The 72,089-nt window shown below is 41.3% G+C and overlaps 2 protein-coding genes and 1 pseudogene across 3 annotated transcripts in view; 1 reads left to right on the top strand and 2 right to left on the bottom strand.

The window, feature by feature from the left end:
• Nucleotides 1-15,010: 15,010 nt before the first annotated feature.
• Nucleotides 15,011-31,685, bottom strand: LIPI (lipase I). The gene is made up of 10 exons (XM_071563304.1): nt 31,421-31,685; nt 28,471-28,847; nt 26,692-26,800; nt 25,915-26,016; nt 24,852-24,941; nt 23,112-23,279; nt 21,511-21,603; nt 19,145-19,256; nt 18,623-18,796; nt 15,011-15,328 (listed from the first exon to the last, which is right to left on the bottom strand). Exons 1-10 carry the CDS (start codon nt 31,467-31,469, stop codon nt 15,232-15,234), a joined length of 1,371 nt encoding a protein of 456 aa, XP_071419405.1. The 5' UTR covers nt 31,470-31,685; the 3' UTR covers nt 15,011-15,231.
• Nucleotides 31,686-42,982: 11,297 nt separating this feature from the next.
• On the top strand, nt 42,983-61,257 carry LOC139678148 (multidrug resistance-associated protein 1-like; annotated as a pseudogene).
• Nucleotides 61,258-64,672: 3,415 nt separating this feature from the next.
• The window catches only part of HSPA13 (heat shock protein family A (Hsp70) member 13), a 9,329-nt gene continuing 1,912 nt past the window's right edge, over nt 64,673-72,089 (bottom strand). For both annotated transcript variants that reach the window (XM_071563282.1, XM_071563291.1), the window contains exons 2-5: nt 71,868-72,089; nt 70,044-70,257; nt 69,295-69,462; nt 64,673-68,042 (exon numbers count right to left, since the gene is read on the bottom strand). The exon at nt 71,868-72,089 is cut by the window's right edge and continues 119 nt beyond it. In XM_071563282.1, coding sequence (XP_071419383.1) covers nt 67,372-68,042; nt 69,295-69,462; nt 70,044-70,257; nt 71,868-72,089 — 1,275 coding nt within the window. In that variant the 3' untranslated portion in view covers nt 64,673-67,371. The remainder of the gene's footprint in view (nt 68,043-69,294; nt 69,463-70,043; nt 70,258-71,867) is intronic.

The following is a 72,089-nucleotide window of genomic DNA, read 5'->3' as shown; positions in this document are numbered from 1 at the left end:
CAAGATTGGACTTCCACTATTGGCCAAGGTCAAGCCCTTCTGTAAGAAATAACTCTTAATAAAAAAAGTTTTGGAGATGACTCGGTCATTAACAGCATATGCTGCACGCCTCAGCTTGAGGGTTTGAGCACACTGGGGGCTGGGGAATTACACCTTTTCTAGTCCTTTTATTTGCATAATCACGCCCCTCCAGCAGCCAGCTCCTCCCAAGCCATACTTCACTTCTTTTCCTTAAAAGGGAAAAAGCTGTGGATATTTGAACTTCATTGGTCACTGTAGGGCAGGTGGAGGTCCTCCTCCTAAGAGAAGCCATGCCTCTCCTTGAGGCAAACTCCTCCCAGGGACAGCCCCACACCTTTCCTTAAAAGGCAAATATGAAGGTCCAGGCTTCAGGGTGGATCTCAAAAATTTAAAACCTAAACATGTACAAATTCCCAATCCCAGCCACCAAAGTCCTTTGGCAGTAAGACCCCACAGGACCTTCTGCCTTACATGCTTTCCATTCTGCCTGGACTACACTCCTAATGACCCACAAACCCTCAGTTAACAAAAATAGCCATTTGATAACTCAATACAAAGTGGCCCCTAGGTACCTTAACACCCCCATTAGTTCAACTTAACCTACAAACAATCCTTGTTTTATTTAGTCACTCTGCTTGTAATGAAACTGCCTCTTTTATTTCTCACACTTCAGTAAGAGTGGGAGAGCTTCTGGGTTAATATTATTTAAGAAAGGCAGGGGGTGTGTGGGGGGGAAACACCCTGCACCATTGCATCTGGGGAGAGGAATGAGAATATGTGAGAGAAACAGCCCTGCAGATACCAGGGCAGTGAAGAAGGAGTGGGATGAGGTGCTCCAGGTGCCATAGCTGAGATTCCTTTGCAGCCCGTGGTGCAGACCATGGGTTGGCAGCTGTGTCTCTGCAGCACATAAAGGCCCATGGTGGAGCAGAGATTCACCTACAGGCTGTAGAGGACTCCATGCCAGAGCAGGTGGATGCCTGAAAGAAGGCTGTGACCCTGTGTAGCCCACACTGGAGCAGACTCCTGGCTGGACCAGTGGCCACATGGAAAGAGGAGCCCACGATAGAGCAGGTTTGCTGGCAGGACTTCTTATCCTGTGTGGGACCCCTCTGGAATAGTTTGTGAAGAACTGCAGCCTGTGGGAAGGACTCACATTGGAGAATTTCACATAGGACTGCCTCCGCATGCAGAAAGGGAGAGACACCACCCTGGGTCAGGAGTAGAGTGCAAGTTCTCTTCCTGTGGAGTAAGGAGCTCCAGACAAAGTGTGATGAGTTGACCACAGCCCCCATCCCCCTGCCCCCTGTGCTGCTGCATGGGAGAAGGCAGAGAATTTGTGAGTGAGGTTAAGCCTGGAAAGAAGAGACGGATGCAGGGAAGAGTTACAAGATTTGGGGCTTTTTCTCGTTACTGCACTCTGAATTGGTTGGTAATAAATTCAAATAATTTCTTGAACTAGTGTCTGTTTTACCCATGACAGTAACAGGTGAGTGATCGCCCCCTGCCCTTATCTCAGCCTATGAGCCTTTCATTTTATTTTCTCTTCCCTGCCCAGCTGAGGAGTGACAGAGCAGCTTTGGTGGGCACCTGGCATCCAGCCAGGGTCAACCCACCACATGTACATATACACAGACAAGTATACAAGTCTGCTACTGTCCTAGTTCAGCAGGAGGGACCAGCTAACCCTGTGTGGGGGTGATCAAAGCTGTGTATTCTACCCCCTCTATTCATTCCCCAAGGACAATGGGCCATTAGCAGCAGCTGCCCAGGGAGCCATTATCACCTTCACACCCAGCCAGGGGGGCGGAGCTGCTAATGGGCCATCAACAGCTCAACACCCCCTGGCTCCCAGAGTCAATCACCCATTGTGTGAGTCCCCACCCAGGGGGAGGGACTGAGTGCTCCCTGAAGGGTACATAAGTGGTGGGTAAGAAGACCTCGGGGACTTCTCGTTGGATCCAGAGCAGCAGCAGGACCTCGACAGCAGGAGATCACCGCTCTCGCCCAGACCACAGCCCTCGCCTGCACCAACAGGTTTTTTCTTTTTCCTTTTGCTCTGGACTTGGGGGAGCCACAGGGGTCTCAGCACAAGGGCAAACAAACCCCCTTGGGTTTGTGCCCCAGGACACTGGGTTATACTGCTGGGGTATTGTGAGTTGAAAGCAATTTCCCTTGTGTGTCAGTGTTGTTATAATAATATTATTATTAAATTTTAGCTCTGACTTATAATCTCTCTCGTGGTGAGTTCATTTTCCCTTGCTGGTTCACCTTCAAACCAGCACATCTTTTGGCGCCCAACGTGGGGCACGAGAGAGAAGTCAGAACTACAATTTCATTTTGTGTATTTGGGTACAGAAACTCCCTGACTACCATGTTGCTTGAGGTATTCATGTGGATGGTGTATCTGGGCCTGTTCATATTTCGACACATGGGGAACCATGTGCCTGTTTTGATGCTCTCTTTAATACCAGGGAGAAGGATCAAAATTGCTTTATTAATATACTATGTTTATGTTGTCATAACATCAGAAGCAATGAATTTCATTGTGAATGTATATTCAGTCTGGTGTGCCTGTCCTGGTTTGGGTTGTTACCTCTGGGGTCTCATTAAAAATAGCACCCAGACTGTGGGGAAAACAGGCGGAGATGGTTACTTCCACCTTTTCACCTCTGCTACAACAATCATTGAAAATATTGAGCTTCCTTTTGATGTTAGGGACAGCATAATCTTGCTGTTAGTGTTGCTTTGTCTCCTCTGTACTGTATACACCATGTTTAGGGTCAGAACTGGGCTCTCTAAGGAGACTTGCTGGAGGCCTGCCCTGGGAGCGGATGATGTTGAGTGGCACGGGAAGTGGGAAGATATGGGCCAGTATTTGGAGACCTTCTCTCCTCAAATGATCTGGAAATTCACCCCGGAACAACTGCAGGACCCTGCCAAAATGCTAAGCTATGTGAAAGGAAGATGCTCTGGTAGTCCCAGAGATGTGCAGCTCACAGCAACCTGCTGGGCCCTGGCCACTGCCTACCGCACACTGCTTGGTGTGGTACAGCATCATCAGGAGGAGGAGAAAAGGAGCAAATCCACAGGCACCATGTCCACCCAGACCATGGCTGAGCCAGAGAGGAAGAGAGATACATCAACTAGCGCCATGTCCACCCAAACCATGACTGAGCCAGAGAGGAAGAGAGATACATCAACTAGTGCCATGTCCACCCAGACCATGACTGAGCCAGAGAGGAAGAGAGATACATCAACCAGCACCATGTCCACACAAACCATGGAGGAGCCAGAAGGACAACAGAAACCGATAGCAGTTGCCCCTGTCCAGAAAAGAAAATCAAAGACCAAATCAGTTCGTATAGTGCATGACGAGGAAGAGTCAGGACCTTCATCTCAAGCAGAAGAAATGGAGCCAGAAATAATCACCCGGTCCCTATCCCTGGGAGAGCTGCGTGAGCTCCGGAGAGAGTTCACACGACAGGCAAATGAGTCCATCTTGACCTGGCTACTTCGAATCTGGGATGCTGCAGCCAATGATACCATTCTAGATGGGAGTGAGGCAAGGCAGCTGGGATCCCTGTCTCGAGATGTTGTCATTGATCAGGGCATTGGAAAGAGACAGGAAACTCTCAGCCTCTGGCGGCGACTGTTGTCAAGCGTGAGGGAGAGATATCTTTGTAAGGAGGACCTCCACGTACAGCAAGGACAGTGGAACACGATGGAACAAGGTATCCGGTGCTTAAGGGAATTAGCCGTACTGGAGATAATCTTTTCAGAGGATGAGAGATTCCCTAAAAGTCCAGATGGTGTCCAGTGCACATCCCAGATGTGGTTAAAATTTGCACGACTTGGGCCAGAAATGTATTCTCGCTACCTTGCAACATTGCAGTGGAGAGAGGGAGAAGACAAGGTGGGTGCACTGGTCAGCAAACTCAGGATTTATGAAGACACTGTCACTGCTCCGTTACGAGCCCATGTCTCAGCTGTGGAAACAAAACTGGCTGAACTGGAAGAGAAGATTAAGGAAGGACTCTTCCATATCTCTCCAGAACAAACAAGAGTCTCCGCCATCAGAAGCAGGCGTCTTCCAGCTAAGGAGAAAGGGTACACTCCACGCGGCAATCTGTGGTTTTACCTCCATGAGCATGGAGAAGATATGAGAAAGTGGGATGGGAAACCCACCTCTTCCTTAGCAGCTCGGGTACGTGAATTGCAAAGAGGCACAACTAACACAGGCAATTCTTCAAGGTTGAAGGCTGCTCCGGTCTCTCGTGGGCAAGGCTCCAGACAGTATAGGAATGATGATGTTATGCCCGATCCTCTTGAAGGAACCTCCCGGTCATATTCACAGGGAGAGCGCAGTGAATACCATGACCAGAACTAGGGGGGCCCTGCCTCTAGCCAGGTAGAGGAGAGGGACAATCGGGTTTATTGGACTGTGTGGATTCGGTGGCCTGGCTCATCAGACCCACAGAAATACAAAGCTTTAGTGGACACTGGCGCACAATGCACGTTGATGCCATCAGGATACGTCGGGGCAGAATCCATCTCTATTTCTGGGGTAACAGGGGGATCCCAACAGCTGACTGTACTGGAAGCTGAAGTCAGCTTGACTGGCAAGGAATGGCATAGACACCCCATTGTGACTGGTCCAGAAGCCCCGTGTATCCTTGGCATAGACTACCTGAGGAATGGATATTTCAAAGACCCAAAGGTACTGCGTTGGGCCTTTGGCATAGCTGCTGTGGAGACAGAGGAAATCAGACAGCTGAGCACCTTGCCTGGCCTCTCAGAGGACCCTTCTGCTGTAGGACTGCTGAAAGTTGAAGAACAATTGGTACCGCTGGCCACAGCCACAGTGCACCGTCGGCAATACCGCACTGACCGAGACTCTGTGACTCCCATACACAAGATGATTCGTGAGCTGGAGAGCCAAGGGGTGGTCAGCAAGACTCACTCACCCTTTAATAGCCCCATATGGCCAGTACGAAAGTCCAGTGGAGAGTGGAGGCTGACGGTGGATTACCGTGGCCTCAATGAGGTCACACCCCCCCTGAGTGCCGCTGTGCCGGACATGTTGGAGCTTCAGTATGAGCTGGAGTCCAAGGCAGCCAAGTGGTATACCACCATCGACATTGCCAATGCCTTTTTCTCCATTCCGTTGGCAGCAGAGTGCAGGCTGCAGTTCGCTTTCACCTGGAAGGGGGTGCAGTACACCTGGAATCGACTGCCCCAGGGGTGGAAACACAGTCCCACCATTTGCCATGGACTGATCCAGACTGCATTGGAAAAGGGTGAGGCTCCAGAACATCTACAGTACATCGATGACATCATTGTATGGGGGAACACAGCAGGGGAGGTTTTTGAGAAAGGAAAGAAGATAATCCAGATTCTCCTAAGAGCTGGTTTTGCCATTAAACGAAGTAAGGTCAAGGGACCTGCTCAGGAAATTCAGTTCCTAGGAGTGAAGTGGCAAGACGGGCGTCGTCAGATTCCAACAGAGGTGATCAACAAAATAGCAGCTATGTCCCCACCGACCAGCAAGAAGGAAACTCAGGCTTTCCTAGGCGCCGTGGGCTTTTGGAGGATGCATATCCCTGAGTACAGTCAGATTGTAAGCCCTCTCTACCTTGTGACACGGAAGAAAAATGATTTCCAGTGGGGCCCTGAACAACAACAAGCCTTTGAGCAGATTAAACAGGAGATTACCCATGCAGTAGCCCTTGGGCCAGTCAGGACAGGACAGGATGTGAAGAATGTGCTCTACACTGCAGCCGGGGAGAATGGCCCATCCTGGAGCCTCTGGCAGAAAGTACCTGGGGAGACTCGAGGACGACCGCTGGGATTCTGGAGTCGGGGATACAAAGGATCTGAGGCCAGCTACACCCCAGCTGAGAAAGAGATCCTGGCAGCTTATGAAGGAGTTCGAGCCGCCTCAGAAGTGATTGGCACTGAGGCACAGCTCATCCTGGCACCCCGACTACCAGTGTTGGGCTGGATGTTCAAAGGAAAAGCTCCTTCTACCCATCACGCCACTGATGCCACATGGAGTAAGTGGATCGCTCTGATCACGCAGCGAACCCGGATAGGGAATCCTAATCGCCCTGGGATTTTGGAAATCATCACCAACTGGCCGGAAGGTGAGAGTTTCGGATTGTCCTCTGAAGAAGAAGAGGAGCAGGTGACACGAGCTGAGGAGGCCCCACCATATAACCAGCTACCAGAAGAGGAGAAGCGATATGCTCTCTTCACAGATGGCTCTTGCCGCATTGTAGGGACAAGCCGGAAATGGAAAGCAGCTGTATGGAGTCCTACACGTCGAGTTGCAGAAGCGACTGAAGGACAAGGCGGATCAAGTCAGGTTGCAGAGCTGAAAGCTGTTCAGCTGGCTTTGGATATCGCTGAACGAGAGAAGTGGCCAAGACTCTACCTTTACACTGACTCGTGGATGGTGGCCAATGCTCTGTGGGGATGGCTGGAGCGCTGGAGAAAGGCCGGCTGGCAGCGCAAAGGGAAACCCATCTGGGCGGCTGAGATGTGGCAGGACATCGCTGCCCGGGTAGAGAAGCTGAGTGTGAAGGTCCGTCACGTAGATGCTCATGTACCCAAGAGCCGGGCTAATGAGGAGCATCGTAACAACGAGCAGGTGGATCGAGCTGCCAGGATTGAAGTCTCTCAGGTAGATCTGGATTGGCAGCATAAAGGTGAATTGTTTCTAGCCCGATGGGCCCATGATGCCTCTGGTCATCAAGGCAGAGATGCGACATACAGATGGGCTCGTGACCGAGGGGTGGATCTAACCATGGACAGTGTCTCACAGGTTATCCACGACTGTGACACATGTGCTGCCATCAAGCAGGCCAAGCGGGTGAAGCCTCTATGGTATGGTGGACGGTGGTCGAAATACAGGTATGGGGAAGCCTGGCAAGTTGATTACATCACACTTCCCCAAACACGCCAAGGCAAGCGCTATGTGCTGACCATGGTAGAGGCAACCACTGGATGGCTGGAAACATACCCCGTATCTCACGCCACTGCCCGGAATACCATCCTGGGCCTTGAGAAACAAGTCCTGTGGAGACACGGCACCCCAGAGAGAATAGAGTCTGACAACGGCACCCACTTCAAGAACAGCCTCATAGACACCTGGGCCAGAGAGCACGGCATTGAGTGGGTGTATCATATTCCCTACCATGCTCCAGCTGCCGGGAAAGTTGAGCGATGTAATGGACTGCTGAAAACAACCTTGAAGGCGTTGGGTGGGGGAACTTTCAAACACTGGGAGCTGCATTTGGCAAAGGCCACCTGGTTGGTCAACACTCGGGGCTCCATCAATCGAGCTGGCCCTGCCCAATCAGAACTCTTGAATACTGTAGATGGAGATAAAGTCCCTGTGGTCCATATGAGAGGTATGTTAGGAAAGACTGTTTGGGTTAGTCCCACCTCAAACAAAGGCAAACCCATCAGAGGGATTGTCTTTGCTCAAGGACCTGGTTGCACTTGGTGGGTAATGCAAAAAGATGGAGAAACACGTTGTGTACCACAAGGGGACCTAATTTTGAGCGAGAAGAGTTTGTAATGTTTCATTGCATATATGTATATATATATATGTATAGGTAAAAAGGGGATTAATTTGGGAATGACTAGATGGAGTAGAATAAGGGGTGGATAATGTCCTAGTTCAGCAGGAGGGACCAGCTAACCCTGTGTGGGGGTGATCAAAGCTGTGTATTCTACCCCCTCTATTCATTCCCCAAGGACAATGGGCCATTAGCAGCAGCTGCCCAGGGAGCCATTATCACCTTCACACCCAGCCAGGGGGGCGGAGCTGCTAATGGGCCATCAACAGCTCAACACCCCCTGGCTCCCAGAGTCAATCACCCATTGTGTGAGTCCCCACCCAGGGGGAGGGACTGAGTGCTCCCTGAAGGGTACATAAGTGGTGGGTAAGAAGACCTCGGGGACTTCTCGTTGGATCCAGAGCAGCAGCAGGACCTCGACAGCAGGAGATCACCGCTCTCGCCCAGACCACAGCCCTCGCCTGCACCAACAGGTTTTTTCTTTTTCCTTTTGCTCTGGACTTGGGGGAGCCACAGGGGTCTCAGCACAAGGGCAAACAAACCCCCTTGGGTTTGTGCCCCAGGACACTGGGTTATACTGCTGGGGTATTGTGAGTTGAAAGCAATTTCCCTTGTGTGTCAGTGTTGTTATAATAATATTATTATTAAATTTTAGCTCTGACTTATAATCTCTCTCGTGGTGAGTTCATTTTCCCTTGCTGGTTCACCTTCAAACCAGCACAGCTACCTCCAGTGAGGCTCAGAAGGAGACATCTTAACAGATAGGCCGTCATACTGTTTCTGGAAAATATCCAATTTATATGTGTCTCTTCAATAATGTGGACCTACCAGGATACCATGTGTTTTGCTAGTCAAAATATTGGGAAATATCCAAAATTCAGCTATCTGAAAATATGATAATATGCATTAAATATACCTTCAAACAATAGGCACAGTTCCTGACACTGTTCATACAACCCTTTGTTCCTTTAAGGCAAATCAGCTGGAAATCAAACGCTTTAAAGTGAAAGAATTGTTTTGAATAGAAAAAAGCTAAAGCCCCATTTCTTCTGCATCCAGTAAATATGTCTTGCTATATTTTATAGGAATAGTGGTATGTCTTGGCATTCAGTTCATGACAATGTTGAGCATGTTGGAATCCAGTACATGACAAAGTTAATCATAGTATGCCATGCTATGATTAACTTTCTGCCTTCTCCTTAGACTTGCCTGAAGGTTGGAAACCACAGACTAAAAGCATTTACAAACATGGAGTAAAGGGATGGGAGAGAGAAGATCAGTAGAGCCTTCAGACACCCTTTGTTCCTTCCTTATGCCTGTATTTGTTTCTTAATTGGAATAATGGCATAATATGCATATTATACATGAACTAAATATTTTATGATGTTTTTTAGTGCTAAGATAAGTTTTAATCGCTGAGTAAAAAACTCATAATAGCATGAGACTGCAATTAGGTAGGCTTCTGCTACAGCGGTTAATTAATTCTCATGTCAACCAACCTGGTGTTCAAAGGCTTTACTGTCTGTATCAGAGTCTAAAAACTTCATTAACTGAAGTTAAGTCCTCATTCAGCCCTGTGCCCTAGACTCAAATGCCCAGGCTAGATAGTTGGCTCCCCTGCCCTCACCTTTGGAGGTCCTACTATAGGTAAATTTACTCACAAAGAGACACAGCCACAAGGCTACTCCTTTCTGCTCAGGAATCAGAAAGGAAAACAAATACATCTTCATAATCTCTTTATCAGTTCAAAAATTATGTTCATTCAAATTTTAGCAGTGTGCATTTTCCACAGCAGTGATAAATTAACTGGAATAGTTACAGACTAGTTGTAGCTGGAGTCTACTGACTGCAATGAGTTCTGTAGGAAACCAGTGTAGTTTGCCAATTGTTTATGACACAAATTTCACTATTTGAAGCAGTCTTCATGACTACATATTGTATTTTAATAAATACTGAGACAGATTGATATGACTAAGGATGCACTAATAAAGCACTATTGATTTAATTTTCTAGTTCTTTATTCGTTCTTAATCTAAAAATTGGTTTACCTCTGCAATACTTAAGCAAAGATATTTTGTCCTTAGTACCCAAAATATTCAAAGTTCATTTCTGTTTAACTACAAATAAAAATAAAAATAAAAAGAAGGATGATTACATTTTCCTTTGTTGACTCACCTTACAATCATTTTAACTCTATTGTCTGAACATAACAGGAAAAAAATGCTAATAAAAAGCCAGGCATCTGTCCTTTGAAGATAGCACATAAGCAAAGCATTCTCGTTGCGATCAAGTTTTGTGCATGGTCCAGTTTCCTTAACAAGGTTAACCCCACACTGGGAGGTTTAACTACAGTGAAAGGAATGATTTCAAATACTTTCTGTATTTTTGTTGGTTTATAGTTTATGTGAAAAGGCTGCCCTCTTCTGACAGCTTTTTAATTTCTTCTAAAAACACATTTTTCAAATCTCCATTTATAGTTTATCCTTTGTTTCTCTGTACATTGTATTAGTAGTACCATTATCCTTTTTCCTTAAATTCATATGCCAAATGCTATAAGAAACATAGAAATGAGAAGGCTAAATACACTATGCAATTAACGTGTAAACTGCACGTCGTTGATAAACATGATAAAAATCACCACTTCTCCAAACTCAAACAGTCAATCAGGAAGCAAATGAATATCTGGTATTCTAAGCTGTGGTAGATATATTAACTGCCACAGGAGACACATGTCCTCTTTTAAACAGGTGTCATCTTCCCATTTTTCAGATATACCCATTATAGGGATACCTTTATCCATAGCAGCTTGGCAGTGTCTGCATAAGCCTTTTTGTTTGAATCTGGACCCTCCTGACTTACCACATCCTAGTTCACATTGCAGAGTGGTCTCAGAGCATGCAGAGTGTGCTGCTTTCAAATGAAATTAAATTGAAAGATGCTTTCCAGAAGCACACCTAATACACTGTGATCAGTACTGGAAAGTCAAGCAATGGGACCAGAACAGGGGATCCAAGGACTTGCTAAAGCTAGAGCAAATGGTGAGTAATTAAGTCTCATATCAGTGATTAAGACTACCAATCCTTTCCTCCTGGCCATGATACTGGGTGGCCACAACCTCAGCTTCCAGCTGCACTGAAGCCACAGCAAGTCCCAAACCTAAGAGCTGAGCTTATCTAAAAGTTCATAAAGGGACATCTTTTTAGGTCATAAAGCTTTTAATCAGTGTTTCTCTCCTGCACTCCCACTGTAAACAGAAGGATGCAAGGGCTGAAACTAAAACTGGATTTTGATGCCACAGCACAGAGCCTCCTTGGCAGCTGCAGTAAATCCAGAGCTCTGTGGCACCAGGCATACAGGCTGCTTCTTACCTTCTGAGAAAGGATAGGGAGTTCAGTTGCAATTTAGAACAGCTGAACACAGACTTTAAGAGTTAGCCCATGACCATTTAAAATTAAAAATATATTAACAGCCCCTCAAGTAAGGCCTATCACCCAGGAGTCCCTCTCCCAGTGAGTATTCCCCTTGCTGGGATAACCTGTGCCTTCTCTATCCCAGTAAGTCTTAGTGCCATTCTGAATAAGCTCAGAAGAAACTTCAGAAACTTCAAAGTGAAAAAACAAGTGGAGGTACCCACTGAAGGCTTGTCAGTGGCATCTCTCAAATGCAGAAGTTGTCTCTGGACTTCTCTTATTTTAGTACCTCTTTAGGTCTCCATGTCTGAATCCTTCCTTCCTCACTCATACAAGCTGCACTGTGTTGACCCATCCCTTTTCCTCTGGACATTATTGCCTCATGTGATTATTAATTACCCTGACATGCTCCTTTGGAAGTAAACTGTAACCCTAGTTACAAATTCACATAAAAAGAGCCAATGTTTTTTACAGTTCTTTCTTCTTTCTAAAAAGATATCTGACCTCCTTTCAGCATTGCCTTATTAAATTGCTTTCCATTTAGCTGCATATAAACTTAGCCATTAATTCCACCATCATATATCTCCACTTTACCTTATACAACTAAATAATTCCAATGTGAAATCAATTCTTATCCAAGACAAAGATCATAAACCAAAGCCTTAACTGTATATAGCATCACTGAAATCAATAAAGGCATCCCAAATTAAACTAGCAAATGGTCTTGTCCTACATATCTTTAATCTAGACCATTTCAACCTATTCTGAATTAAGAGAGTGAACATCTACTCCTGCATTGTCTTTCATCTAAGTAAGCGCCTGCTTGCTCCAGTGACTCCTAGTGCTTAATGAATTTCTTGACTTATCCTCACCATCATGTCATTCAAAACAATTTAGTTGAAAGAAAATATGAATTTATCAAATACTGATCAGATCTAACACAAACACAGGAAAAAAAGTTTGTATGAGTTTTACAAACCTATCTCTTAACAATTTAATCTCCCTGTGACAAAACACTGAATATAAATACAGCATTAAATCTCTCAAGCTTGTTGCATTTGATGGAAACAACTTAGAGTTCATTACTACAAGTACATACTAATGAGATCCCTTTGGTAGTACTACAATACAGTGGTTAATTACAGAGTCTACATTTACTCATGGGATATATCTTTTCTTCACATGTACAGAGATTGTTCCTTACTGTTTAACAAACTGGATATATGCAAATTTTTTAAATAAAGTTAACAAAAACTATCATTACAAATTGGGAAATGTTTCCTAACTGAACAATTTTCATTTTACAGGTCAGAAAAACAAAGCCCAGTGGCATCACTAGGCCATGGCTTATTGCCAAATACTGAACCAAGAGAAAATCAGAGCATTTAGGGCAGTTGCATAAAGCAAATATTTAATTTCAAGTCAAACTAGTGTGAAATGACCTATTTCTCCATGTAAGATTTTCTCAAAGGAAATTGATTTGGGGTTTTCAGTCCTCTCCAAATTTCCCCAATGGCACCATACACATACCTTTTTTAAAGTAAAATGAAAAATGTTAGTGGGTAGTTTGCACTCTGACAGTGAATGCATGAGAGAACTGCACTGAGTCCAGCCTCTCTTCAGCTCTGATGCAGGAGTGTGATCCACTGAAGTCCAACCACCACTTGCTTTAGAACAGGGAACTCCCTGGAAGATTCTCATTTTCTGCCTGACTTAATTTTCTGCCTGACTGTGGCATCTTCTGCTGAGTCTGAGGGAGCTGACACAATTAGTACAAAGTAGCATGTGGCAGCGAGCCACAGAAAGCACCGCATCTCCGAACAATTAAAGCCCATTTTGCTGGTGCTGGGAGACACGAGGCTGCAGTCCAAGTGCTTAGCCACTTGAGAAGTGCAATTATGTGCTGGAAATGCACTGCCTGGAACAGTCCCTCTTACGAAATTGAAATTACCAACTAAAATTGGAAATTAGAAAGTTTCTTTCTGTCTCATGTTGTTTATTGGAACCTCCATATCAACCCTGTTGCTTCTTTCCTTTTTGCCCAAAGCTTATCAAAATCAAGGCCAAAAATCACTATTCCTGTCCTTCCTTTTTCATAGGGATGTTTAAAATGTGGGGAAATATTATCCTTTTCTTTATAGCACATCACTGAGCAACACTTTGTCATGTCTGTATGCCTCCCTGTGTCTTTTCAACAGCACCTTACCTCATATTTAATCCCTGTATTTATAACAGAAAACTCCAGGATGGTACCTCAGTCCTCAGTTCTGCACATTTTCTTGCTCATATCTCATGCTCTACCTGACAACTCCATACATCCCAACTGCTTGTTAGTCATTATTTTTTCCAGTATGGTTTTATACAGGATGCAGGAAGTGAGTACTCTGGTGTATACCAGTTAAAACCATTGCCTGCCTAAAAGAAAATATTAGTGCAAATTCTTCTTTCCAAGGGCTGCATTACCAGAGGTCCATCCCAATTTTGAAAGCAAGTAAATGGCAAAGGGTTTAGTTTATAGTGCAAATGCTGACCTCAGAAGGTAGACTTTTATATGTCTCTGTCTTTAAATAGAGTAAGCTGTTGAAAATCAAGCTTGTATAGGAAAGAATCTACAAAATAGAGGAGAAAACCCACTTGTTTGACAACTACATCAATAAGAGCCAGAGTAATAAGCAAGAACTCAATTCCACTAATGGAAAGAGCAGTGTATCTACCCTTTATGCTACCAATTTGGAGCTAATACAATATCATTAATTTTTTCCATATGTTACTTGCAGTTGAATATCTCAACCAAAATAAAAAGGTTATTGTCAAGAAAATTAATACCTCTGTATTTCAGTATTTCAGGACATAAAATCCATTTTAAAAAGCAAGAATATAAAATATTCTTTTTTGTCATATAAAAATATACAACTTTAGAGAAGTTGTAGAAAGCAACTTTAAAAGCAAACTTAAGAGCACATCTGATACATTTCTATACTTGAACACCTATGTCAGTTCCACTAGAACACCTCTTTTAGTTCCAGACATTTGAAATTTAGTCTCAGGTCTTGGTGCTTTTTTAAAGGGATATATGAAACAGGCATTTGGAGGCAAGGTGATGAAAGAAAGGAGGCTCAGAGACCTGTTAAGGGAAAACTAGAGTTGATGAGGGCACAAACCTGGACAAAACCTTTTTGAATGAAACAAGCAGACTAACAGCAGTTTCAAAAAACAGAAGAAGGAGAAATTCTCCTGATAACTCCCTCAGAGGAAAGAAACAAAAAAGTATACAATAAAATGATAGAGCTGAGTAAGACATAACCTGAGAAAACCTATGGTATGTAATTACCATCTCTATAGAAGAATTATTTTCTTTTAAAAGTCAGTCCATGAACATGTCTGTCCATGATTCTGTCCTTTTTTGGTTTGTCTAGCCAAGTAAAAGCTTGTGCAATGGCCAGTTAAGAGCTTTGCCTGTGCTGACCAGAGTGCTGAAGGGATCAGCAGGTCTAATTCCAAGAGGCCCAACCACAAACAAATTGAAAAAGGATTTATTTCACCTTTAAGTTATTATCTTCACAATAGACTCTAGAATTACTTAATATCTGAAACACCTCTTCCCTGTCCATAATTTTCATTAAAAAAACCCAGTATGTTGCAATAACATTCATTTATGATGAGCACAGAGAACTGATCTAAACAGCAAATTTACATATGCACTCAGAAATATTTCTCCAGTTCTCAGACTGAGACATTATATAATGAGAAAATGTGAATTCATTTATCTAGTGAACACAGCAGAGCAAAACTGTTGTGTATTAGATCTGTAGATCACATGTACAGTATATTAAATTCACTTAGTGGACAATTACGTTTCCATGTAAAAGCCATTACAAATAATAAATAATAAAATCTCTGTAAGACAAATAATGTGCCAGGATTATGCAGATAATTCATAATTATTCAGTAGTTGCTTCACTGCTAACAAATAATGATGACCAGACCATTGGCTGTTCTTCCCAATGATACATTTACTTTATTCAAATAATTTCCCAAACACATGCATATCTGAACTTTTTAATTAATTTCAGCCTAAGGCACTCATAGCAAGTAATGCATATTACCAGGTAGACTTGAAAATAAATCCAGCTTATTTCATTGCAGTCTTTATCCTGAGGAAGCATCAAAATGTCACTGCTGTAAAAGAAATTAAATCAGTAGTAGCTTTCTCTTCATGTAGTAGCTCCTTTTCTCTCAGAACAAGGGATAGGTTTGAAGGTCAGTTCAACATTCTCCACCAGTACAAAATCATATCTGCACAGCTGCAACCTACAAAAGTAGAAAAAGCAAAAAGCATTGCACAACAGAAAAAAATCAACATTAATAGAAAAATATTTGAGTATTTGAATTATTAAATTTTCAGTATTTACCAGCTCTCAGAGACGGTTCTCAGAACAAGAAGTGTCTTCTTGTCTGAGTTTACACCCCATTTTATACATTCCTAGAGTAGTTTTGCCAGATGGTGAAAAACAACCATATATCAGCTGAATGGTGCAAAGTGACATGAGTGAGAAGGGTATCACACTAGTCTTAAGTACAGATATGCAATATTTCACCCATTACATCAATTAATCTGCATTCAGAATAACTATTTAGCACTGTGGCACAAAATCTGCACAATTCTTAACACTGGGCCGAAATAATTTATTTTAAGTTCCCTAGGTAGAAAAGTTTCCCTGCTCTCATTTCACAGATGAAAGTAGAAAACTACATCATCATTTTCCCTTTCCCTTGCAATGACAGTGTGTGTAAGAAAGTTTATTGAAAGAGAGTAATTTATTTTCTAAACACCTAGAAAATTCAGAACTGCATAACACTACACAATCACATAAAGAGGTCACAAAAGTAGTCACACACAAAAAAATCTCACTTTTTGAGGTCAACATAGATGCTCTTCCTTTTAGGGCAAAGGCAGGTCACAGTTCTGCCCTTCATGAACTAATATAGATGAATGGTGAGAGCTGATTCAAGCGAGTGACTGCTACACCCTCTGATGGCACCTCTAAGGACATACAAGCTATGATACTTACTTGATTTAAAATTATCTTCTCTATTGCTCTGAACTGACAGGTTTGACTACATTACACCATTTACCTCAGCCTGGGATGCAGCATACAGTGAAACAGAATCTCATCCAGTCCTTCATTCACAATCTCTTTGATTTGAATTTAATGGTTTACTATATTTTTTGGGTAGTATTATTTTTATCTAGCTACAGGGGACAAAGTACCAAGACAAACTATAATGATGAATTCTAGAAATAAAAGCATATGGTTTCCAACATATTGCATCTCATTTGAAGTGCAATCCATCTCGGCTTGTGATTTTTAAGTACCAGAAATGTACCAGGGGAGAAGTCCTGAGCAAGGAGCAAAATACGAAAAAGTTTTTGTTAGGTGAGGCTTTTGTAATCCCCCCCCCCCCATGTGGCTTCTCTTCTGTCTACTAAAACACATGGACATTCCACACTCTCATGTTAAAAAGAGATATTAATTAGGTCTTTTTTTATTATCACTGTTCTTGTTTTGGTTAAAAAACCCAAAGGTGTCTGTAGCTAAGTATCTTTAAGACATTTACCTTCCTCATAAATTGATTTTGAATTGACTGACAGGTTCATAAGCTTTTTGCTATAGCTGACACCTGTACATGCACAAGTTAGCAAAGCTTTGTGGTTTTATGGATGAGCAGGAATGATGTTTCTGAGTGTGAAGACTCTGAAAATTGTATGTATCTTTTAGCACTTGCACATTCAGACACCATCTGTGTGAATAGTGGACCAGTTCAGCAGAAAATTATCAGTGATATTCCCTAAACTCCCACGGTTTGCTATTAACCCAGATCTGGGGAGACAGAGAATCCTATTGTCTTTAATCCCTGCACCTGTCTCCTGCTTTTTACCTATAATTTTCTTATGATAATTTAAATATTTTCAATGTAGTTTCTCGTTGATCAATGTATATTCAAGAAATCATTGTAATTATATGAAACTAAAATAAATACAGGTAGTTATAATTACAATGAGCAGTCATGTAATTATATAATTATGCCAACAAATAATGTTGTAACATCTGCATTTAAATTACCTTCGCATTCTGATTCAATACACTATTTTTCATTGCTATCCAAAAGTATCTAACATGCCAATGTGACTGCAGTCTCCTGAGGCTCTATACATAGGACATCAGTACATCCTATATTAAAGATATCAAGTGCATTTTACTTTTCAACTAACAGGGGCCAGACTAACAGGAATGAAAACTCAAACCCAGTAAGGTCTGTTCAGTGAAACCCTTTCCCATTTGCTAGATCATTATCTGAAAAAGTCCCAAATGCTGACAGGCTTACATGAAATCTATCTTCTGATTTATCATCATTAGTCTTAGCAGTAAAATTGCAATGTTATTTAGAACTTCGACTGTATCTCATCACCAAATGCCTTTAAATAAAATCATGCCAGTTCACCTGAGAGCTTTAGACTTACGACCTTCGACAAGTTCATAAAGTCACATGTATATGCATTCTGGGGTACTATTTTGATGACTGAGTGTTTTGTTTCTTCCTAAGTCTCTCCCATTCAACATCTTCCCTTTCTCGGTAAATAAAAAATATTACATTAATTTAACAAGGTTTCATAACTTTTACAAAGCATCAAACCCAGTTCCTACTAGATTATTATTGTACACCACATCAGAAAGCCTTAAATGTTATACCTCAAGTTAACAAAATATACTGATTTAAGACTTACCTGTATTGTAAGATTATTCTCACTCATTACTCATTTGATAATAATTTTTAGGGTTTTATTTTAAATTCTGACTTTCTTGAATCTACCATTCATAAGAAACAAATTAACATCTCTCAAATAAAGCACTCTTGCTACTCCTGGATATTTCTTACCTATTCAGTGTAATATGTTATTTGCACAAGATGCAAATAAAAAATTTAATTGCTACTGCTACTGTACAAGTGACTCTGGAGATTTAAAAAATGAACATATGGTAATACTGGTGAAGTATTTTAAACCAGAAATAATTAATAAAATCTTCCATTACAAAAAGGAAAGCAGATGATTTAATTTTAAGTGTAAGCATAGACTGTGTTCTGGTCTTAGAAGGTCTTTACCTCCAGCCACAAGACCAAAAACCTACTCAAGTAACACAAGTAACTGAAGAGTTCATTTCACACCTGAGTGTGAAAAGCTGTGTACAGGCACACTAGTAAAATCAGAAAAGTGCTTAATAAGATTTATCTTGTGGAGAAGTTAACCATGCAGGTGTGAGTCAGGCTGGTTCCTGAAAGCACGTTATGAGCAGGCTGCAGCAGCAGCAGCAGTGACAGGCAGCATGTGTGACATCTACCTGAACAAGGGTGCTGTGGACTAAATGTGATCTTACAGGGCAGCTCTTCCATGTGACAAATTTCATCATCAGTAGGATGAGAAGAATATTCATGCACTTAGCAATATGCAATTAAAAAAAATCAGTATAGGGAAATACACATTACTGAGGAAATATCCTGAAAAGTTTAGTTGATAATCAAATTTAATATATGACAAACACTTACCTTTCTGGATGATTAAGAGATTTCAGGTTCATCTGGAGAATCCTAAGCTTGTGTTTTGGGCCTATTAAACTCTTCGTAGAAAAGGTCAAGGAAATTTTTGATATTTTTTCAATGTCTTGGGAAAATCCAGTTAGTATTTTGACTCTCTTGTATTGTTGAAATACTGTAGCTTCACTGAAGAAAAATATTTCTAGTCAGGCTTTTGTTATCTGAGTAATATTCATTGTTGCTAAGCTTTATTTTTAAGATCAGAAATCTTGTAAGATATATTGACTTTGAGCATTCAGAACAAGGACAACTAGAACTGGATTCAAATCAGTTCCGTGCAAGGGCCTGGGAAAGGATCATTTCAGCGTTAGAAGCATTGCCTCTCACACTGAGCCATATCCAGGAAAAGATGCTAGGTCTTAACAGCTTAGTGATACTTTTTCAACTTAAAGTTAACAAGTTAAAAGGTTAGGAAACTCAGAAAATTAGTCCTATAGAGTGATAAAAAAGATTTAAAGACAAAACACGACACACCTATTCATCTTTGATTCTATTGTGTTTCCAGCAAAGTCTGTTATTTTAACTTTAATGAAACCTCTCCTGATGTTTTTATTCCAGGTGGTAATGGCCAGTAAGTAGTTATACACTGCAAAAAGAAATAGAAAATCATGAAAGTCAAAGAATGACCTCAACATGATACAGTTGTTATCAGCTTGTTAAGAGTATTCACTGATGGATGATAGGAACACTTTTAAGCTACCCAGTTCAAAAGACAATAAGAAAGCTATTGTTAAAATCTAGCTTCTACCAAATGGCTAAATGGATTTCTGTATAATTAGTGCCTCATTTCCTCTGGTTCTTACATAGACAGGATGTGTATCAGAAGGCTATCACCAGAATTAACATTAAGAGTTTGACCTAGCTATGGGAAAAGCCATAAAATGAAGCCCTAACAAGGACCCTCAGGTTTTGGCAAAGGGGGCATATTTGAGCTATGAGTGTAGCACACTATCATATTACCCACAGAAGCGACATCCTCAGAAAACAGCTGAGGTACATCAGCAGGGAAAGGGGAAGAACAGCACTGGCAGAATCTTTATGTATAGGCAAAGTGGGCAGTTAATTGGGTGAGTTGATTAATCAAGAGGTAAAAGCTGAAGAGAGATGTGATTCCCATGCCTTGCTTGGCAGGATTGGTCCTCTAAGCAGCCTTCCCTCAGAGATGTCAACCTGACAAAACCTCTGTGTGAATACTAGAAAAACTGCCTGGGGAAGCCTGAGGAAAAGCTGAGGGATCTCTGAAGCTTTCTTACACTCCACCCTCAGTTCCCCCTCCTCTGGAAGGACCACAGTCTCAGGAAAACAGACTGGGTACCTGGGACAAAGCTGACCTGCTCCACTGTGCCCTCAGAAACCCCGACCTGGCCTTCAGCCACACTTCTGTAACTATCACCAATACTGTAACCGTGCTATGGATCTCCAGAGAAGACACACCTTTACTGCTCCCACAGTACAGACACCAATTAGGACCTTTTTTTTTTTTTGCATGTTGCTTTTTAACATTCTCTCCTAACATACCAAACCTCACCTTGTTTATTCTATTTCCTCAGGCTTTCAGTCTCAGGTGAATCTTAGGCTTTAATTAATCAATACTCTCTTTTTCAAACTGATTTAGTAGACTAATTTTATGTACGCTGTCATTACGCTATTTCTCATTCTGCTTCATGAGCCTTCTCCTATGTCTGATAATATTTCGCCCCCTCTGTTCTTCCTTCTCCCACCCCCATCCCAGAATACCATGCATAATCTTTTCCTTTCACAATGAGCTCTTTCGTTCCATCACCAGGATTCTGCCTGGTTAGATTTCTGATGAATGCCCAGATTTTATTACTTGTAGGAGTTAAAGCAAAGCTGTATTTTTCTGCTGGTGGAATGAATGAGACAGACCCAGCAGCCTTTGCAGCCTTGAAAGCTGCAGGTTTGGGTTGAGCTGAAAGACACATAGAACAGGAGCAACTTTATGTAAATTTTATGTAAAAAAATTATGTAAAATCCATCACATCTTTGCTCACTTTTCCTCAGTCCTTTGGAAGAAACAGGGACATAAGTAAGCATGAATAACACCATGTGTCCCTGGTCACAAAACTTGCCAAGATGATGGAAAAAGCTAGTGGCAACGCCTAGTTTCACATTAATTTCTTGTAAGTCGATTCTCATACCCCAAATCAAAGAACCTTAACCATAACCATTTAGAAGTGTGTGCTAACACTTGCTTATGGTTGTAAGGTCTTTTAATACAAACAGAAATTGGATGAGAATCTAAACTGGACCTCTACATGGATAGGTAGATGTCTGATGAAGACCATGCCATGAGAGTTCATTCCCACACAGTGTAATGGTGAAGCTGACAAACTAAGTTTTCCCTCCACCGTTTTACTCCTGGGGAGCCATGGAGTACCTTTGGGGACTGTAGGGTGATTTCCTCCTCAGGTGGAACGCAGAGGGGTCCCTTGTTTGATTCCCACTCAGGGCAGTCTAGCTTCCCATTTCTGCTCTCTGAACATGGCAGCACTGATCCCACCTAAGCAGGTTCTCCCAGACCTTCTTTCTCCCTGTGACTTAATTCTCATTTTATGGTTTCCTTCGTCCTCTTGCCAGTCTATCCCATTACTTTTAAAGTCACATTTCATTCGCAGTTCATACAGTGTTACTTACTCTTCTGCCACAATCCTTCTTCCTCCACTCTGTGAACTGACCCTTAGCTAATGGGGTTTTTATACCACTTTACACAGTGGCTAACACCGACTTTCTACTTCTAACACACTTTCACTCCAGATCAGCTAACAAACTAGTCATAACTTTTTGTAAAGAGGTTTTTATATGTGCATTCAGTCACTCACTGCAGAATGGGTCTTTGTCCGTGGTATCAAAATAAGCTTTCGTTGGTGAATTATTTGGTATTAACAGTTTTTTCCATCTATCAGCATGATAACCTGAAATTCAAAGTTTAAACATTTTATTTCAGACATATAGCAAAATCATGGTACACATGTATTACACAAAAGAATCTCACCCAAAGTGAAAAATTTGGCTTTAATTTTCTTAAGTATTCTCTGAGAAAGAAAACTGACTTGACAAATGTGGGAACCGCCAGAGTATAATAAAATGTAGTATGCAAGTATTTAATTCCTTTAATATATTATCATCACAAAAATTGTCATTTTGTAATAGTTATCTATTTATTCTAGAGTACTAACTCCAAAAACTAGTGCTTGCAGAGCTAGTAAAAACAAATCCAAAAAAAATTGCCCACATATTTGCAGAGGACAATTACAGAACAGGTTTCCTTTTTCAAATCACCAAAATAAATATTTTTAAACCATTTAATGTATAATTGTATATATTACTTATTAAAATGGTAGCTAATCTATAAACCTCCTAAATTTATGGATTTAATGTAGAAAGAAACTTATACAATCCTGTACTTACTGTCTCTGGGGCTTGATTTCTAGCATGGATGATCCTGTTCTCTACCTCTTGATTTCTCTACCTAGACTGGACAAGAAGTCCCAGGCTGCAGAGCTGCCACTGCATGGCAGGAAGCAGGGAAGACTGCAGTAGAAGGATGCTGCTTCTCAGTTCCCAGATTCAGCTGCTTGTCATTTCTCCATAGTTTTTTTACAGTGGTTAAAAACAACAACAAAATAAAAATCTGGCAGCTGGCTGGTGAAATATTTCTCCACCTCTAGCTTGGGTGTTTTGTGTAAGTGTACCAGGCATGGCTAATATCCATCCTGAGCAAGTCCTGGAGTCTTTCTGCCCTACTGTTATGGTTGGGTTTTATTATAATAAGCATACAGTTTTATTTATGCTTTCTCTTTGAACCTCATTTCACTAATACAGGCTGTACATCCTAGTGTAATGATGTTCAAAAAGACAAGGTACAAATTGAAAGCTAACTTCTAAGTAAGTAATTTTAAAATTTCAGTCTTAAGAAAACCCTGCCACTAGAAAATTCTCACACTATTGTAGCTCTTTTCAAACTCTCCCCAGATCCTCTCTGAGAGCAATGAAACCCCAAACAAAAACATCCAAATCAGAACTTGATTCCAAAAGAAGTGCCACAGAAACCCTAAGGTTGCTTTAAATATCATTATTCCTAAATAAAACCCACAGATACTCTAGGGATCATAATACACTTTGGAAGCCTAAAGTGATGAACCAAGTAGAAGCAACATCTGTGTAGAGAGGAGAATCACTGTGAATCCATTTGAGTCTGGAAAGCATAATGATCAAAGATGAGGAACATTCAGTACCTCTGCCCAACAGAGATAACTATAAAGTAGGCAAACCTATGAACTTTAAACTCCTTTAACTGTAGGCAGCTCAGACATGATCAGGCTCTACATGATACTACAGGTCACTGGAATAGCCCAAGAAGAGCTAGTCTGGATTTCCCAGAAAATCCCCTCCAGCCCAGAGCAGATACTGTAACACTTACCCAGTACTGGACAGGACATTGGCTGGAAAGCATCACAATCAACACATTTTCCTCTCTTGTAATCCAAGTAAGACTCACAAGGATATGTTATTATGTCACACTTTCTTTTCAAAGATGATAAGAAGAGGAAGACAGATCTTTGATGGTCACATTTAAAATACTCAATTCCTTCCGAAAAGGAAAAAATAAATAGAAAAAGAATATGTAATTTTTTTTTATTAATAAAAAAGGTGTTGTAAAAGTAGAATCATAGAATGGTTTGTGTTAGAAGGCACCTTAAAAATCCTCTAGTTCCAACCTCCCTGCCTTGAGCAGGGACACCTTCTACTAGACAAGGTTGCTCCAAGCCCCATCCAACCTGGGCTTGGACACTTCCAGGGATGGGGCATTCACAACTTACCTGGGCAACTTGTGCCAATGCTTTCCCAGCTTCTGAGTGAAGAATTTATTCCTAATATCTAATCTAACCCTTCCCTCTCCCAGTTTGAAACCACTGCCCCTTGTCTCAAACTAGTGCAGCTTGTGAGAGCTGCTGGGATCTGTCCAGTTCCTGAAGGGTCTCTCAGCTGTTACTTGGGTTTCCCTGACTCCAGGAATCCCCTGCTCAGCTCGAATAGTGCTCAGCCTACCCACAATCTACCATAGCTGCTTTGCTGTTGCTACTCACCTCTCCTATTCAAGTAATCCCATTTACCCGAGTCATTTTTAGTAAGTTGTGCTTTTACTCTCTGGTGTATAGAGGGGATGCACACACACAAGAAGAAGAAATTGGAGACTATTTTGAATATTATAGACACAGATAAAAGTCTACAGGGTTTTACATGTAAGAAATAGTCTGCTAAGTCCTACAAAGTTTGTTGTAATAAAGCATTAAGCCTGAGTTAAAATTTCCCTTGTTGCATTCAGTGTGGACAGTTTGGGCACAAAAATTACCATAAGGAACACTTCAGAGATTCTTTTCTCTAGTTGTCTGGGACAATAAATTACTTCCTCTCCTAACAGAACAAACCATGAGAATTACACAGATGAAGATGATGCTGAGTCTTAAGGGATGCTTCCATACTAACAGACACACAAGTGGAAACCCTGTGCCTTTGCAGCAGCTCTAACTGGTAGCAGCACTGTGCAGATTAGTAGTAAGAAACATAGACAGAAAGAAACATGTCTAAAAAGTGCCAACAAAAATAATGGGCAACAATTAACATTAAAATCTTGCCTAAGATCTATGGAGGCTGAAATGAGCAAAATTCTGCAGCAAAAGATCTTTTCTTAAAACACTTCCCATCCTAGAGCCTAAAAGACCTGTCCAAAGTCTAGTTCATCACTGCCAACAAGGAGGAACCTAAGACAGAGTGAAGACTTAGAAACCTTGTCTTCTATGTCATATGGAAGTGATCCTGTCCAAACCACCTGGACACAAGCACCTTCCCCCATGCCTAGCTGTAATAATCACAGAAAAATAATGATCACTATGTGCAGACTGTGTATATAATACAATAATATAATTCCGCCATACTAATATTAATGATATGGTGGAATATATATGCCTATAGGAAAATGTATATTTCAAAAAACAACATAAAATGTCTTCATTATTTCTCATTTGTTTGGTGGGGGTGAAAGAGTACAATGATCTCAGCTCCCATATTTCCATGTATGTGCAGTGTACATTCAACTCAATTTAACTCTTTTTGATTTGATCTCAAGCTCTTTTCATTAATTAAACACATTTTCATTTACCTCCGAAAAGTGTTTTTGGACAACCAGGCTGATCCATTCCTCCATTTGGATAGAAATCAATGGTTCCTAAAGGTCTCTTGAAACCTAGAACTAAAGTAAAAGCATGAATGAAAAAACCATGAACAGAATTATGAAGTCAATTAATCATCATTACAAAGTAATAAAGAAGTTAAAAGAAATTTTTTTGTGATTATACCACTCTTTATTTCTGTAAATTGAAGTCATATTATGAGTTAAAATGCAAGAGTGTTTTTCTTTTTAAGAAAAATTATACATATGTAAAAAGTTGTCCACAAACTTGTTTAAGACTCCTACTGCCACAAAAGGAAAATAACAGAAGCTGCTGTTGCTGAGACATTATTTACACAAAGAAATTTATGGAATTCATTTTCTCCCCAACAACCAAAATTCTTTCCCAAGGCAAGTAAGTACTCCATATTTTGCAAGGAATTGAATTCTGAAGTACACAAATATAAGCAGTATATCAAAGTAGAAAAATCTGTATCTGTCCTATAAAAGTAAGCATGATGAGTAAGAATTCAATCTGACCTACCTTCCTTTTTACTACACATTATCCTTATTCAGATAACCAGGGCATTACAAAACTAGTATTTTACAACTTCACATATAAACTTGTAAACTCAAATGCTTAATTTTTAATATTATTAAAGAAACTTTTATGAAACTACACTAATAATGGGACAAGTATGGTAGGTTTGAAAGGTTTACTTATGGTTTTGAGGAAAAAGTGAAACCTGATTAAAGCATGGATAAAGGAGACTGTAAAATGCTGTTCACTTTAGCCTTACAGTAACGATTTAGAATTTTAAGCAGTGGCTCTGTAGTGTACTAGTGTAATGCAGCTGAAACAGAAGGGATTAATTCAGTGATAATCACATGCTTACAACCTCTGTGTTCATACACACAGCACAAGAATGTTACTGGTAACACAAAATACACTCCTGCAGCACTACCTGGATGTTACTTAAATAGCTTCTCCTTTCTCTTTTGCTTTCCTGCCTTTGCTCAAGCTGAAAAAGGAAGGTTAAAGCTATGCCATTACCATCAGTATCTGAATGAATTACATCAACAAATTGTGCATCAGTGTGATCCAGTCTCCTCTCTGGCGGCTCATGAGTGAATGAAGGGCCTGCTGGATCGAGACCTAAATGAAAACAACACTAACATTACAAATCCTGGGCTCTGTTTCTACAGTTATATGAAAGACCAGCATTTCAGCATTATTCAGCAATGACTCTTCATTCTCCTGGCATAATAGTAAAAATCAAACCTGGCACAATTCTTCTATTCAACTTGCTAAGCAAAGCAAATGTTCCCATCATGAGACTGATCAACCCAGATCTGTGAGTTTCTCTTCCCAGTTAGTTGTGCTCACCTCCCATTTATCCGGATGAATATAAGTCAACAGCATTAGGAATCAAATAAAGAGAATTAATTTTGTCCTTTCCCCCAGAAAATACCATACCTATTATGCACTTCATAACAATGAAGTGAACAATATAAAGTGCTCTCACCAACGCAACTACTCAGATACTCAGGTAGCATATAATTTAACTTAAGTGGCATTTATATGCAGCACTCAATTTTCATTTGAGAGACTAGAGGTAAACAGGTTGGAAAATTTAATCTGCAATTTATGGCCTGAAGGCAGACTTTCACAATTTCCTAAACTTTTACCAGGGATACGTTTTTCCTCATATATATCATTAAATAGTCAGCTCTCACTTGTCAGTATTTCAGTGCTAGTATCTATGTGATTTGCAGCTATGGCAATACAAGGTACAATAGAATATGTGTATTGGGATTAAAAAAGCCTCACCTGTAATTCTGCCAACTTTGCCATTATACTTCTGGCCAACAAAACCAGCTATATGAGCCCCAAGACTAACTCCAATCATATACATAGAGTCAAGAGAAGCTCCATGCACCTATGAGGGGGGAAAAAGCCACCGAAGTCACAACCACACACAGTTAACTGAACAGAAGTCAGTAGACTGATTTAGTTTTCTCTTTTTGTTGCTACTCTTAGTTATATTTCTAACTTTCTAGCCATAAAAACAAATGGAAATTACAAAGTTCTTTTCAGCATGTAGTTCTGTATCAGTTAAAGTGTAGTAACAGTGAAATTCTTTAACTAGTAAAACATAAAAAGGAAGCTTGAGTCACATTTCTCCTGTAATGCCACACTAGTTAGAAGGGGAGCAGGGGAGGGAAGAGAAAGCCATTTATCGGATACCAGAAAGATGAACCAAAACTATGAACTAGGAAAAAAATCCTCCCCTACTTTATCCTTCCAATAAAATAAATTTAGAACATAATACCATGAACAAAGACTTATGTCACACGACTGCTTAATAATGGTGCCAAATGCACACTTTAAAATGCCCACTCTACAAAGCAGGCATTATTAAAAAAAAAAACAAACAAAAAAACCCCAAAAATAAAAAACAACAAAAAAACACCAACAAAAAACCAAACAACACTCAAAACCCTGCTGAAGTACTCTGAAACAGTACCAGCAGACCTGTTGGAATCCCTGTAAAATGGTAGGATGACACCTGCTATCTGACATATTAATATGTCTCAAAATGAATTAACAAAGGCCTCACAACAGCTTGTGAGTGTGAAAGTGATAGATCTGGGACTCTACATACCCTCACCCCCACCACTCTGACAACTCACACGTGCTGTCATTGTTTTGCCAGGCAGATCTGGCAATTAACCAAACATCTATATCAATAGACTTCTAAAATACACCATTTTAACCAACTCTGGATTGGAGACTGTTCTTACAGTCCTATCAATTTTTGTTTTTTATTCTATAGCAATGAATTTACTGGCATAATTATAAATTGTTGTCTCTTTATCTAGTTCCAGAGGATAGATTCTGGTAGGCTTTCTCTTCTTTCACCTCAGCCTATCTCAAAATGTTGGTTATTTTACTCAAATTTCACAAGAATCTTTCTCCTTAGTGCCCAGCATTCAACATTTCTGAGAATGGCTGAGAAAAGGAGTGTTGAGAACAAAAGAAACTGCAAGTGATAAACAGCATAAATGAGATGATAATGTTTTGTTCATTTGATCAAGCAAAAAATGAAAAGCCCAGTTAAGAACACTAGCATCAGCTATAGTTTCAACAACTCCCTCTAGAATGAAGAAGTTTACGTAATTTTGAAATCAATATTTATATCTCTGTCAATGATTTGATTTTTGTTTAAATTAAATTTAATTATATTAGATTAATAGTAAAAAGAGTAGTGGAATGCCTTTGTAAAATTTGAATGCTGCATACTATCTGAACATCTCTCCCTTCCCCTCCCCACTGGTGCACTCACTCTGTCTAGAAGACCTAAAACTTCCAGCTGGCTAAAGAAATGAGATGCACTCACAGATACACTTCAGTGAAAGGGAAATAAGAACTCAGGTGAAGTTATAGATATGCAATAATAACTGCATTTAAATTCAAGAAATACTTCTATAAAGAAATGCCATTTGTTATTGTTCACTGGACTGCTTTTTAGACATATTTTAAATATCCATTCCCACTCAAACTATGCTCTTTAAATTTATTCAGAAGTGATGCAATGCTCTGCCTTACCAGCATCTGGTCAATGTAGTTCTTCAGTATCTCTGCAACTTTTCTGCAGTTTTCAACAGCAGTCAAGTAATTCACAGTCGTAGCACCACGATTCCAATCAACTATAATGAGATTAATATCCTCTGAGGACAATAAAAGATTCTTCATATCACCTAGCCATGCTGGAGGAGACCCTGTTGGTCTGAAGCCATGAATAACAAAGACAATTTTCTTGGTTGTATTAAGATACTTGGATGCAGTAACATTGTGCTCAATCAATCTCTCAGAACAATCTTGGTTTTCCATGGTGTATAAGAGTAGCTGCACTTGGAGCTCTGTTCCAGACAAAGCATTGCCTATATTAAGATCTGTAAATTCGGGACATTTTTTCTCATCATCTGAAAAAGATCAAAATGTTAAAGTAATTTGATGAGTTAGAACAGCTGAAATGCCTGAACAATATATTTTCACCATATAGAGACAAATTAGTTGTCAGTGTTGATAAGATCGTTTACCCCACCATCAAATTTACGTTCTGAGAATTTTTTCACAACTAGCATGTGTTGTATAAACAGGAAGACTCATGAGGTTGTTTCTTCCTTTTTGGGCCAGGGTGGCCGAGCTGCCAATCCCTTAGACCTTACTTATTTGATCTATCAAGAAGAAACAGCTGCCTGACAATACAGGGTGAACCAGAACCATTTCCTAGTTTTGGGTCACTATAAAGGCACCATTACCAAGAAGCAAAGAAAGAAGAAACAGAGGATCTTGTTCTGAATTTGAAAAAATAAGAATCTAAGGTCATAATGGCACAAGACAAACCATGGTATTTAGCATTTCTCTCTGTACTCAGACAGTTGGGGTGTACAAGATTAAGCTGTAGATCAGTCAACAAAAGGATGGAGATCCTCAAAAGAGTATAAAAAGACTTATTTTTTCCCCTGTCTGGTGATCAACATCAAAATTAACCCTTTAAAAAGTATCCTTTGGCTGCTGAGGTCACGTTGTGTGGATAAACCACTTCAGGTCTGGGGACAACGCTGACTCCTGTCACAGTTCTGTAGAGCCTCTTCATTTTCGCTATGGTATTACTTGGTTTTTGGCCAAAGAAATCTGGGCCCATCTCTTAACTTCTATTGGGCTAGACAAGGCTTTTGTCTGTCTGATACTTGATGGCACCTTTCTCAATTCTTCTGTCATTTAAATATTTAAAACAAGGCAACTTGTAAAAAGCAAAAGTGAGAAGTTAAATAGTACCTACTCAGTTCCTTAAAAAAATAATTTAAAGTAACCTGAATTTCTCAGAATTTTTGACTCCTAAATTCTAGCTCTTCTTTACCCAGCAAGATGGACAGTGAGCCAGCACCAGTTTAAAAAGCTGTGAAGGGCAAGTTCAGGTGGCTCACAAGGTATCTGATAAATGTGTTTAATACTATAGTTCAGATCTAAGCAAAGCTAAACAGTGTGAATTATGGCACTTAAATTACTTATATTTCAAAATAAATATCAATGTTCTCTTCATTTAGACATTGAACAATGCAATTAACTTTTGCTGAGACTACTAGACAGATTATTAATTAATTAGTAAAACATGAAGGCAATTCATTTCATGGGTTGGACTTATCCAAGAAGTAGTTCTAAAACTGAGATCTGTTCAGCTGCAGTGGCCTTGAATTTAATGAAAACAATGAAGAACCTGGTAAAAATGTCATACATGTGAAATGATACTGAGATGTTAATAGGATGGAACCCATTTGATGTCTAGTTTTCATATAATTATATATGATGATAAAAATATAAGTTCTATTACAGTAATGTAATCTACAAAGCTAAAATAAAATCCAACCACTTGATTACAGTTTTGCTACTCAGATTCAAAGGTACAACACAAAACTCTTTCAAATTTTTCTCATATTGTCCTTAAATACATGTTTAATCACTGATCCTTATAATTTATCCCTTTGTATCCAACATGTAAAAGATTTATGCTAAGATATTGCTTTATGTCCATTTAAATACTTTGATTTTTTTTTATCCCTTGATTGCTAGAAATAAAAATTACTTCTTCTAAAGCCAGTGAAATGACAGTGAGATAAACCAGACATAGTCTGGTCCATGGCAGTGAGAAGTCTATCACAAGGAAATTATTTTAACTGACAAAACCTATTTCCTAGGTGGGAAATGTCATAGGGAAGCAACTTACTTTCTTATGGTGGTAAAGTGACAGAAGTTATTATTTAAAAAGTAAATAGAGAAAAAAAGAAAAGATGGTATCTTTACTGTGGAATTAGATAAGTACTAGTTTTATATATTTAATACTTTGAATTGTTTAGCAAGGAGTCACTGGTGAAGGTTTTTCAAATTCCTATTTCTGACTGACTACTGAAAAGAAGACTCAGGTGCCCTTTGTGAACACTTGTTGGAGTACTCACTGTTTCTGTACAACCAGAACATCCACGTAGGCTGTTACACAAGCAATTTAAGTTAATGGATAATTTACCATTCCTGTGGAAGTTTTTAAGCATTTTAAGTATCTTCTGTGGTTAAAAAGGAGAGACTCTTAAGTGCACACTGTCTTTTATGTAACTAAATTTTACTGTTTAAAAGCATAACACATATCTTGAAAACCTGTCCACCTATCAAACCAACAACAAACAATAAACTCACGTTACTGCATTAAGACTATTTCACAATTACGTCTGCTTCGTTCAAAGGGCACATACCTGGCTCTGTCTCTGGGCAAAGTACAGCCAGAGATAAAGTATCAGGATTTATTCTATTTACTTTAAAATAAGAGCCTACATCTGAGTTTCAAAGTGGTTAAAATCTCTTTACTGATCATCTGTTCCATTAGGCATAATTCAAAAGGTTTAATCTTATTTTTGTCCAATTTAAATGAAGGAATATTCATTTTTTTAAATGTTTGATTAAAGCCAAGTTTTTACATCGCAAATAAAGTAATGGTTCTTACCTGATTTCACCCAGTATATCAAACAGATGAAGAAACACAGTTTCAGCATTTGGAAATGAAGAAAAAGCAGGATGTAATATCCACAGACAAGTGGCAGATTCAGTGTTTCCTTATGCTAGATTTCTAGCAAAACTAACAAACATAACTAACGAACAAATGACACTAACAAAGGAAGTGAGTAGGAAGCAGAAGGTAAAGCTGCTGTCAAGCTTCTGCAAATCATGACTCCTCCTATTGAGTGACTTCAGTAGGTAGGGTGGTTTCTTTAAGGGTTGGGACTGATTTTTGATCTATTTCCCTCTCTGGCTATCAGCAGATTTACATGTAAGCCATCAGCGCTATATATTATTGACCCCTCCTCCACACATGGAATTTAGGAAGTGGAGGAACCAGTGATGCATCACATTAGAGACCCACTGTGTCTCTTTATTTTGTGTTGCCAAACTGCAATTAAGGGCACTGAGATGGGCAAAAGGAACTTAGAACAAAAAGTTATTCCAGAATTTTTCCACAAGAACTTGAAAATAATTCTGAGGACTCAACAAGGGTGTGCTGCACAAGCTTCTGCAGTGCACAGCCTTTAGGGGGTCTCTTCAAAGGCTTCCCCCTTGCAGCCACAAGGAGAAAAAGGTGCAGTATGTCTGCTGGTATGAAAATCAACTCAGGTCAACAAGTGATCTTTTATTAATTTTTTGCTTCCATTTCTCAAATATGTCACTTTATTTGGAGTAAAGTTCACTAAGGCAGCTCTTGTAATTCCCTTGCATTTCCTTTTTGTCTCAAATCTTTGGCACTTTGTCAAAGTATTACTGTGAAAGCACAGCCCTACTGACATTGCATATTGCTTAGAACAAATAATGGTGTAATGTCCATCTGGCTCTTTCCCCTCTCTATGTTTTAGTCTAGATTATTCTTCCAAGAAAACCTTAGTGCATCCATGCAACCACCAGTCAGGCAGCCTCAGGATGCACTGCATATACACTGTGCACTCCTGTAGAAGTTAAATCATGGAGAGATCAACACCACTAAAACCAAACTGGTAACAGCCCCAGTAAAACACCCGCTGTGCTTATCCAAGAGCCAATCACCTGGTCTTAGAAGAAAATCTTGCCTATGTACCTTTACATGTGCCTAGTGCCACTAGTTGTGAATAAACTGCTAACACTTGTTCTTTTACACAGAAATGGGGAAAAGAAAGGAAATTTTAAGTTCCCTCTTGAACTGAAAACTGAAATAAGCCCAGCTCACAGGTACATATAGTACAGTGCCACCCATGTTCATATAAGCCCACCATGAAACACCTTCAAAGCCCTCTGAAAACAGTGTCAGGAAAGGACCCCATTACCAAATCAACACCCAGAAAGTTTTGTGGTATTAATCAGAACACTGAACTGTGGTGAACTCACTTCTCTGTTGTATGACAAGGGACCTTTGCTCGCCAACAGTGCCATCAAGAAACTCAAAAAGCTCAACTACTGTTACTGGTTACACAGTAGTTTGTACTGACATCTCACTTTCAGGTAATCCTTCAAGGTGACTCCAAACTTCAGGTACACTTTCAGGAACAGATGCAACACTGTCAAAGTTCAGCTATTCCCCACCCTGCTTTGCTGCATTGTTGTTATGCCTGCTGCTTTTCTCACAAGGATACACTCCTTCTCACACTGAAATTCAGGTATGTGCTCCAAAAGTGGGTTATGAAAACAGGTGGAGGATGATGGCACTGCCTCTCCAGGACTTTTATTGTCCCTCATAGTGCTCAGAAGGACTGTCAGGACTCCTGAATGAACACTGATACTTCTGGGGGAGCCCACAGTGTGCCAGCTATTAAAAACTCATCAAGATTGGCCAAGTATTCAAGCTGAAAAAATACATTAAAGCTTCATTTTATTACAGTCCAAGATTGCTATGATTTACAGGTAAGAGAATGGCATTATTACAATTCAGTTTAACTCCAAATTTTTTGATAAAATAACAGTTATAAACATTGCAGTGTGGTTTTCAAGATTAAGATCGAATTCTTACACAAGCCTTGATATGCTGATCTGAGGTCACATGCAAATAGTATTTCCTCTTCTAATCTTCTCTCTACCCCCAAGGATTTCGCAGTCTTGGGAAATCCCATTCTCAGGACAACTCTCATTTCTCTTACGACTCAAGCCACTTCTACAGAAAAATTCTTCTCTAACCACTAAGCTTAAGAGCGCTGTTCCCTTCCAGGAAAGAGGAAATCATAGACATCTTTTGCAATGCAGTATGTTTAACTATGAAAATAAGCTAAGGATTACAAACAGAAAAGCTCTGACATGGTGGAAGAATATGTTAAAACCGATCATTTATTCTGCACTGAGGCTTGTAATTCCTGTAAATTGAGAATCCCTTTCAAAACAGACTTGACATGTAGGTAACTAATCATCCACTAGAAAATATGGGCACTGAGGCAAAACACATCATCTATGCTTTGGAAAATAAATTCTTTAATTAATCTTTTTCACATTGTTGTCATTAGGAGGACTTCTGAAAATGCACTCCTTTGTAAAATAACTCTTTAAAAATATATACTGAATTTTGAACGTGTGCACATGCTTGAAAACTCTTTGTAGCCACCACACAGCTGTGGGTTACAGTGCAGGTGTAACTTGAGCTTTAAAGGCAACAATCATATTGCAGTAATGTTTAATGTACAATATCTGGCACTGTACATGTGTATTTTATTAACTATCATAACATTTTATCATGCTGAGGACTAAAATACTTGAGGACTTTAAAAGTTTTGGAAGCATTTGCCAGCCAGCAGTACTCCAGTACTGCAGCTCCCTCCTGCTCCCCAGGGCAGCATATGAGCAGTGCAGTTTCTCAGTCCCATTTTCACATGGTTTTGCGGTTCCCACAAGTTCTTCACTGCTCACTTTCAGTTTCACAAAGAGGAGAAGGAAATACCTTGTGGCATACACACTTCTTCCCTGTCCTAGTTCAGCTGGAGGGACCAGCTAACCCTGTGTGGTGGTGATCAAACCTGTGTATTCCACCCCCTCTATTCATTCCCCAAGGACAATGGGCCATTAGCAGCAGCTGCCCAGGGAGCCATTATCACTTCACACCCAGCCTGAGGGGGGCGGAGCTGCTAATGGGCCATCAACAGCTCAACAACCCCTGGCTCCCAGAGTTAATCACCCATTGTGTGAGTCCCCGCCCAGGGGGAGGGACTGAGAGCTCCCTGAGGGTACATAAGTGGTGGGTAAGAAGACCTCAGGACCTTCTCGTCGGATCCAGAACAGCAGCAGGACCTCGACAGCAGGAGATCACCGCTCTCGCCCAGACCACAGCCCTCGCCTGCACCAACAGGTTTTTCTTTTCCTTTTGCTCTGGACTTGGGGGAGCCACAGGGGTCTCAACAGAAGGGCAAACAAACCCCCTTGGGTTTGTGCCCCAGGACACTGGGTTATACTGCTTGTGAGTTGAAAGCAATTTCCCTTGTGTATCAGTGTTGTTATTGTAATATTATTATTAAATTTTAGCTCTGACTTATAATCTCTCTCGTGGTGAGTTCATTTCCCCTGCTGGTTCACCTTCAAACCAGCACATCTTTTGGCGCCCAACGTGGGGCACGAGAGAGAAGTCAGAACTACAATTTCATTTTGTGTATTTGGGTACAGAAACTCCCTGACTACCATGTTGCTTGATGTATTCATGTGGATGGTGTATCTGGGCCTGTTCATATTTCGACACATGGGGAACCATGTGCCTGTTTTGATGCTCTCTTTAATACCAGGGAGAAGGATCAAAATTGCTTTATTAATATACTATGTTTATGTTGTCATAACATCAGAAGCAATGAATTTCATTGTGAATGTATATTCAGTCTGGTCTGCCTGTCCTGGTTTGGGTTGTTACCTCTGGGGTCTCATTAAAAATAGCACCCAGACTGTGGGGAAAACAGGCGGAGATGGTTACTTCCACCTTTTCACCTCTGCTACAACAATCATTGAAAATATTGAGCTTCCTTTTGATGTTAGGGACAGCATAATCCTGCTGTTAGTGTTGCTTTGTCTCCTCTGTACTGTATACACCATGTTTAGGGTCAGAACTGGGCTCTCTAAGGAGACTTGCTGGAGGCCTGCCCTGGGAGCGGATGATGTTGAGTGGCACGGGAAGTGGGAAGATATGGGCCAGTATTTGGAGACCTTCTCTCCTCAAATGATCTGGAAATTCACCCCGGAACAACTGCAGGACCCTGCCAAAATGCTAAGCTATGTGAAAGGAAGATGCTCTGGTAGTCCCAGAGATGTGCAGCTCACAGCAACCTGCTGGGCCCTGGCCACTGCCTACCGCACACTGCTTGGTGTGGTACAGCATCATCAGGAGGAGGAGAAAAGGAGCAAACCCACCAGCACCATGTCCACCCAGACCATGACTGAGCCAGAGAGGAAGAGAGATACATCAACTAGCGCCATGTCCACCCAGACCATGACTGAGCCAGAGAGGAAGAGAGATACATCAACTAGCGCCATGTCCACCCAGACCATGACTGAGCCAGAGAGGAAGAGAGATACATCAACTAGCGCCATGTCCACCCAGACCATGACTGAGCCAGAGAGGAAGAGAGATACATCAACTAGCGCCATGTCCACCCAGACCATGACTGAGCCAGAGAGGAAGAGAGATACATCAAATAGCGCCATGTCCACCCAGACCATGACTGAGCCAGAGAGGAAGAGAGATACATCAACCAGCACCATGTCCACGCAAACCATGGAGGAGCCAGAAGGACAACAGAAACCGATAGCAGTTGCCCCTGTCCAGAAAAGAAAATCAAAGACCAAATCAGTTCGTATAGTGCATGACGAGGAAGAGTCAGGACCTTCATCTCAAGCAGAAGAAATGGAGCCAGAAATAATCACCCGGTCCCTATCCCTGGGAGAGCTGCGTGAGCTCCGGAGAGAGTTCACACGACAGGCAAATGAGTCCATCTTGACCTGGCTACTTCGAATCTGGGATGCTGCAGCCAATGATACAATTCTAGATGGGAGTGAGGCAAGGCAGCTGGGATCCCTGTCTCGAGATGTTGTCATTGATCAGGGCATTGGAAAGAGACAGGAAACTCTCAGCCTCTGGCGGCGACTGTTGTCAAGCGTGAGGGAGAGATATCTTTGTAAGGAGGACCTCCACGTACAGCAAGGACAGTGGAACACGATGGAACAAGGTATCCGGTGCTTAAGGGAATTAGCCGTACTGGAGATAATCTTTTCAGAGGATGAGAGATTCCCTAAAAGTCCAGATGGTGTCCAGTGCACATCCCAGATGTGGTTAAAATTTGCACGACTTGGGCCAGAAATGTATTCTCGCTACCTTGCAACATTGCAGTGGAGAGAGGGAGAAGACAAGGTGGGCGCACTGGTCAGCAAACTCAGGATTTATGAAGACACTGTCACTGCTCCATTACGAGCCCATGTCTCAGCTGTGGAAACAAAACTGGCTGAACTGGAAGAGAAGATTAAGGAAGGACTCTTCCATATCTCTCCAGAACAAACAAGAGTCTCCGCCATCAGAAGCAGGCGTCTCCCAGCTAAGGAGAAAGGGTACACTCCACGTGGCAATCTGTGGTTTTACCTCCATGAGCATGGAGAAGATATGAGGAAGTGGGATGGGAAACCCACCTCTTCCTTAGCAGCTCGGGTACGTGAATTGCAAAGAGGCACAACTAACACAGGCAATTCTTCAAGGTTGAAGGCTGCTCCGGTCTCTCGTGGGCAAGGCTCCAGACAGTATAGGAATGATGATGTTATGCCCGACCCTCTTGAAGGAACCTCCCGGTCATATTCACAGGGAGAGCGCAGTGAATACCATGACCAGAACTAGGGGGGCCCTGCCTCTAGCCAGGTAGAGGAGAGGGACAATCGGGTTTATTGGACTGTGTGGATTCGGTGGCCTGGCTCATCAGACCCACAGAAATACAAAGCTTTAGTGGACACTGGCGCACAATGCACGTTGATGCCATCAGGATACGTCGGGGCAGAATCCATCTCTATTTCTGGGGTAACAGGGGGATCCCAACAGCTGACTGTACTGGAAGCTGAAGTCAGCTTGACTGGCAAGGAATGGCATAGACACCCCATTGTGACTGGTCCAGAAGCCCCATGTATCCTTGGCATAGACTACCTGAGGAATGGATATTTCAAAGACCCAAAGGTACTGCGTTGGGCCTTTGGCATAGCTGCTGTGGAGACAGAGGAAATCAGACAGCTGAGCACCTTGCCTGGCCTCTCAGAGGACCCTTCTGCTGTAGGACTGCTGAAAGTTGAAGAACAATTGGTACCGCTGGCCACAGCCACAGTGCACCGTCGGCAATACCGCACTGACCGAGACTCTGTGACCCCCATACACAAGATGATTCGTGAGCTGGAGAGCCAAGGGGTGGTCAGCAAGACTCACTCACCCTTTAATAGCCCCATATGGCCAGTACGAAAGTCCAGTGGAGAGTGGAGGCTGACGGTGGATTACCGTGGTCTCAATGAGGTCACACCCCCCCTGAGTGCCGCTGTGCCGGACATGCTGGAGCTTCAGTATGAGCTGGAGTCCAAGGCAGCCAAGTGGTATGCCACCATCGACATTGCCAATGCCTTTTTCTCCATTCCGTTGGCAGCAGAGTGCAGGCCGCAGTTTGCTTTCACCTGGAAGGGGGTGCAGTACACCTGGAATCGACTGCCCCAGGGGTGGAAACACAGTCCCACCATTTGCCATGGACTGATCCAGACTGCATTGGAAAAGGGTGAGGCTCCAGAACATCTACAGTACATCGATGACATCATTGTATGGGGGAACACAGCAGGGGAGGTTTATGAGAAAGGAAAGAAGATAATCCAGATTCTCCTAAGAGCTGGTTTTGCCATTAAACGAAGTAAGGTCAAGGGACCTGCTCAGGAAATTCAGTTCCTAGGAGTGAAGTGGCAAGACGGGCGTCGTCAGATTCCAACAGAGGTGATCAACAAAATAGCAGCTATGTCCCCACCGACCAGCAAGAAGGAAACTCAGGCTTTCCTAGGCGCCGTGGGCTTTTGGAGGATGCATATCCCTGAGTACAGTCAGATTGTAAGCCCTCTCTACCTTGTGACACGGAAGAAAAATGATTTCCAGTGGGGCCCTGAACAACAACAAGCCTTTGAGCAGATTAAACAGGAGATTACCCATGCAGTAGCCCTTGGGCCAGTCAGGACAGGACAGGATGTGAAGAATGTGCTCTACACTGCAGCTGGGGAGAATGGCCCATCCTGGAGCCTCTGGCAGAAAGTACCTGGGGAGACTCGAGGACGACCGCTGGGATTCTGGAGCCGGGGATACAAAGGATCTGAGGCCAGCTACACCCCAACTGAGAAAGAGATCCTGGCAGCGTATGAAGGAGTTCGAGCTGCCTCAGAAGTGATTGGCACTGAGGCACAGCTCATCCTGGCACCCCGACTACCAGTGTTGGGCTGGATGTTCAAAGGAAAAGCTCCTTCTACCCATCACGCCACTGATGCCACATGGAGTAAGTGGATCGCTCTGATCACACAGCGAACCCGGATAGGGAATCCTAATCGCCCTGGGATTTTGGAAATCATCACCAACTGGCCGGAAGGTGAGAGTTTCGGATTGTCCTCTGAAGAAGAAGAGGAGCAGGTGACACGAGCTGAGGAGGCCCCACCATATAACCAGCTACCAGAAGAGGAGAAGCGATATGCTCTCTTCACAGATGGCTCCTGCCGCATTGTAGGGACAAGCCGGAAATGGAAAGCAGCTGTATGGAGTCCTACACGTCGAGTTGCAGAAGCGACTGAAGGACAAGGTGGATCAAGTCAGGTCGCAGAGCTGAAAGCTGTTCAGCTGGCTTTGGATATCGCCGAACGAGAGAAGTGGCCAAGACTCTACCTTTACACTGACTCGTGGATGGTGGCCAATGCTCTGTGGGGATGGCTGGAGCGCTGGAGAAAGGCCGGCTGGCAGCGCAAAGGGAAACCCATCTGGGCGGCTGAGATGTGGCAGGACATCGCTGCCCGGGTAGAGAAGCTGAGTGTGAAGGTCCGTCACGTAGATGCTCATGTACCCAAGAGCCGGGCTAATGAGGAGCATCGTAACAACGAGCAGGTGGATCGAGCTGCCAGGATTGAAGTTTCTCAGGTAGATCTGGATTGGCAGCATAAAGGTGAATTGTTTCTAGCCCGATGGGCCCATGATGCTTCTGGTCATCAAGGCAGAGATGCAACATACAGATGGGCTCGTGACCGAGGGGTGGATCTAACTATGGACAGTGTCTCACAGGTTATCCATGACTGTGACACATGTGCTGCCATCAAGCAGGCCAAGCGGGTGAAGCCTCTATGGTATGGTGGACGGTGGTCGAAATACAGGTATGGGGAAGCCTGGCAAGTTGACTACATCACACTTCCCCAAACACGCCAAGGCAAGCGCTACGTGCTGACCATGGTAGAGGCAACCACTGGATGGCTGGAGACATACCCCGTATCTCACGCCACTGCCCGGAATACCATCCTGGGCCTTGAGAAACAAGTCCTGTGGAGACACGGCACACCAGAAAGAATAGAGTCTGACAACGGCACCCACTTCAAGAACAGCCTCATAGACACCTGGGCCAGAGAGCACGGCATTGAGTGGGTGTATCATATCCCCTACCATGCTCCAGCTGCCGGGAAAGTTGAGCGATGTAATGGACTGCTGAAAACAACCTTGAAGGCGTTGGGTGGGGGAACTTTCAAACACTGGGAGCTGCATTTGGCAAAGGCCACCTGGTTGGTCAACACTCGGGGCTCCATCAATCGAGCTGGCCCTGCCCAATCAGAACTCTTGAATACTGTAGATGGAGATAAAGTCCCTGTGGTCCATATGAGAGGTATGTTAGGAAAGACTGTTTGGGTTAGTCCCACCTCAAACAAAGGCAAACCCACCCGAGGGATTGTCTTTGCTCAAGGACCTGGTTGCACTTGGTGGGTAATGCAAAAAGATGGAGAAACACGTTGTGTACCACAAGGGGACCTAATTTTGAGCGAGAAGAGTTTGTAATGTTTCATTGTATACATGTGTATATATATGTATAGGTAAAAAGGGGGTTAATTTGGGAATGACTAGATGGAGTGGAATAAGGGGTGGATAATGTCCTAGTTCAGCTGGAGGGACCAGCTAACCCTGTGTGGTGGTGATCAAACCTGTGTATTCCACCCCCTCTATTCATTCCCCAAGGACAATGGGCCATTAGCAGCAGCTGCCCAGGGAGCCATTATCACTTCACACCCAGCCTGAGGGGGGCGGAGCTGCTAATGGGCCATCAACAGCTCAACAACCCCTGGCTCCCAGAGTTAATCACCCATTGTGTGAGTCCCCGCCCAGGGGGAGGGACTGAGAGCTCCCTGAGGGTACATAAGTGGTGGGTAAGAAGACCTCAGGACCTTCTCGTCGGATCCAGAACAGCAGCAGGACCTCGACAGCAGGAGATCACCGCTCTCGCCCAGACCACAGCCCTCGCCTGCACCAACAGGTTTTTCTTTTCCTTTTGCTCTGGACTTGGGGGAGCCACAGGGGTCTCAACAGAAGGGCAAACAAACCCCCTTGGGTTTGTGCCCCAGGACACTGGGTTATACTGCTGGGGTATTGTGAGTTGAAAGCAATTTCCCTTGTGTATCAGTGTTGTTATTGTAATATTATTATTAAATTTTAGCTCTGACTTATAATCTCTCTCGTGGTGAGTTCATTTCCCCTGCTGGTTCACCTTCAAACCAGCACATTCCCAGTGCTGTGTTTCTCTGTAGTCCATGCTCCCACTGATGACAACAACCTTTTAAAACCTCCCACCAGCAGGGAAAATGCGGGAATGAAAAATTGAATTGAACGCCTTAAACTATTGAAGTGCCTCACAGACTTTAGGCACCAGGTCATGGCACACTTGGCCTCCCTCCAAGCCCCTCTAAACTACACAGAAGTCGTGAGGACACCAAGATACAGCCCCCAGCTGGAGCTGTGTCCACCACACCACTCTGTGCTCTGTCCCACTCCCTCTCCCCTCCCAGCACACCCACAGGGCTCACACCCCCTCACACATTGCTCTTTTCCGACCTGTTTCTACTTCTGTATTTGAACTATGTCTATTGTATGCATTTTGTACCCTGTGGATTATAGGAATAAGCTGGGCACCTGCTGTGCTGTTCCTAGTTCAAACCTATGAAAACACCATACCTTGTTGGAATGTCTTGCTCCACATTAACTTCAAAATTGGTTAAACCAGGTTTAAAAAACTTGCAGATGTGAATGCCTTTGCATTAACTACAGGCACTGAAGTTACAAAAATTTACAAAATACATAGATAAAAAAAGGAAAAGAAGCCTATTTAGTTGCCTTACACAACTAACTGGCAGTTTAATCCTAAATCAGATTATGTCTCTGTTTTAACTTTACTGTGAAAAAAATTGTCTTCTTCTTCCAGCTACATTAGTTGTTGTAATAAAATAAATCAATTTTATTTTCAAACATTCTGTGCTATTTTATAGTTTGTCAATCTTTAAATTGTATAATACATAAGGTATGCAAAATTAAACTCTTCAGAACTTCCTCTTCAGTGTTAACAACTCAAGTTTCTATTTCTCTGGATGCATCATTTTTTAGCACAGCTGCCCATAACATAGAGTCAGTTCATTGGGTCAGCAATTTCCTTACTGTCAGATGACTCAACCAATGCCTTCAAATGTATCATTTTTTCCTTAACAGAATCAAGTTGCAAATGTTAAGACTGCACAGAGTTCTCCTGAATTGGCCCCACAGCTTTCAAGTGAATGGGAAGTGCACCAGGCGGATGAAAGACCCTCTGAAAAATGAAAAAATGGCAAAGTTGTGACAATGACATTAATACTGAAGGTAGCAAAAGCAGACAAAGAGATGGTGGCCAAAACCACAAGAAGTGCAAAACCAAGAAAAAGACACATAAATACTGGGTAACTAAATTCATCTTTTTTGTTTTCTATTTATATTTGAGGGAAATTTGAATCTTTGAACTTTATTTTAAAAGGAATGTTAAAGACATATTATTTTTGAAATGCACTATGCATAGAATCACAGAATATGCTCAGCTAGAAGGGACCTATCAGATTATCGAGTACAACTCCTGGCCCTGCGCAGGACATCCCAAAATCCCACCATGAGCCTGAAACGTTGTCTAAAAGCTCCTTGAACTCTGTCAGGCTTGATGTGAGACCAGTTCCCTGGCGAGCCTATTCCAGCGCGCAACCACCCCCTGGGCAAAGAACCTTTTCCTCAAATCCAGCCCAAACCTCCCCTTACAGAGATCCATGCTTTTCCCTCGACTGCTGTCTCTGCCCACCAGAGCCCAGTAAAATGGGAGTTTCATGCGTTAAGTCACAAAATGCTTGGGCTGGGCAACACGACGCCGGATCGCAGCAGCGGGGACGGACGACGCGCATGCAGCCGATGATGCCGAGCCAGCGGCAGCGCCGACTCCCCGCCGTCCCTTTCCCTGCCCCGGGAGGGGCGGGCGCTGCTGGAGGCGGGGCCGATGCCGGAGCCATGGCCGCGTCCCGAGGGGAGTCCTTCGAGCGGCTGAGCCCGCCGGGCACGGAGGTGATGGAGCTGGCGCGGGGACCAGGCGGGCGGGAAGATTCCCGGCGCAGCTCCGGTGGGATGCGGGATGTCCATTACGGCCGCCTTAAACACGCCGGGATGTCGAGCGGGATTCGTGCCAGGGCTGTGTCCAAACAGTGCAGCTGATGTGAGCCAGGGCTGTATCCCTTGGATGGAGCTCGGCCACAGATAGGAACAGGAGCAGGATGCGCAGTGTGAACGCTCCACGCTGCACTGGTGGGAAGTCGTGTGGAGGCGGAGTAGAGCAGGAGCGGGTTTGTGTTTGTCGGAGGAGGGATCTGTCGCATGTTTGCTTCTCGGATTAGCCTGTAATCATTCGGCTTTTCACTGAAAGCACGAGAAAAATTGTGGGAACAGCAGAAGAGGCCTGGTTGGGTGGGTGGGTGCTCCTCGGCATTGCCGGGAAGGGCTGCAGGTGCGTCCCTGGTCAGAAATACTTACGAAGGTAATTAACGGAGAACTGAATTTACTCCCCGGGTGTGCTGGAGGCATTCCTGGGTGTGGATAAACAGTGCTCAGGAAATATGGGAGAGTTCCTATTTGTTTGCCTTAGTTACACGTATCCCAGCTCCTTAGGAAGTTGGCAGCAGTGCACGAGTCTCACACGCTTCTCATTTACTTATGTGTATGGTACATGTTGGCAGTGCTTCGTCTTTTAGGATCTGAAAGGAGTCTGCTGTCCTTTAGGTATTAACTGGTGGTAACTTAAATGGGGGGGGGGGAACCCCACAGGATTTTAACTGACAAAGAAAGGTTTACTTATTTCGGATATGGAATGGTACAATATATCAAGTTGGAAGGGACCCTTAAGGATCATTATGTGCAGCTCCTGTGCTTTCCTGTTGGTGTGATCACACTCTAGGATATCTGTTAACAGAGTAAAATGAAGCTCAGGTGGTAGCTGATACCCTCTTACAGCCAAGTTAAGTTGTTCTATTGATTCGTGAGACTGTGGATCTCTTTCATTCTTGTGTTAGAATGTATTGGTGGGAGAAGTGGCAGGCAAAAAGAGTGTATGTACAGGCCTTATTGCTGGTCAGAATTAAGTATATTCTGAAAATTACTTGTTTAGTAAAGAAGGAAAAAAAATCACCAACTTTTTCTTGATTCTGTCAAGTATCATTGATCCTTTTTCCTTTCTTCTTTTTTAAACAGAAATGCAACACTGAAGAGAATGTTTTTTTTCAGTAAATTAACATATTCCTGGTTTAGCAGTTGAGAATATAATAAGCTGCTTATTGCTGTTCATTGATGCTCAGAGAATTGAAGACTGCACTTATATTCCACAACGTTCTGGGTTGAGCCAGGGCCTGAGCCTGAGATTGCTGTTAGCTTTTTCTACAAAAATCAAATCTTGCAACATTTAGAGGTCATATTCAAATATTTTGTGGAGTATTATTTAGACATAGTAACTCATTTTATACATTATCTAATGGCATTATTTAAAATGTGTTTTGGAAGCTAAGCACATTCTTCTTGTCACAACAGATAATATTTTTAGACAATGGGATATAAAAGGCCAGATTAAATTATCCTTATTTCATCTCCTTTTTTATTTGTTACCTATCTGTGTAAAGTTTGACAATATACAAATAAGATTACTCCATGTGGTGATACAACTTTTTAGATCTCTAGGAGCAAATAATCAGTAGTGCATGTAAGGTATTTTCCAAGTAGTCAATTTTATGCTTGTTTTCTTCCCTCTTTTATGGGAGATCAGAAGTTATAACTGTAGTTCACCTGCTCACATACAACCGAAAGTCTCTCTGCCTCTTGGGAAATTTTCCACCAAAAAATAGGAACTGAAAGCTCAGTTCTATCAAGTCATGCACCTTTCTGTCCCTTAGTATTTTGAACGTTATTTCAAACAATTTCATGAGTTATAACTTGTGACCATTACTAAATTTTTAACTTCTTTTCCTTGAAAAATTATTTGAGTTAGACATCCACACTTCAAAAAATCTGAGAAAAAACATTTGAGGACTATTAGAACTAACTGTGTCTTGCTTTGTTCAATAGTCTTAATTTTAAGGAAAAACTGAACATTATATTTGCTATTAATAAGGTAAGACAAAACAGATTGTTTCAAGAATTCAGAGTACTTAGTTAAACTCTGTCCGTGTTGACATTAGGAGTTCACCATTGTTTTTTACCAATCCTTAAGTTCTACATCATAAATACAAAATTTCAGTTTTTCTGAGAAGTTATGAGTGCTTTTTTATGACATTTATGCATTCTTTATGTCACAGTGCTTGCCCAAATTTTCAAGCTAGACTATCCTTTTTATATTTTAACGAATTTCAAAATGTTTAACAAAAGAAGAAAAATGAAAAAAAAAACAACCCCAAAACAGAAAGCCCAAAAGAACAACCAAAAAGGATTTCAGTTATTTAGCTATAAAGTAACTAGATGCAATTAAACTCATATTCTGAACATTATATACATTCCCTCATTCCAATCACAGGTAAGCAGAAAAAATGATGGCTACAATATACTCACTTTACGTGCTTGCAATCAAAATGGGGAAACCTCAGATTAATTGTTTCATGATAAACTCGTAACCCTATATTATGTTTCTTTAGAAATCAGGCTAGTTGAAGATTATGGTTTGGAGTTGTCTTAGTTCAGCAGGAGGGACCAGCTAACACGGTGTGTGGGGTGATCAAAGCTGTGTATTCTACCCCTTCTATTCATTTCCCAAGGACAACGGACCATTAGCAGCAGCTGCCCAGGGAGTCATTATCACCTTCACACCCAGCCTGAGGGGGTGTGGCTGCAAATGGGCCATCAACAGCTCAACACCCCCTGGCTCCCAGAGTTAATCACCCACTGCGTGAGTCCCCGCCCAGGGGGAGGAACTGGGTGCTCCCTGAGGGTACATAAGTGGTGGGTAAGAAGACCTCTGGAACTTCTCATTGGATCCAGAGGAGCAGCAGGGCCTTGACAGGAAGAGATCACCGTTCTCGCCCAGACTACAGTCCTCGCCTGCACCAACAGGTTTTTCACTTCCTTTTGCTCTGGACTTGGGGGAGCCACAGGGGTCTCAGCACAAAGGCAAACAAACCCCCTTGGATTTGTGCCCCAGGACACTGGGTTATACTGCTGGGTTTTTGTGAGTTGAAAGCGATTTCCCTTTGTGTCAGTGTATTTATTGTAATATTATTATTAAATTTTAGGTCTGACTTACAATCTCTCTCGTGGTGAGTTCATTTCCCCTGCTGGTTCGCCTTTAAACCAGCACAGGAGTGTATTTTGTATATCTCTTTATCCACTGGTAGCACTGAGTTTTAGAATTGAGATGCATAATGCAGAATTCTTGAATAACATTTCCCACTTGAGTACCAATCAGTCTGCTTTCCTCACCTGTCTCGAAATTGGTCCTTTTAGTGAGAAGCAGTGTTAATTTTTGCCTGAATTTATCATGGTGAAGACAAATTCACTTTGTATTACTGTTGTTTCTTCAGTAGGTGTTTGGGTGGCCCCTGGAGATAGGGAGGTCCACCACCACCAGAATTTCACAATCTCCAAACCAGCATTTCAGAGTCTTATTTTGTGTCCTGTGATGAGCACAGGAGCACACACAGTAACTGCACTGTCACTGACTGGCACAGGAATGATGCACACTGGAAGGGCACATATAGGGAGAGGGACACTGTGCTTTGTGTTGCAGCCTGCAGGGAGGGAGATCCTCACCAGCTGGAAAGCATGAGAGCTGGCACAGACTCTCCAGTGTCTCACATTGATTCCCAGATGTTTGGGACTTCCTTTAAGTGGGAGTGCATTGTCAACATTAATCCTCTTGGATTTTTCCCCACCTCAGAAATGGTTTGGCGTTGCTTACTTTGAGTTGTCACAACTCTGAAGTGCTCATCAAAAATTCTAAATCATTCATGTTTCTGTCAGAGTTCCTTCAGGTTCAGTGTATTCATCAGCCCTGTTTTGCTATTCCCTAAGACCAGTTTTAGTATTTGTTGACATTTAAGTGGATAAAAGCAGTTTGTTAAAACAAAATGTTTACAGCTGAAGGTCTGCTATAAGGAAACTTCCATTGTTCTTGTGCTGAAACCCAGTAGTTTTATGTTGTTACCCTTCTTAAAGATGAGTTGCAACATTAGTCACCATCCTTGGAGGTATTTAAAAGATGTGTAGGCATGGCACTTAGGGACATCCTTTAGTGGCAGACTTGGTACTTGTAGCTTAGTGTAGGCATGACACTTAGGGACAACCTTAATGGTAGACTTGGTACTTGTAGATTAACTTTTAGGATTGTCTTAAGGGTCTTTACCAACCTAAATGATCCTGGGTTACCATGATAACACTCCTGTGATAGAAAAAGTGTTTCATTCCAGATCAAAGTAATGATATTACAGGTGTTTGTTTATGAAATAGTGTATTTTTCTGTAAAGAAATACAGGATCAGAAATACGGACAGAATCTGAGGTACAAAGGTTCCTCAGAAATCACTGTTCAGATGTGACAGTCTGCATGTTCTCTCCTTACTTCATGTGAATTTCAGTGTATTGAAGGTAGCTGTAAGTATGTTCCTCTATTAGTCTGTAGCATTTGTAGGATCGTATTATTTTGATGATAGAGCTTATTTATATATACTAAGTTTTATTATTGGCTCTTTGAGTTTGCAGTTCATCTTGTTTTGTCTGTTGTATTTCAGGCTGTCTGAATTAATTGCTTTCTTTCAGAGTGATATCTACAGGCTACAACAAGCCATTGGAAGGGGATGACCTGTTTGAACTGAGTGAAGATGATTCACCATACAGAGTGTGTCCTAACTTTGAAAAGGAATGGAGGAAAGAAACCCAGAAGTCTACCACAGAATTAATGGTAGCTATAATTCTGACAATAGGCAATACATTTTGTTAAAATTAAGAACTCTAGAAGCTGGAGAAGAGTTAGAAAATCTTGTTGTTTATTGAACAGCCTGAATTTTGTAGGGCACAGGGGCCCCTCAGTGTTGGGACCAGGGATCTCTACTGTGGCTGCTCGATTTTTCTAAATTGTTTAAGTTCAAGTTTACCTCTTAGAAAGATATCTAGTTACATTTCAAGTGATAAGGAATCTACTGTGACTGGTACGGACTCTACAGTGATTTTTATTTGGTGATGAATTCCCCTATTGCCAAACTGCCCAGCTGATTTCTCTCCAAACTTCTCTGTTTCCTTGTGTCTTACCTTTGCATCTGTATTTCAGGAAGGTAGAATAGTCTATGATCAGCTTGTTTATCAGTAGACAGGGGTTTGCAAAACACAGAAAACTGGGTTCTGTTTTTTTTTTAATTTCATCAATGTGGAGTTTTACAGATATTTGGTAGTTTTTTGCTTGAATTTTGCTTTACATTTTCATGTAAATCCTTGATAGTTTCAGTCACAGTTATTATTTTCTTGTTCCTGTTCCAGCACTAGGAGCTCTGTAATGGTAGGAAGTTCACAGGAGCGAAGACCTCACCTGTAAATCCATTAAAAGTGTGACTTTCACTTTTTAATGACTTACTGTGGATTCCTACAGAGTCTCATTTTGCTGCATCTCATCAGTGTTTTTCTTAGCTGTTTGTGGATTTACCCTTCCTTCCACTGATGATATAAGCCCCCAACCCCTTTCTACTGGAGCATTCAAAAGTACTTCTCAATAAGGTTAATTTTAAATTCAGTAACTCTTTTTGGTTTTGGAGTAGTCTGCAAAAAAAATAAATGGTCATCATTATGATGATTAAGAAAGGCTTTTTTTTTTACCCTTTTAAGAATCTTTGCAATTGTTTGAGCTAAATTCAAACTGCAAAAATAGTTACTTGACAACTGAAAATACTCTGAAAGGAGGGTTTATTCCACCTTAAATATAAAGATGCTGTAAGTCTGTTATAAATGAGATTCCATTTGTGTTGAAGCTTATCTCTGTTTTTTCTGACACAATTTTTTGGTATGTGATAATGATTTGAGGAATAAAGTGTATTATATTTTGGGATTATTGGAGCAGCCCTAGAAATTATATTTATCTTTTTTGGAATGACTTTTAGTCATGCTACATAAAACCAGGCATCATTTCTTAGACCAAAGCTTTGCTTTTATCTTTAGGAAATGCGATTTTTCAGATAGTAGTACACTGATGGTGTTAGATGGATGCTCTAACATTGCATATTTTATATTTTACATGTGGGTGAGGTTCAAAAATATTTCTTATCTTAATTCTGTATGCATTTTTTGTGATCCTGCAGACTTCTTACATACTAAGAGTGCTATTTAAGAAAACAAGCTTCCATAAGCCATCTTTGATATTGCCATTATGGCAAACATGTAAATATTTATTGATTAATAAATATTCTGACATTCTGGCTTTTGAGTCCACAAATAATGCAGTCAGTTTTAATGTGTTTCACTTTGTGTTCAAAAAGCAATAGTAAAAATAAAAATAAAAGGTTACCAGTATCGAAACCAAAATAAGCAACAGCTTAGAAGTGTAAAAATTTTATCCTTCCCACCATTGTTATCTGATAGTGATCGAATGGAATTATTTTATTTGCATAAATACAAAATCAAATGTTAAGAAAAATAGGTACGGATATTTAACTTTCCCGCTTTTTGTCAATATTTTCCCATCTCTATTTTTAAAAAACTCACTTAAATACATAATAATAGATACAGCTTCAGCATTTAATGGAAAACTGCAATGACTGTTACCATACTGTTGATACCATGAGGTTGACAGAAGTGTTTTTAGAAACTGTACTTTTCACAGAGGTGTTAAGAATCAAACACTCAAGTGTTTATAATGAACAGAATTAGCATTAACCTCTAAACTGTACCTTTAATCAGTGTAATCCTGAACAAAATGGTTAACCATAAAATCAGTTTGAAGACATGATGGCTGGTGGTTATTTAAAGTCATCTTTTACTATCACAAAAATCAGAATTTTCTTTTTCTCTCTCACTTTCATGTTTGGTGATTGAAACCTTTCTAAGTAAAAATATCTAATTATTTTTTCGTTTATGAAGTTTTCTTTATTTCTTTATTTGTACTCCATTGTCAGAGTGATAGCACGTCTAGATTTGTATTTGAGAATTTTTTCTAAGCTAAAAAATTGAAAAACACAGATAAAACCCAGACATTTCTAACATCATATTTTTTGCGACCTTCCAACTCATCTGGACACAAAAAAGCCTTAGTATCTCAGTTTATCAAACTTTTTATTGTTGGTTGTTAACTTCATGGACAGAATTTAAAATTCATTTTCTTTTATTTTCAGAGCAGTGATAGTGACCAGTGAAAATCAGCCTAGCTCAAATTGGAGTGGATATGGCTATGTTTTTGCCCTGTTTTTTGTAGTTCTCTCACAGAGTCTTCTCCATCAGTTATACCAACATAACTACATACTTACTGCAGTCAAAAAAAAGACTGCAGTTGTTGGCCTGATATACAAAAAGGTAATCGTGTTCTACCTCTCCTTCAAAACAACACCTGGAACACACACACAGTGTTAAGACACTGTGCTTACCATGTAATACACTGGTGACAGGACAACAGACTGAGATTGTGTTTTCATGACTGTTTATTTGTAATAATTTGGAACTTCAGCAGCATTTCTGTTGTAAGACTCTAATCCTGAAATTATATACTTTTTGTCAGCCACCCGTACAGACATAAGATTAGAAATATATGTAGAAACTAAATTTTGTTTTGATCATGGGTTAATTTCCCAAGTTTACTGAATGACATGGGAAAACTGTTTAGGTTGGATATCTGAGAAAAAGTAAAGGTAGATATTCATGATCACTGTTTTTACTATTTAGTAGTAGTAAGTATGAGAAGCTGAAGTTTGCTGCTCTGTCTCCTTTGGAGGTTACAATTTCCCCTAATTTTAATTAAATTGCTTATGAATTGAATACCCAGTAGTTTAACTGATTTTCATGTGTTTAAAGGATGGCTGACCACTGTGGAAATCTATCTGTAACTTATCCCACTTTTAATTAAGATACACTGAGCATTAGCTATTTTATTAGGATACACAGCATTAGCTGCTAGAAATGCAAGCGCTTATAATGCAGAAGTAAAAGGAGTTGCCTGACCTGCTAAACCTAAAAATGTTTACTATCGTGTTATTGTGTAGGATATGAGATAAATCTGATTTCTCAGTACTGCACCTTTTGTTTACTTTGTTACGAACATGGCACATGGGTATTTTTACTGCAGTATTTAACTATTAAGCGTAAGTTAAGGAAGCAAATAATCTAAATCTGAACTGAATTACTGCCTTTTTTAATTTTAAAATACAGTCTCTTTTTTCAGGAGTCAGACTGGGCTTTTTTGACATAGACTTCTCAGGTATTTGCTAAACCAATACAAAAAGTTTTACTTGTAATATTCTCTCAAGTTGCATATCAAGGTTTATCAGTACATCAGGTCATAAACAGGGGAAGAGAGGCTTCAGCTTAATTGCAGAGTAGAGATACAGCCTCTTCCCTCTGAGTGGAGTATCAGGTCAGGGGTGTATCTGGGACATGGGGTGGATGGTGGAGTGAGCTGCTGCAGCACTGTCATGTTGCACACAGGAGTTGCTGGTGACACAGTGGAAAAATGTGAGGCACTAACAGAGAGAGAGAGAGTGTGTGTGTGTGTTTATCCGGGTGTCAGTCCCGAGACACCTGGGACTGCTGGCATCTGCCTGCTGCACTGGGATGATACCTGCTGGTGCTGGTTCCTGCCCTGGGAGATTCTAAGCCATGCCAAAGCTGAGCCCTCTTTGCACCATGTTGTCTTGTTTATTTACTAGAAAGAGTTGCAAGTTTGTTTCACCAAGTTCAGCATTCATAGAATCATAGAATCGATTGGGTTGGAAAAGACCTCCGAGATAGAGTCCGACCCTGGTCCAACTCCAGTTCATTTACCAGATCATGGCACTCAGTGCCATGGCCAATCTCAGTTTAAAAACCTCCAGGGATGGTGAATCCACCCCCTCTCTGGGCAGGCCATTCCAATGACTGATTACTCTCTCTGGAAAGAATTTTTTTCTGATCTCCAACTTCAATTTCCCCTGGCAGAGCTTGAGCCCATGCCCTCTTGTCCTATTGCTGAGTGCCTGGGAGAAGAGATCAACCCCCACCTGGTTGTAGCTTCCCTTCAGGAAGTTCTAGACGGTGATGAGGTCACCTCTAAGCCTCCTCTTCATTGCTCCAGTTGTTCTCCTCTTAGCAATAAAAAATTGTTGATTTTTTTGTGACTCTTGTATTTTCTTGTTGCAGGCCTTAACTTTAGCAAACTCCTCATGATAAAACTATCCAACTGGGCACATGGTTAACCTGATGTCTGCAGATGCTCAGCATCTCCTGGAGCTTGCTATTGTTGTGAACCTCTTGTGGTCAGCACCTTTTCAGATCATCATGGCTGTTGTCTTCCTCAGGAAAGAGCTTGGCCCCTCAGTCCTAGCAGGTGTTGCACTGCTGCTTTTGGTCATACCTATAAATGTACACATTGCAGACGAAGTAAGGAGACTGAAGGTGAGATATTTAAGTAAGCATGGTAATGAAGTTGTCATAAAACAGGAGTGAAGGGGGAGGTAGATTATGCAGGTATTAGAACAGGATTGGCATATCTCATATAAACCCCAAACAAATAAACTGTGCCAGGCTGCAGCAATTTTTCAGCAAGGGGGAAAGTGTAACTGCAGAAACCAGGCCATATGCTTGATAACTAAATTAGTGCAGGTTAGATACCTAAATTTTCATCATTATGAAACAATACTTTTAGATTAGTAAAAATCACTGTATGACTCAATGTAGGAAAATGCTATGGGGTTTTTTTGCATATTACAAGAGCTAATTCCATTCAGTAAGGGATTTTGTAGGATTATGGCCCTCTTCCACTTTTACTATTCAGACTAAGCTGCTCCCTAAAGTTTAGCACATTCTCCTGAGATTATGGGAATTCCCCTGGAGGTACTGTGTGTTCTGACTTCTTTTTTGCTCCTCTGATGCTACAGATCTCTTGGCACTGTATTGCCTGTTACTGTGAAAATCTCTGTGAACTCTGGAAAAAAATACTTCAACCCTAAGTTTTGCACTCCTGTCAAGGCAATTACTTATCCCTATTATGCCTTTCATGGTGTAACATGCAGTGAAGACTGTCTCTATTAATTCTTTTGTAACAGTCCAGAGACATTGAAAAAAAAACCAAACCAGAAAACCCTCTCACCTCTTTTCCAGGTGAGGTGGAGCAGCTACATATGCACTTAGATCCCTACTGTGATACAAGAGAGAGAAGAAATATAAAGGACAAATAAAATCATTCTGTCTGAAAGTTTTCCACTTGTTGTTATATGTGAATAAGACTCCAAACATTAGAGAGGCTGCTAATGAGTATTTCAGAAATGTGAGATGCAGAAGAGCCTGAGTGTAGCATAGGAGTGAGAAGAATTTATGTGGTTCTTTAGTTCTTTAAATAATAACATATTGATCAGTAAGAGATGAAATGTTCTTCTTAATTCCTGTATATATACATATATACCTATATAGTGTTACACATATGTGTGTGTGTATTTAGTGTTACACTATTTTGTTATTGAGTCTGTATTTAACTGCTTAGCAATTTTGAAGATTAAAAATTATTATCATTCCTGAACACTCTGGGAACTGGAAACATCATTTTAATTCAATGGAAAGAAAATTAAACTGGTTAAGAGTTGAAATGCACCTTTAAGCTATTTTGGGGTAAAATAGTTATTTTAGTGTATTTAATCCCATCTATTTTTTTTCACTATGTCTGTCTGAAACTGGTATAACTGCAGTGCTAATTTGTTTTTCAGTAAGATAAAAATAGCATAGAAGTGCCTGCAGTGCACTACATATTTTACTTTCCAAATGCATTTGTTCTTTGAAAAATGAAAACATTGCTGTCTTTTAACCAGAAATGTCAAATAAAGTATTCAGATCACCAAGTCAAGCTACTAAGTGAAGTATTACATGGAATAAAGGTACTGACACAACTAGTAAGGGATTTGGGGTTTTTTACTTAGGTTGTAAAGATAGTAAGTTATTTTAAAAACTTAGGGTTTATGTATAATATTTCAGCAAACAATGATAAAAGTTTGAAGAGAAAATGTTTTAATGTGATGTGCTTAAAGTGTTTTTGGAAAATATTTACTGGTTTGGTATGATTTGAAAAACTTGCTATCCATAATGCATTAATTTTACTACCACATTTTTCATGAAAATATAAAATATGTTAATAGATACCTTAAAACATTTAGCAGGGCAAGACTGGAGCATAGAGGAAAAACACTTTTAAAAGTTATCTTATTTTTGTTATTTCTGTTTTTTTTTTTAAACCAGCTTATCCTTTATGATACCTAAGGGACATTTAGAAATCTGAAGAATTAAGAGTGACTAACATAATTTTCCATAAGGATAACGTAATTTAGAGTTATATCAGGTCTTGCTTTCATTTGCAAAACATTCATATTTTTGTAGTGTGTTACTGGTCAACATTTGAAAATGACACTTGGAGAATAAGTGGATTTCTGAAGCATGGTCACTGCTTTCTTGTTTTATTAAAATGTCTGTTTGATTGTCTAGATTCGGAAACTTTGTGTGGGAACCTGTGTATCAAAGGAAGGTTTTGAGCATTAGAGAACATGAAGTGGATGTTCTGAAGTCATCTGGATATCTGACAACTTACTCCATGCTGACCCCGACCCTTTTATGGTTGGTTTTATAAAAACATTAATTAGTGCAGGACTGTTTCTCATGTTCCTTATTGCTTTAGTAGCTGACTGGATCACAATGTTGCTTCCCAGTACCTTAAAACATTTATTTCTCAACACAATATATTTGAATTCTCAGGTTATAATAGTATGTATATAGAGAGAAGGAGAGAGATTATGAACTGACTGGAGTTTTAAAGACCTCTATTAGAAACTCAGAAACCAAATCCAAACTGCCTGAATCTCATGTCACTGTTTCAGTTATACTATTTCTGTTGCATAGAACCCAACTGCCTATGAGTTTTAAGGGAATGAATTTTTGGTCTGTATTTTTTACCTATGTCTTCTCAAACACTAAACCTCTAAAAACATGAGAAATTATTTCAAGAAATACAAAGCCAAAACAAAATATGAACCAAATTCATCCTAGCCTTGTTTCAGTGGAATTCTATCAGAAATGCATTGAGATCTTTGGATCTTTGCATCCCTCTGTTAAACTCCACTGGGAAGCAAATGAAGACTTCAGGGCCGTGGGATGACTGGTAAAGAGATCAGGAACGCAGTGTTTTCTATTCTTCCAGTTGCAGAGAATGACAAGGGAAAAAACAGGATGAGCAAGCAGATCAATACCAAGCCTAGTGCCACCAGCAGAATTTTGGATTTTTGGATTGTGGATTGGTCTCTACAACAGCAGGCCTGCTGGCAATGGATGGGGTACACCTGTCTCAGAGGGGGAAAGGGTCTTTGTGCAGGAGTTAGAGGGGATCATTCAGAGGGCTTTAAACTGGATTTGAATGGGGAAAGGGATAAAACCAGGTTCACTGGATACTCTCCAGGAGAATGCTGTGGGTAATGATGTCAAAGGTTTTGCTAGAAGAAGGAATGACTAAACGTGCAGGAACAGCCCTTCCCCACCTGCTGAAAGGTGAACTGCTGGAGAAGAGGACAACCAGCCTGGTTGAACAGAGGTTATCTGGAATTCAGGAGTTAAAAAATAGGAAAAAAGAGTTTATGACCTTTGGAAGAAGGCTCCAGCAACTTACGGGGACTACAATGATGTAGTGAGATGGTGCAGGGAGAAAATAAGGGCCAAGACTCAACTTCAACTTAATTTGGCTACTGCCATAAAATACAAAAAAATTTTCTATAAAAACATCAGCAACAAAGAAGTCTAAGGAGAATCTCAGTCCTTTATTGAATGGGAAAGTGGCAAAGGCTGAGGGAAAGACTGAGGTATTTAATGCCTTCTTTTCCTCAGTCTTTAATAGTGTAAGACCAGTTCTTCAGGTACCCAGCCCCCTGAGCTGGAAGACAGGGTCAGGGAGCAGATTGAAGCCCCCATAACCCAAGGGGAATTGCTGGGTGTGGTAGAAAACAGTGGCGCAGGAACAAGCTGCATCCCCTGTCCCTCCCCAGCCACTGTCTTCCAATCTATGCATTCCAAGGCCTGCTCCCTTGTTGTGGTGCTTCTGTGCTCTCCAGGGGATCCCTGTCTGCTTCCCAGGCACTGCATGCATGTTGTGTATGAGAACTTAGTTTCCTTTTACAACAGCCTCATCTCAAACAGGTGTTTTGCAGCAGTTCTGCATCTGTGATTGAACCTTCCCCTGGAGAATTCCACAACTTTGTGTTTACCTTTAGTCAGAGTAAAGCCACTGAGAAACAGAAGGACAAGAGCAGTTTATCTACCACTCTTTGTAATGAATGCATAGATTATGTCTGAACACTAGGACAATTTCTTCTTCAGATAATAGAAACCAGCAGTTTTATAGAAAATGTGCATATGTCATCTGGGATTAGAATATTTTAAAAAATAAAAGAAAAAATAGATAAGGAGACTTCACTATGAGATGCAGCAAGATGATGTTGAATAGGAAAGATGTTAAGTGAAGAAAAGAGTAAAAAAAATGAGAAAAGGAAAAAGTATTTTTTAGAAATATATGTAGAAATTCTTATCCCTGTAAGAAACTGAGATAATTATTTATGAACTTGGCAGTTTTAAGGAAGAAATCCAAATTTGAAATTAAATCTCTTGTCCATTGTGCTGAATGTTTATGCAGAGAAATACACTGACAGGTTAGGGCTAATCAACTTTGGGCTTGGGATCAAGGAACACCAGGCGAGACCTAGTTTAGAGTCATTGGTTTGAGCTGAGGAGTGCAGGAAAAAAAAGGAGAAGAAATGGGAAGTGTAGGTACAGAAAAATCAAGGGTGAGCAATTCAGATCTATATAAGACCCTGTGATACTGAAAGCAACTAAGAATAAACAAGGCCACAGCTGCTGCAGACCATTGTATGAGATATCTCTTCTCGGGAGTTCTTAGCAACTCCCCGGCGGTTTCTCATGAGAACTCCTCATGTCTCCCACAAGACTCTGGAGGTGTTCTTGAAAACACTCAGGATGAGTTCACCAAAAGATTGGACCTGTGAGATATGGATTATAACCTATTACAGTTTGCAGTTAGGTGGTGTGAGATTCAATTTAGCCAACTGAATGTAGCCTTAACCCTATATAAACCAGGTGCAGTGTGTAATAAATGGCATTCACTTGGTCATACTGGTCTGTGTGGGGTGTCCCTTTTCCTCTGCTGTTATTTATTGTTTGCTTTAGGGAAGGATCCCCCTGAGTCAGGCACAGGCTGTACATCTCCTAAGGGAGAACTGGATTGAAAACTGTGAAACTGAATTCACTGTATCATAGTACTCTATATAATTATTCATCTAGAATATGTAACATAGAGTCTGTATCATCACACTTTCTGTTTCAGGTTGGAATTGTTGGAAGAACAGCAGCTGGTAAATCAACACTCACAAATTGATTGTTTAGAGTTCTGAAGGGATGTGAAGGCAAAATAATTATTGATGGCATTGATATATCAACCATTGGACTCCATGACCTACGTAGAAGTCTTAACATTATTCCACAGGTGAGATGTGGTTTAGAAATAACTATTTATTATTCTTTTTTGACTGACATAAGGCATTCAGCTTTTGAGAGAAATTATATCCTCAAAATCCACAGCCTGCTGAGAAACAGAGGCATAAAACTCCAATGGAATTTTGGCAGTTATATGGAAGGCACTTCAAAACAGGGATACCACAAGTGTGACATTAGGTTTTGTTATACCATGTTTTGCTTAACAGTGTATAGGTACATAGAGTCTTTCCAGGTTCCACCTGAGGGCAAAAATGTTTTAAAATACTTCCAATTATGTCTGAAGAATGTCAGGAATAAAGTGGCTTATACACAAGTTATGTAATATGTATTGAAATTAATCTGCTATGGTCTGTCATGTAAAGCTGTCCTTGCTTACTTCAGAACAAGAAACTCTTAATTCACATATCATTAGGATTTTGTTCATGCTGGTAAACTGATTTACACTGAAATGCCCTAGTATAAAGTAAAACCTAGAACACAAATTTAATGGTCACCTGAAGACTTTTTGCACATTCCCTGAATGCCACTCATACAAACATTTTTGTGCATGGGTGATGTTAACATCATTTATAATAAATTTATCTGACCTTTTGCAAAGAAAGGTTTTGGGTTTTTTCTAGCTTTTTTTGGAGCTTTAACCCTGGTAATATTTTCTCCATGTCTCTATTCATATTTAACTTAGAATCATAGCCTTCTAATTGTTATTCGTTTTTTATTATGAGTGTACTACCCAGTGCTTCACAAACTGAGCAATAGTAATAATTCATATGTTGTGGCAGTTGCCACATGTTGGACAGGTCTTTAGTGAGCCACAGAACCAGAGCACAGTGAATGCACAAGAAATCTCCTGCCCTGTACATTTCACCCTAAAAAAAAGAGGTGAACTTACAGAGACCCAACATGAGTTTTGTGCTTCCATTCACCAGCTTCAGACTGTTACAATTTCCCTTGCAGAGATCCATTTCCAAGATTATTTGTCCCAGTTCCTTCTGTTATGTAAGGATTTATGGCAGACTGTTTTAGGATTGTGTTGGTAATTGTGCACTCACATTCAGTTGTGATTTAGGACCCCATCTTGTTTTCTGGGACACTGCAGTCAAATTTGGATCCACTTGGAAAACACTCTGCTCTTGAACTGTGGGAGGTGCTGGAACTGTGTGATTTAAAGGATTTTGTCCAGTCACTGCCAAAGAAGCTCCTTCATGAGATTTCGGAAGGTGGTGAAAATCTCAGGTACATAATCAAGAAAGTGCTATTGAAGTTATTTTCCAGTACTGTAAAACTGTGTGTTCCTTCCCGAGAATTTACTTCAGAAAGTATCAGGATAATAATGACACTTCTCCTGTGATTGTAAGCAGAATTATTCTGGTTGTGCCAGTTTCTTTGAGGTGACTAACTGGTCACAACTGTATAAAGTCCTATGGCCTGTGCAATATGGGAAGGCAAGGAAACAGACTATTTTTAGCTCAAGTATACAAGAAAGTATAAAGAAGGGAAGCATGGTGGTGCAATTCATGCAGCACCTAATTAGATCTAGTAGAAAAGTGCTCATTAATTTAAATCTTTCTCAAAAAATCAAACCGGAAGAAAACAAACAACAACAACAACCCAAAACAAAACAAAAAAAATCAAAACCCCACCAACCTCCAAAGAGTTTATCCCTTTGCTTATTTGCATAGGCAAAGCAACTCAGTTTTTTCTTTTAAAACATTAACCCATAGTTATGCAAGGAGGGAGACACTTGAAAGGTTACTGAAGCTTTCAGCAGTAAAGGGGCAGGGTCTTAAATGGAGAGTGCTGAATATCTGCCTGAATTTTTTTGACAGATCATTTGCAGGAGAATGTTTCTAGGAGGCACATACCACAGCTAACATATAGGACTATCCAAACTGTTATACTGAAAATTATTAAAGTGGTTTGCCATTCAGTCTGGCTTAATCAGAGTACCCATTATAATGTGAGTATAGAAACTAAAGACAGGAATAGGTTTACACTACAAAGTTCAGCCACCAGTGTTGAAGAGTCACACCTTTACTACTATTGATACACTAAGCGAGAAGAAATAAAACTTCCAAAACAAGGTGAACATATTTCACTGTTCAGAAAGCATCATTAGGAAAGACAGTACAGATAGGCTTCCCAATAATCTCAGCTTTATCTTGTCCTCATCCTCCATGTGCCTGACTTGCCCTTCTCAACTGTTTTTTTAACAGTGTTGGGCAGAGGCAGCTGGTCTGTCTGGCCTGTGCTTTGCTGTGAAAGACAAAAATCCTGGTCCTAGATGAGGCAACAGCTTCTGTGGACATGTAACAGACAACTTTGTGCAGTCCACCATCAAAAGAGAGTTTCACAACTGCACAGTATTCACTATAGCCCACAGGTTACATACAGTCATGGATTCATAGAATCGATTGGGTTGGAAAAGACCTCCGAGATCATCGAGTCCAACCCTTGGTCCAACTCCAGTCCCTGGCCATGTCCAATCTATGTTTAAAAATCTCCAGGGATGGTGAATCCACCACCTCTCTGGGCAGCCCATTCCAATGCCTGATTACTCTCTATGTAAAGAATTTTTTTCTGATATCCAACTTAAATTTCCCCTGGCAGAGCTTGAGTCCGTGCCCCCTTGTCCTATTGCTTGTCCTATTCAGACAGGTAAGTTTTGATAAGCCATGTGAAAATTGAACAGCTTCCTTGAACTGACTGAATTTTAATTACTGAGTTTTGCACTCCCAACACTTTTTACCTTGATGTCTTTGTATCTTTGTAATTCAAGGTATGAAAAACTTGAGCATCAATGTTAATTAAATATTGATAGCCTGTGTTCTGTTTCCCCCTTCTGATTACAGAATTAGTTTTACTAATTTTGCTGCTGAGACAGATAGAAGCTACTAGTAACACCACTTAATTCTCTAGATTGAATGGACTATACTGTAGCATTTTTATCAATTAAACAAAAATGCCCTTTTCAAAAGGCTTTGTTTTTTACTGTAGGAGTTCCTAGCTTTAGAAGCCAATGAATTATCTTGTGCAATGATATTTCTTCTAAATAAGTGTTTCCATTATCCAGAGATATCTGTATTATGACTGGAAAATACGGTTGAAGAGCTGATTTTTCCTCTTCTCTTACCTTTCTCTTCTGTATTGTAGAGTGCTTGTTCTGGACACAGGAAGAATACTAGAATATGGTACACCACAGAATTTGTTGCAACAAAAAGGTGCCTTTACTGAAATGATTTCAGAGGATGGGATAAGAAAATAAAGAAAACTAATGAAGGAATTCTTAAGGAACACTCGGGATCTCTGGCATTCTACATATATAGATGCAATATTATATGTTCCTTATAAAATATCTTACTTAAGAGCTTACTCAAGAGCTTCTGGCAGCATTGCTGTTTACTACAGCTACAATCTGTATATATTGATCAGTTTCTTAAAATAACTTCCAAATTTTATACAAATACTTGTTTTGATCATGTTGGCACTGGGACAACGTAATGAAGTAGTAATTTTCATGGCAGATGTTAACTGTTGCACTAGTAAAGACTGATTGAAAAATAATCTTGCTATTCACAGGTTGATCTTAATTAACAAATAGTACTTAATTAAACTGCTCTGACATTATGCTCATTTAGTTAACACATTCTTATTAAGATTATACATTCAAGAAAAACAAAACTGCTTGTTGTGTGGACATACAGACAGGTGTCACTTGGGGCTGGTTTTTTAGACATGAATATTTATACATATTCTTAGGTAGCTCTTGAGGCCACAAATGTGCCTTTTGACCTTGTGATTTCTGAATAATTGGAAACCACATCTTACGTATCTAACTGTGCATTACAAAATCCCCTCATGAAAGAATCCCAGAAAAATGCAGTCAGGTGCAGGTGCCTCTTTGCTAGTAAATTTTAAAGTAAACTTCAATACTAATTACAGCAGCAGGACAGGTTATGTACATTTACTGAAAGTGCCTATCAAATGTGCCTGTTCTTCCATAGGACAACATAAATTATAATTTTCATTTTTATTACAATTCCTGAAGCTCTTCCAATTTAATACCAATTCAACCAATTGATGAATTTTAGTTTTTTAAGATAAGATCCCCATCAATTGCTTTATTCAGGTCCCTTGTTTGTGGTTGTTTTTTTAAAGTTCCAGGCAACAGCCCTGTTATATTAGTTTAGCACTGACACATAGCTTATGTCAAGTATGATCTTAATTTCTTGCCCAATAGCAAGAAAAACACTTTTTCTGTTTTTGAAAGGTGGTGGAGGCTCTCTGAAATTCAGAGTTCCTCAAGGCTGTGATTCTACTGCAGTGAATGTGAACGGTTTCTTTCTCCTTTCGAGAAGGTAAAAAAGCAAGCCTGTCCTCTTACATTGCAAAAAATACTGTCCAGTTTAATTGGCTGCAAAACACAACTCAAGATACTATCACTCCCCTAAAACTATGAGAAGCATAGAATGGTTTGAAGACTAGGAACAACCCAGCCCAAGTAACTATTATGTTGTGAAAGTCCTGGAGAGATGGGTGTTAGAAAATATTTCTCAAGAAACAGAACAGTTTTCTGCTTTTCATCTCTTTTCCTCTTTTTTCTCCTCCCAAATGAGGCCCGCAGTACCTTCCCAACTGAGCAGAACATTTTTCTACCTACATTTACCTTCCCTGCAACATTCACAGTGCCACAGGAAGGCTCTTCTGCAGCTCTGCATCGCCCAGCTTTGTCCCCATCCTTCCTGCTGCCCTCCAAACCTATCCTTGCCCAAAATATTGCAGAGGTACTGGAAAGCACTGAAGGAAGTGCCATTCCTGAAGTGATTAGTAAGATTGAGGTGTAAGGCTAGGAGAGGCAGACTTCAGTACTTCAGAGACCAATCCCTGTTGCAAGGTCCAGAGAAAGTAATCTCAGGACTGGCATCAGTGCATGGGAATATTTTTACTTTCTTTCTTTAGCAGTATTTGTGGAGAGGAGGGTTTTCTGTGCTTACTGCCAGGCTGACGTGGCCTTTCAGCTTCAGACTGCAGCTGAACAATTGAAAAGGTAGAGTGAAAAGAAAATGCTGATTGAGAGTCAGCAAAGCCAGGTGGGCTTTCCTTCTCATTCAGTAAGCTGTGCCCCTCACATTAAACCATAGCTATGAAAAAGGAGGTGCAGTGGAGGCAGAAGCAGCATGGTATGCCCCTGCTGTTTCCATGCAGCATCTTACCAAACTAAACCCCCACAGGCTTAGGGCAGGCAGGGAAAGGCACTTTCCATTAAGCACATCACCCAGGGTTTGCAGCCTCTCCTTGCCTCACACACCTGATGTCAGAGGCACTGTAAGAAACAAAGAAGGACCACCTGACCGAGTTCAGTATTAGGTCAGGTTTTGCAGTACCCAGCCCACCAAAACACCACAGCACCAGCCAACTCCCTTGTCAGCAAAAAGCCCTGTAGCCCTGCTGGCCAGCTCAGCTTACATCCCCCCTCCTCCCCTTTCTCCTCCAAACAGGAATTCCCTTGAGCCTTCAGGGTATTTAGGGATCAGTCTTGTCCTGCAGGACCAGTCACAGGCACCCATCACCCAAGAAAGGCTCAGCCCCTCAGGGACACCCACCACCTGCTGAGAGTCCCGAGAAGGTGCTTGGGGCTGTTTTCTCTGGGCTGGTGACTTTCCCTTGGTTGGAGACAGTGTGAGGGACCCAACTATTCATCTCCTTGATGAGCAGCTTCTCTTGAACTCCTTTTCCAGCCAGGTTGCTTGAGTTAGGGAAAGCAAGGGTGGGAGTTTAATAAGGCCAAGTGCCGGGTCCTGCACTTTGGCCACAACAACCCCCTGCAGCGCTACAGGCTGGGCACAGAGTGGCTGGAGAGCAGCCAGGCAGAAAGGGTACTAATTGACAGGAAGCTCAACATGAGCCAACAGTGTGCCCAGGTGGCCAAAAAGGCCAATGGGATCCTGTCCTGGATCAAAAATAGCGTGGCCAGCAGGACCAGGGAAGTGATCCTTCCCCTGTACTCTGCGTTGGTGAGGCCACACCTTGAGTACTGTGTTCAGTTCTGGGACCCTCAGTTGAGAAAGGATATCGAGGTGCTGGAGCGAGTCCAGAGAAGAGCAACAAGGCTGGTGAAGGGACTGGAGCACAAGCCCTATGGGGAGAGGCTGAGGGAGCTGGGGTTGTTTAGCCTGGAGAAGAGGAGACTCAGAGGTGACCTCATCACTGTCTGTAACTACCTGAAGGGAAGTTCTAGCCAGGTGGGGGCTGGTCTCTTCTCGCAGGCACTCAGCAATAGGACAAGGGGGCACGGACTCAAGCTCTGCCAGGGGAAATTTAAGTTGGATTTCAGAAAAAAATTCTTTCCAGAGAGAGTAATCAGGCATTGGAATGGGCTGCCCAGAGAGGTGGTGAATTCACCATCCCTAGAGATTTTTAAACGCAGATTGGACATGGCGCTGAGTGCCATGATCTAGTAAATGGACTAGAGTTGGACAAAGGGTTGGACTCCATGATCTCAGAGATCTTTTCCAACCCAATCGATTCTATGATGCCCAAGGGACCAGAGCAGATCTGTGAGAAGTGAGAACAAGGCTCAGAAGGGCACCATGACTCCAGTTTTCACAGGTAGGAGCATGGAGCAGAACCTGCTTATGCGCTGCTTCAACTTCCTTCCCCACAGCATTCAAAAATCCTTCATCATCTCAGGTCCTGCTTGCCTCAGTCCTGCTTGTTGCCCATACTATCACAGGACAAACTGGAACCAAGTTGTGGGGAAACCCCTCCTTTCCCTCACAGGAACAGACACAGTCCTGCTTTTTGCCAGTTTTGACGCATTCATTTATGAAACACTAGGACTGTTCAGGCTCTTCAAACCTTCTGTTTCCCAAGATGTCATAGATGTAGAAACTTTCTCACAACTGAAAACAACCTCATCCTTTACCCTCCAAAGGAATTTGAAGACAGAGAATTTGCTTGAGAAAGTGAAAGACATGTCCAAGGGATAGAAATTCTTTTATTAAAAACATTCTAAAATGTTATTTATAAAATGCACTTCATCATCTGCACTGGGAAACAATTCAGGAACTGTTGAGGCCTCAGTACTTTCAGAATTTCACCTCACAAAACAAGATGTAGCTACAGAAGTTTGTTACACACCTGACACCACAGGCAACCATAGATTTCAAGGATTATAGAAAGATTTCAGCCTTCAAATAACAATTTGTTTAAAGAAAGGTTTTTGGTAAGTGGACTCATCTTTAAAATGTCATGGTTTGTGCCAAAATACATTATTAAAAGGTACAAAATAAATAATTTGCAGAATTCAGAAAAGTTCTTTAATAAATAAGGATGCATTGTCAGGTATCCAATGTACAGTAACTTCTCTACTAAAATCCCAACCTGTATAGAAATCTGAATAAATACCCTTTTGTGAATTTTTTTACAAGTAAACAACTCACCCTTCCCTTCCAATTCCCAGATAAATGCTGAAGGAAATTTAACTCCTCCAGAATGAAGGAGTATGTGAAACAAAAGCAGTACTTAATTTATTTGCCTTGAGAGTTTATCAGTTTAAAGTCACTCCCACACTCCTTGGGACTTATCCCAAAACTGCAAAAAGCTTTTAATCATTTAACTTGACTGTGATGTGGTTCTGTTTTCACACAGGTCTGCTTGTTTTACACAGTGCATTAAAGACATGAAGACTAAAGCCCTGCTGTAACTCCAGCAGGTTTTGAGATGAATTCACAGCAGGGTAGAAGGAAAGGTCACATTGATTCTAAAGACACTGGAGTATGTGTTGAACACAGACATTTATATCTGCAAAGCAAAGGCTCCAAACAGCAGCTGAGGACTGTACTGCATACTGGCATTCATCCATGGTTTCACTGGAAAGGCATTTCTTTCACCACAGGAGTTTTAGCTACTGGAACTTCCACACAGACTTAGGTAGGGTCACTTTCAAAGAGGCACAAAAATGATCTCCAAATAAAAAAAAAAGCACTTTGGCTTTCAACTCAGGGAAATTAAACAGATGTTAGCAGTATTTTGGGAATCCTCTGTCAAGTTGAACAATGCTGATGGAATGCTGTGTGCAGCTATGATTCAATTTAAGAGGTTTTTAATTGGATTATTTCAAAGATACGTTTAGACAATAGCTATGCAAACAGCTGAATCAGCACAACTGATTTATGGCAGTGACATAAATCAGGTCTACTGCCAGGAGAGTAATAAGCCTATTTTAATACAGTCATAGGTTAAAACAATAAATCTAAGCCCCATACTTTATCTTGGCAAGGTTAATACAAACAAAATTATTCTGGAGAAGACAAGAAAATCCTTAGAACCACCTGATACTGGAACTTACCTGAGGAAGACTGGGCTGGTGGATGTTGAAGCCAGTCTTAGCTGAATGACATGTTTTTATTGTAAAGTTCTACATAGATAGAAGAATTCAACTGGCCTTTTAAGTATCAATTTATCCCTCCAAAGAGAGAGAACCATCAACAATTTGGGGATTTTTCAGACCAGTAATTTTTTTCTCCTCATGCATTTTCAAAATAGCTGGATAGCAAACTATTTGCCTAACACAGAGTCCTATGAAGTGCCACCTCAAATCCTGAGTTACACACACTGTTTCCTTCCCAATAGACAGGTACAACCTCTGTTTGGTTTAGAATGGGGATATGACAAAACTTAAACCAGAGATATGAGCTAAAAAGTACGAAGGCGATGGGTCAATTGTCATTTACTAGGATTACAGGAATTAGACGTCATCCAGAACATCCCTTCTGTTCCACTCTTTCTCCCTGAAAACAGCATAGCTTGGGATCCTTCAGATGTCACACACTTGAAGACACACAGCAGTGAAATTCATGTTGGTCAAATTCCAGGGAAGACAGACAAGGTGTGGCTTTTAAGACACATAAAATTAGCACATTTTTAAAATAAGGCAGGGGAGGTATGACTATTTGGCAATACACCCTTGTTCTCTGTGGAGAACATCAGTGGTAGAACAGCAGCACCTGCATGTTAACCATCGCAGCCAGATCAGGAATTAAGCCCTTGGAGACACACCAAGTAACTACATTGGCAAGAGCTATGATTTCAGTAAGGTTTCGTGAAACGTGAGACAGTTTTCCATGGAGCCTCAGCAATACCATTATGCTGTTATGAACAGCAGAAGAATCAAGTGAATGCCTAAGTCTCATTCAAGCTGCAACATGCCTTTTAGAAAGGTGCTTAAATGCTCAAATGGCTCAAACTAATAAATAAATGTAAGCTGAGCACTGCCAGTGCTCTGTGCGTTAATACTGCTTCACAGTTAAAGTAAATATATTGGACCTGGCAATAGCTACAGTACCACGTTATCTCAAACCTTTGGTCACACTCCCTTTGTATTTTAAACACACACCACTCCACGATTTGCTAATAAAATTTAGCAAGAAAATGTGGGTGTGTCATCACTAGCAGTTCCATCCAATATCCAGTCTCCAAGTAAATACACCACTTCAGAACTCGTTTGTACCTTTAAAGTGACATCAAGCTTTAACACAGGTAGGTGTCCAATAACACCTCACTGGAACAGTTAAAAATGGAATACAGCTAAGATTAGGCTCCACTGCCAGTCAGATGAGTATGCACCTTCAGAGCACACTTTTGGAGAGGTGGAATGCAATTGCCAAGAGTTTCTTCTCAGTTAAAATTAGTCTTCTGTAAATTCTTGTTAGGGATTTCTATAGCGCTGACTTGAAGAGGCCAGGACCCAGCAACGATTCCCGCTTGGATGGCTACACCTGTCACAACTGCCAGGTCAGGATCTACAGAGGTGTTGGGTTCCTTTCCAAAGAAATCCCAAATAACTTCACGTATTCGGGGAATCCTTGTGGAGCCACCAACTAACACAATTTCATCCACTTCTTCTTTGAGTATGTGGCCATCCTGCAACACTTGTTCAATGGGCACAAGAATCTTCTCAAAAAGGTCCTCATTTAACATCTCAAACAGCTTCCGAGAGATTTCCGTTTCAAACACAACTTCAACAAAGTCCTTCTCTACTTCTGAAGCATCTCCAAGACTGTTCAGGTGTTTTGTTTTCTGTGAAGCCTCGCCTTGCAGCACACTGTTTGTTTTTACCTGACTTTTTGGAGGTGCTTTTGTAACCTTGTTTTCTGGCAGAGTCAGCACCACACTCAGTGTAGCTGACTCATGAACAGTCAGATTTAATTTAACTGCTTCCACAGCCTGTCTGAGGCGATGTATCTCTTCTTTCCGTGTTGGCAGAGAACCGTATGTTTGACGGATATGATCATACAAATACAGCATCAACCTCTGATTGAAATCCTGTCCTCCAAGTTTGTTGTTACCTGAAAGATCAGAACAGAAGGTATGAGACACATCACCTTCAAAGCTTCAGAGAGCAGCATCTTCTGTTACTGAGAGATGGTGCTCAAGGCCAGAACAATCACAGGAGCATAAGCACAGTGCATGAACTCACAAAGCTTAGAAAAAACAGTTGTTCTCTCAAGAATGCATAATGGATAATAATTTCCACTGGTTTGACTGAAAACAGGAATTCATTTAGTGCACCGCTGTCTCAATAAATCAGAATGAAGCTGTCATCATCACTGTTTAGAACTACCTGAAGGGAAGTTTTAGCCAGGTTGGGGTTGGTCTCTTCTCCCAGGCACTCAGCCATAGGACAAGGGGACACGGGCTCAAGCTCTGCCAGGGGAAATTTAAGTTGGAGATCAGAAAAAAATTCTTTCCAGAGAGAGTAATCAGGCAGTGGAATGGCCTGCCCAGAGAGGTGGTGGATTCACCATCCCTAGAGATTTTTGAACTGAGATTGGACGTGGCGCTGAGTGCCATGATCTGGTAAATGTACTGAAGTTGGACCAAGGGTTGAACTTGATGATCTCAGAGGTCTTTTCCAACCCAGTCCATTCTAAGCTGCTCAATCTGTCTTGCTGTTTCACTCTTACTGGACCAAGCAGCAGCAGCTCACATCAAAACTTACTCACCAAGGCAAGGCAGACAGTTGGCACTGCACCTCAGACCTGCCTACGCCCAAGTCATCTGAAAGGCAGTTATGTATTCACTACAGTCTGACTAAATATTACTGCCACTTTTCTCTGTGCCACGTGATGAATCATCCTGGCAAACAGGAATCACGAACTTCTGAGCATGCGCATTCCCAAAGCCTGTTCAACTGAGCTGGCACCAAACACAAGGCAAGGATACTCTACAGCCCTGGCCAAGGATTTGCCAAGTATTCCCAGTTTGGACAAAGGTAACAGAAAAATTTGTAACAACCCCAGCCCTGCAAAAGCCCAGTCAAAGTAACTGTAATATGCATCACCACTTTTTACTGGAGTGGGCATGAAATTTAACAGCCATGGATAAAAAGAAACCCCAACTTACCCCTTTGAGTCAGCCAAAACCTGTGACTCTGATCTTACTCGCTGAAACCAGTCACAAACCTAATTCTGCATGAAAAGCAGCAGAAAATGCATTGGGAGAACACTTTATGACATGGCTGATGGGTTTTAAAAAGCCCCTGGGGACTTCACGTGCACCTTTTCTTACACTTCTTAAAAATGAAAGCATTTTTCTCACCTGCCATGGCTCGTGTGTAGAACATCCCTCCCATCTTGTTCAATAGAGACACATCCAAAGTTCCTCCACCCAAATCCACCACCAGAACATGAAACACATCAACTTTGTGGAGTCCATAAGCCATAGCTGCAGCTGTGGGCTCACTGATTACTCGTAAAACCTTCAGCCCTACAAAGAGCAGAAACAACAGTCAGCTACACTTCAGAAAACTGCAGTTCTCACATCAGAATGACATTTGCCATTATTTTGGGGCTTTTTTTTTTAACCAGACTCATCTTAAGTAAAATATCAGATCTAAAGGAAGTAGTTTTCTAAGCAGTAATACCCAATGAACTCTTTCCTTATTTAATCCTAAAGTGGTATTGCTTCAGCATCAGCATCAAGTCATGAACCACAGTTTGCCCAAACACATTTCTTCCAGGCAAACCTTGCTAAGGAGCCTTAATTCACACTCTTCATTTCTGTTTAAATTATTGTCCAAGGGTGCTCTCCCATATAGTCTCCCTGTTTGGAGATTACCAAAAAGTCTCTTTTCCCCAAAGTAAAACTTACTTCTTCCAGCCATCTATGTATGCATTACCCACCTGCACCTGTCAGGACTCAAGAGTTCTCTGCTGTTCCTCACAATGAATCCATTCCAAGCTTCTCTATCACTGACTCACTGTTCCTGTATCCTCCCCAAAGACCTTGCTGTCAGTGAAACACACCTGAAGGTTTCCCAGACAAACAATGGATTACAAAGACCTCACCTGCAAGGTTAGCTGCCTTAATGGTAGAATTCCGTTGCCTTTCATCAAACTCTGCTGGCACAGACATGACTGCCTTGGAAATGGGCATGCCAAGGTTGGCTTCTGCCATCCTCTTCAGTTGCAGCAGCAGCTGAGAGCCAATCTGCTCTGGAGTGACGTGAAAGGTTTCATTAGTTGTCACAGAAAATTCAGCTGATCCATTGTTGTTGAAAATCTAGAAGGATAAAGCAACACATGCCAAAAGTGAGAAGTCTTTTTCCCACCTTGCTCTCACCTGATTTTATTGGCATATAGTGTCTTTAATCTGCAAAAATATAAATGTGCTTTTGCCACTTCCAAGATCACTTATGCAAACATGCCACTTAGTACATCCAAGCAAGTCACACACACAGTGTAAGACACATTAAAAGAAGTTAAGACCTAGCAACTGTGTAACCAACTTCAACCCCACACAGAACTGGGGCTTTTTAATCATTAGGTTACCCTACTGATAAAGCTTCCCACCAGCTCTTCTTTCTGAAAGGAAGCAAACAGCTTGGTACTGGAACAGCTTCTCTTAACAATATTCAAGAATTAGTAAGTCTTTCAAGACTACTTACAGTACCTGAAGATTTGTCTCTTTTCAGCAAATTCTGCACCACACTCAATTAATGCAGTGCCTTTTTTTTTTTTAAAAAAAAGCAGGTTTCAAGATCTGCTTCTGGTCAAATAAGTCTTAGAAAAGTGGTAAAGGAAATAATACACTGGGACAGAGAAGATATGACTTTTAAACTTTCTCATTTGGAGAGGGTTTTTGGGTTTGTTTTTACTTTTCTTTGTGTTTAATTTTTTTAGGATTTCAGGAGAGAAATGCAGTTTCAGCAAAGCACAGTTAGAATTTCAAGTTGAAATTAATCCTTTCAGAGAAGGGGTTGGAAGGTTCAGAAACACATGTCCCTTCAGGAAAAAGCAAGGTCCTCAGAAAAATCACTCTCATGCAGAGGTACATGATTTCCATAACCCTTTCCTTCCCCTCTATGGATTCATTTTATTTCAGATTTAGCCAAATGACTCAGGGTCTGACCCACACAAATTTCAAGTGTCAATCGGGTTGGAAGGGACCTTAAAGATCATCTAATTCAACTTCACTGCCATAGGCAAGGACATCTTCCACTGGACCAGGTTGTTTAAAGCTCCATCCAACCCAGCCTTGAACACTTCCAGGGCTGGGGCATCCACAACTACTCTGGGCAACCTGTGCCAGGGCCTCATCACCCTTAGAGCAAAGAATTTTTTCCTAATATCTAATGTAAACCTGCCCTCTTTTAGTTTGGAGCCATTCCCCCTTGTCCTGTCATTGCATGCTCTTGGAAGAAGTCCCTTTCCATCTTGTAGGCTTCCTTCAGGTACTGGAAGGCCACTCTTAAGCCTTCTCTGACCCAGACTCAACAATTCCAATTCTCCCAGCATTCCTCATAGCAAAGGTGCTTCATCCCTCTAATCAACTCAGTGATCTCCTTTGGACTGGCTCCAGCAGGTCCATGACGTTCCTGTGCTGCTACCCCAGAGCTGGAGGCAGCACTGCAGGTGGGGTCTCACCGGAGCAGAGCAGAGGGGTAGAATCCCCTCCCTCCCCTGCTGCCCACACTGCTTTGGATGCAGCCCAGGACACAGGTGGTTTCTGTGCTCCCTGTGTACATGGCTGGGTCATTACCGGCCTCTCACCCACCAGCATCCCCAATTCCTTCTTGGCAAGGCCGAGAGTCCTCTCAGTTCCTCCATCCCCAGCCTGGTCTGTGTCCTACAGCTGACTGCCTGCAGGAACTGAGGATGGTGGCTGCTTACCTTGAAGGGATACCTGCTGCTTTCACTTTTCAGTTCTTCTGAAGTGAAGATTTTCCCAATGAATCTCTTGGCATCGTATATGGTGTTCTGAGGATTGGCATCAGCCAGTTCCAGGGCATCATATCCCACAAACACACCTCTGTCTGTGAAGGAGACCACACTTGGGATGCTGCTGTGCCCGTTCTCATCTGCAATGACCTTCACCTCCCCTATTCCAGGCAG

This window comes from Pithys albifrons, chromosome 1 (assembly GCF_047495875.1).
Source record: "Pithys albifrons albifrons isolate INPA30051 chromosome 1, PitAlb_v1, whole genome shotgun sequence".
Classification (NCBI taxonomy): domain Eukaryota; kingdom Metazoa; phylum Chordata; class Aves; order Passeriformes; family Thamnophilidae; genus Pithys; species Pithys albifrons.
Note: the sequence above shows the minus strand (reverse complement) of the source record. Positions and strands in the feature narration are given on the sequence as shown.

Coding starts and splice junctions, on each gene's coding strand:
- LIPI (XM_071563304.1), bottom strand. CDS start 31,469: ATGCTGAAACTGTGTTTCTTCATCTGTTTGATATACTGGGTGAAATCA. Junction 28,848..31,420: donor GATATACTGGGTGAAATCAG/GTAAGAACCATT, acceptor GATCTTTTTCAG/ATGATGAGAAAAAATGTCCC. Junction 19,257..21,510: donor GGACAAAGACCCATTCTGCA/GTGAGTGACTGA, acceptor TTCTTTTTGCAG/TGTATAACTACTTACTGGCC.